Raw genomic sequence first — 72,089 nt, 5'->3', positions numbered from 1 at the left:
ACATACATAAACATATTTTCACAGATATACACATATATGTTTAGTGATTTAAATGTACCAAGTTATTTTGTTACTCGTGCCTGAGTAAGTTTTGTTCTGAGGAGAAAAGAAAGAAAGAAAGAAATAAGAATAAATAAATGAATAAATGAAAAAGTGAAATTTGTTGGGTTTTTTGGTTATATATATATATATATATATATATATATATATATATATATATATATATATATATATATATTTTCTTATTTCTTTCTTTATATATATATATATCGGGGGGGGGGGGGGGGGGGGTTGTTGGGTTTTATTTGTTGTTGTTGTTTTTTGTTGGGGTTTTTTTGTTGGGGTTTTTTTTATCCCACTGCCCCCTTTCCTATCTCTCCTTTGAATTCCATCTCATTTCTTCCCGATATGGCAACTCCTCCTATCTTTTTTTTTCTTTTTTTTTCTTTAACTCCTCCTATCTTTGTCTCTCCAACCGCAACAGGTGCTTGTCTCTTGTGGCTATCCGTGCCACACACCTGCCATTCCCCATCAGCTTTTAGCTGTGGGCTTAGTCTGACCACTTCGGGGAGTGTTCAGTATTTACTTCTGGCATTGTTAAGGGGCACTTGTAACCACCTACTATGCACCCCTACTACCGGCGGTCGTTAGTTAGTGCCGTGGGTCTTTATTAGCTTTATTAGCGGCAGAGGACGAGGATGCTAGGTGGGTGCAGGGAGCACAGAGAATGCACCCGTGGAGGAAGTTGAGACAGGTAGGCGATGGTGTGGACAGCTCAGAAGACAGAAATAAAGAGTCGGAGGAAACTGACAGAAAGGGTCGAAACAGATTGAAATCGTGGAAAAATTTGAAAGTTTTTTTGTTATATTAAGATAATGAGAATGATAGGCAGAGGGTGATAGATAGATGAGAAAGATGAATGAATGTGTCAGCCAGCTTTGATGGGATTTGAACCACTGTCGTCAGCTTGATTGTCCAGCAGCTTATCCACTAGACCACGGAGCTCACGGGGTTTTTTGTTGGGGGGGGGGGGTTGGGGTTGGGGGGGGGGGTTGATGGAGTAGAAATACTGATAAGAAACATGAGTACTGTTAGCAGACAGACATTTTACTGAATTTGTGTATCTTGTTTTGCTTTTTTTCAAATAAAAAGGTCAAGCCACTTGCCCCAGCAGTCAGTAAATTGTTTATACTCGCAACTGTTTTAAATAAATATATTTCTCTATTTCAAATTTCCTTTTTAAAATAACTTTTATAGCATTAACACATAAATTTCTTTTAAGCATTTTCATTGTGTAAATATAATATTTAATGTTAATTGTTAACCAGTTTACAGTTTTAACCAAATCAGTATCTATCATCCCAAAGATAACTACATTTTTATTAAGTGAAGTGTGAACTCCTATTTTGTCAAATATCCAATTCTCTACATCTATCAAAAGCTGTTGTACTTTGGCTCAATCGTAAAACAAATGTTGCAAAGTTTCAGGCAAGTTATTACAAAATGTACATTTATCTGAATCTACGTAGTTTATCATATGTAAAAAAATATTTGTACCAATAATTCTGTGTAGCAGTTTATACAAAGTGGTGTCTTTCAAACACTTAAAAGGTAAATATAATATTTTTTCCATGTAAAGCGGTCAAATGTTAGACTCTTATTTGCATATTTTGGTTGTGCCTTTGGAAGTGTAATTTTATTGTTCAAAATGTTGTATATAACCTTACTTACCGTGTTTGTATTTACCAATAGTTTTAATTTAAATGGCAGAACTGGTCTTTTAACAGCAGTAAATGAATTATTTATAATATTTAATGTTTTTAAAAACATTTATAGCATTCATTAGCTATGCATAATACAAAAATATTAGTTTGTATGTTATATTTTTGGGTGAAAGTTTCAAATTCAAAAAGGTTTCCTTGTTCATCAAGTAAGTTGTTAATGAACATAATTCCTTTGTTAATAAAACTCCTATATAAAAATGGTTTATTATGTTTTAATATCTTCGTATTATACCAAATATTAAGTCCCTGGATATCTTCTGTGTTTGTAACGTTTGGTTTTGTTGAACTAGTACTCAGCTGTATAAGGCATCTCTCCAAAACACATTTGTTATATATTCTTTTTTTATTGCAATAAAATAATCTCCATATACAGTGAGATCTTTAGTGTTTAAGCCAGTAGTGGATTCAAACAGTGTAATCCATTTTGTGGTTTGCCGAAAAAGTCTTTGTATCCATGTAGATTTTAGAGATGAAACAATGTGTTGTATATCTGGAACTTTTATAATCTTGTGCTAATATTTCTCGCTTGACTTTTTCGGGTTTATTTTGCCAAATAAATTTGAAAAACATTCTTTTAAGGGTTTCTACCATATGTTTTGGTGTATTTGGTAGTGTTGATAGTAAATGGATCATTTTTAGTATTAATAAAGTTTTAAGGACTATAACTCTTCCAAGGACAGACAGTTTTTTAACTGACCAAGTTTTAATTAAGTGCTGCATTTCTATCATCTTTGGGTTATAATTATATTCTATTATACAATCTAAATTGACTGTAAAGTTTATACCAAGTAGATTAAATTTTTCCGCACCCCATTCTAGTTTCCATCTTGTGTGGTGGTAGACTTCTTTGGAATGCATTTTGCTACCTATCTAAATGGCTTTCGACTTAGTGTAATTAATTCTTAAACCAGAAATAGTTGAGTAATAGTCAAGTAAAACTATAGTATTATTCAGAGACCGGGATGATCCGTCTAAAATAAACATAGTATCATCAGCGTATTGTGATATCAGGTATTCTTCGTAATCAATAGTAATGTCCTTTATATCTGTGTTGTTTCTAACCAAAATAGTAAGGATTTCAACGCAAATTATAAAAATATACGGAGAATTTTGTTTTAGTATTCTTTAAAACATGTCCACAAAACTTATCGATCATTAACATTTAATATTTAACATAAAAGGGGTCTTTCCAACGCAAATTATTAGATTTTGATACCAAAATAACGCAATTTTCGTCAGCCATTGTAACTGTTTGACAACCAATAACAAACCGTTATATACATCAATTTTGACATAACAGTAACCTTTCTAAGTGTTGTAGTCAGCAACTTAAAGAAACGCGAAAAGATATATTTGGCCAACGTAATGTGATAGCATCATTTAGATTTCATCCAGAATTTGTTTTACAATTTTTACGTGATATTGACTTTTACTCTGAATGATCAGTTCTTAAACATTGCATCATCGCGAATCACAGCCAACACATGCAGCCTCAGTTACAAGAGTACAGATGTAGTCCTCAAACGTTTGAAATACCTGGAAATAACAGGCATGGTCATTAACGTCCATGCCAAATGACAGAAGACTATTGCTTGATATATTATGAAAGCCAGTCGATTTCAGTCTCTTTAATATAAAGATCTAGGCAAGAACAGAATTACTATCTGTGGTTAACATTTTAGTTCTAACTTTGGTTGATAAATCAATGGACGGTGAATTGCTGTCATTGTCATGTAATTATCTAATGCTATGAGGTCATAAATATAGCAAAAAAATACAATTAAATTTTTTTGCTACATGCGGATTCCTTTGTTTTGATTTTGCTAGATTATTTACTAACTTAGAAATTCTGAATCGTGTACATTGCAGCTTTGGTAAGGGGAGTACTAAATGACGAAAACAAGTAAATATTGTTTTATGGGAGAGTTGCAAAAATTACAATCAAGTATTTGTGCAATATTTTAAAAAAGAAGAAGAAACAAATTTTGCGGGAGGGTTTGGACGAACCCCCCTCCCCCCCAACCCCAACCCCCCTTAAATACGGGCATGTTTAAGAGTCTATTAACGTATTCAGTATTTAAGACTGAAACAGGGAGTGCGTATTATATGTATAATAATAACTAATGGAGTGCAAATAATTCAAAGGGAGTGCAAATTATACGTATGATAATCACTGGGGAGTGCATATTCTGGGAGAGTGCATATTAAATGCTAAACCGGCTCCAATCCACAGCAAGTCCTTAAGGGCTCATACGGTAGGTGTAAGGTCTACACCCTCCTTTATATCATTAACCTTCTCGTTCACAACTAGCAATTAACCACTGTCCTCAACAGACAGCTCACATAGCCCAGATGTGTGCCCAGGACAGCGTGCTTGAACCTTAATTGGATATAAGCACGAACACAACTTCAAACAAACAACAAATAATTTATATTTAAAAAATTCACTAGCAACAAAACAGGGTACCTCGTTGGGAGGGGCAAAAAAATTAAAGTGAAATTTGGGGACAGCCGTGATCGAGTGTGCATGTGTGTTTGAAAAGCCCAGTTTCGCTAGACCAACGCATCCCAGGTAAAATATCCACCCTGTACCACCACCCCACCACCCCCACCCCACCCCCCGTTAGAATTTAAAGATATATTTAAATATATGTAGGGGAACACTAATAAGAATTTAAATTTGCCAAAATTGTAAGGTATATTAGCTGTGGGGAATAGTTATATGATAATAGTGAATTAATTGGGCAAAAATTACAACCAGTAGTTCAGTATTACAGTAGGTTTTATGACCACCAAACATCTTGAATGACGATTGGGGTCAAAAGTGAAATTTAAAAGTTGACGGTTTTTTATTAATAAATCGTAAATTGAAACAATAAAAATGACTAAAAACAAAACAATAACAATTGTATGATCAACAGAATGAAAAGGATCGACAGAAATCATGTTCCACAGTGATTAATTGACCTTCCTGGAAATTGTCAAAATCGAGAATGACATCCCACGCACATGTACGGGGTAACTGCGTGATGCACGTGCAAACTATGGAATGTGTTTCGGTGTGTTGATAAACAGACTTGAACGTTCTTTACTAGGATGTCTGTGGTCAAAACGTATGTTCGGTCTAATAGTTGATATTAACATTAATATTTCAGGTTCCCCTACTTTTTTGAAGAGTATATATATATATATATATATATATATATATATATATATATATATATATATATATATATATATATATATATATATATATATATATATACTCCTGCCTACTGAAGGATACAGAACATATAAAGGTCCTTTTGGATATTTTGATGCCTACATGTATTCTATGCAATTTCCTACCTGCCTGCCTATTAGTTATCTCGTAATTACGAGTTAGTTATCTTGTAATTACGAGTTAGTTATCTCGTAATTACGAGTTAGTTATCTTGTAATTACGAGTTAGTTATCTCGTAATTACTAGATAGTATTTCGTAATCATTAGACAGTATCTCGTAATTACGAGCTTAAAAATACTTTTGTAGCATAGACATTTGAACGCACAATAATCTTAAGAGAATCGTACACTTATTCAGCACACTACCAGGGAAGGCTGCCAAAACCTCACTTTTTTCTCATGTTTTTCTGGCAGCTCGTGCAAATTGCAGAGTATAACAAACGGACATCTAATTTTCCAAACTAGTATTTCTGTCACTGCTGTAGAAGGCATTTAAATCCGGTAGGAAGTCCTAGGGAAAAAAAAGAACTTAAAAATAAACCAGGTATGAAAGTCCGTGTAGGACTATGGGTCCTATAGGACTACTGTTCCTAGGAACCGAGGTCAAGACAATGCAGTGATATTTTATAAAAGTTTTATTTATCATCTCCGTCTGGAGTCTGCGATAAAAAGGTTTTTCAAATTATCAAACACAGTATTATAAATATATCTATACATATTATAAATGTTTTATGTATTCTCTCCATGTGGAGTCTGCGATAAACACAAGTTTATAAAATTATAAACAATATTATTATAAATATAGCTATATATATAAATGTTTAATTTATAATCTGTTATCTCTCTGTGCAGTTTGCAATAAAAAAAAAAGGTTAATAAAAATATAAATCATAGCCTAAGTACCTCTTATGTATATCTCTTACAATAACAATAAATTGGGTGCATGACCTTTCCGTTTTAAGAACGCTGGAAAAATTCCAATGCAAAATTGCTATTGACATTTCTTTGTTTGAATATTACTAATGCACCTAGATTGAAGAAAATCTTGTAATTAAAAAATCAATTGTACCATATACGAAATTTGGTTTTCAAGTGAAATTGCTGTGAAATATGTTATATTCATTGTGTACGAAGCCAAAACAAGGCTGCGAAAAGTGACTGTCGTCTACCTTAACCATTGTCTTGGACAGAGAATCCGGGTTACCTTGTCTCTCCATTCCACCTGCTTACACCTACCACACTCCGGCGTCCGCATTCAGTTCGCCTGGTCAGTCTCAAAGAAGCAGAAGTTGGGTTTTCACGTAATGGTTCCGTAATACTGAATTGTAATAAATTACCTGAATTGTAATACCTGCCTTGAATTGTAATAAAAATTGCCCTGAATTGTAATACGGACTTGAATTGTAATAAAAACTGCCCTGAATTGTATTAAACTAGCTGGCGTGAATTGTAACAAAGAATTGCTCTGGTTTGTAATGACCAGAGCTGCCTTGAATTGTAACAAGATGCCGAGTTGAATTGTAATAACACAAAAATGGAAAGGAACGTGTGCTTAACGACACCGCACCACATTTCTTCAATTTGAGGCTGTTGAGTTTATTTTACTTAAGACAATCATTACTGCCACATAGGCTTCTCCTTTCGACTATCAGCAAACAGGTTTGTGAACCCAGTGGGCTATCTGTCATTCCAGTCAGTGCTCCACAACAGGCATGGTATGTATTATTCTGTCTATATGATGGCATATATAAAAGATTCCTTGCTGTTAATTGCTAAGAGTAGCACTAGGAGTGGAGGCAGCATGTTTTTTATCTTAGTATCTGTGTTGCCCTTAACGGGCTCGGTGGCGTCGTGGCATCGGTCTACAGGCTGGTAGGTACTGGGTTCGGGTCCGAGGCATGGGATTTTTAATCCATATACCGACTCCAAACCCTCAGTAAGTGCTCCGCATGGCTCAATGGGTAGGTGTAAACCACTTGCACTGACCAGTGATCCAGAACTGGTTCAACAAAGGCCATGGTTTATGCTATCCTGCCTGTGGGAAACGCAAATAAAAGATCCCTTGCTGCCTGTCGTAAAAGAGTAGCCTATGTGGTGACAGCGGGTTTCATCTAAAAAAATCAGTGTCAGAATGACCATATGTTTGACGTCCAATAGCCGATGATAAGATAAAAAAAAAATCAATGTGCTCTAGTGGCGTCGTTAAATAAAACAAACTTTACTCTTTTTTGTTGCTCTTGACCATGTCGGGGGCGGGCCTGAGGCGCGTCGGTTACAGGATTAAATCCACTTGATGGAACAATTCTCTCATTGGGATTTTTTGCCGTCCCAGCCAGTGTCCCACGACTGGTATTCCAAAGGCCGTGGGATGTACTGCCCTGTCTATGGATATCACTTGCTACTAATGGGAAAATGTAGCGGGTTTCCTCTGACTACGTGTCACAATAACCAAATGTTGGACATCCAATAGCCGATAATTAATAAATCAATGTGCTCTAGTGGTGTCGTTAAATAAAACAAACTTTCTTTCTTTCCCACCCTCGCCTATACCAAGTATCACAGCCATAATTCAGGTCTAGATACCCAAAGTACTATACAAAATATATGGATTGTTATTATGTATATGTATGGGTATGTGTGTGTGCGTGCGTGTGTGTGTGTGTGCGTTTAATTATGTATAGTCAAACCTGTATTAGTCGGCCACCCAAGGGAGTAAAATTGTGGCCTTTTAAGACAAGTAGCTGCTTCATACAGATCAGTTTATTCTATACTAGACGATTTGGGAGTACAATAAGGTGGCCACATAGGGTGTATACTACCAAATCAAATCCCATAGACGACAATAGTAACATATGCGGCTAAAACTCCTACCTCCAACGTATCAACCGACATAAACGCCACGGATATAAATACTACCACCCCTTACACTTAAAGTGAATCAGAAAAAAATGGGGGTCAATCTGCTCGTTTCTGAGATAACGGGTAGCGTCTATGACTACCCTAGTTTCGCACAAAATTCGAGTACTTTTTTTTACAGGTACCCCATACATGTTTCAAGCACAAGGCTACTTGACGCATTGGTACTAGATGAAATACAATTGCACATTTATTTTACTCAGATGAAACTATTATTTTTTACAACCAACACACTCACATTTATAACCAATCACAGGACTTGTGGTGTTCACTTCTCTATCAAAAGTTGGGTGCACCTCGAACTTTGACCCAGCTGGAAGTTATTTGGTATAGTACTACCTATACTGATAACATACATTTTTCAAAAAGTGTCTGGCTATGTGTCTTTATGACAACCAGGATCTGGTGTATTCTGACATAAACTGACAACCTCACTGAAACTGTTGTTTCTACAGTGCAACCTAATATAATGTACACCTCAAAAAGCATATATATTGCATATAGTTTTGTACAAATGCAATATGTCATATTAAACAACAAAATGTTTTAAAATAAAACTCCTGAAGATATTTACTTTCAGTTGGGTGTGTGTACTCGGGTATATATGTAAAGACAACAAAGATAGTCAGAGTACCTCTACCCCTTTAAAGAATTCCATTAAAACACATGCACTTCATTGACCCCTAGACTATGAAGACCTTAACAGGCACATCAAAGAAATATCAGTATTAAAAAAATACACTGTCTGAGGAAGGAAACACAAACATGACTGTACCTGTATGAAGTAATGACTTAATGTCCTGAACATTAGTGTTGAGAGGAAATCCTGTATGCTGGGTGTGGGTGTCTTCAAGTTACCAGGTGTGGGAATTTCAAATCCATCGGCCATGCTGATTTTCATAATGAACCATCAAAACTATTGGCAGCCACCAATATTCCTGACTATATTTTATTTATAGCCTACTGTAGTTGGAGGTTTTAATAGGTGTGATATCTGGAATAATCATGCAGCTTTAACACATTTATTTTTGATTAATTACTGAAAAAAAACTATTTTTAAATGACAAAATTACCCGAACATCTATTTTCTTGCATTATTTTAATCCGGATGAATACAATATGTAAATTAGATGTATTCCTGCAATCTGTAATCCAGCATTTTATTTAGCTAGTAACATTAGGTAATACAGCTTTAACAATAAAATAAATTATCAACTTAATCCAAGGCAGATAATCAAATCTGAAAAAAATTGGTTCTGAATCTAGTATAAACACGAAATGCTTTTCATGAGAGCTAACTAAGTGATTATTAAGAAACAAAAATTATCTGGAGATCTAAGTATATGTTTAACAACCTTATTGTTATGTACAAATAAGAACAGAAGGCACAATAGTGACAACAAATTTAATTATGTTTTTGGTAAAGTTTTTCTTAAAATTTACTTTAAATTTTGCATAAAGCTACAAATTTGTCTAAAATATAACTTAGCACCCTATAAATATGTCAAAATGACAATAAAAATCAACTTCTTTACAAATTTGAGTTTTCAGAATTTCATACATAAAAAATTAACAATGTTAATGGAAACTAAAGACATTAACCCACTATTGGCACATGCTATTTTTAATATAAAAATAAATTGCTATTAAAATCTTAGTTCAGGTTGCCTATATATAATACCATATTTAAGAGCAGTTGTATATGGCAAGTCAAATACCATGTAAAAAGAAATTATTGAAATCTTTACAGTATGAATTATAGGCCAAAACCAACTTTTCTTCAGTGCTAACTTTGATTCAAACTCCATTCAGAGCCATGTACAGAGATTATTGTCACGGTCAAGGTCATTGTGAACTTGCATGATCGAGTGATGGCTAATTAATCAACCAATATAGTTTAATTAAATAAAATGACAAAATCATAATATTTTTTATTATGCACTGAATATGTGCTATAGGGTGTATACTACCAAATCAAATCCCATAGACGACAATAGTAACATATGCGGCTAAAACTCCTACCTGCAATGTGTCAACCGACATAAACGCCACGGATATAAATACTACCACCCCTTACACTTAAAGTGAATCGGAAAAAATGGGGGTCAAGCTGCTCGTTTCTGAGATAACGGGTAGCGTCTATGACTACCCTAGTTTCGCACAAAATTCGAGTACTTTTTTTTACAGGTACCCCATACATGTTTCAAGCACAAGGCTACTTGACACATTGGTACTAGATGAAATAAAATTGCACATTTATTTTACCCAGATGAAACTATTATTTTTTACAACCAACACACTCACATTTATAACCAATCACAGGACTTGTGGTGTTCACTTCTCTATCAAAAGTTGGGTGCACCTCGAACTTTGACCCAGCTGGAAGTTATTTGGTATAGTACTACCTTTAGGACAAATGGCTGCTCAACAGAGGTTTGACTCAGATCTCTCTGAGAGGCGAGGTATAGCCCAGTGGTACAGTGTTCGCTTGATGCGCTGTCGGTTTGGGATCGATCCCCGTCGGTGGGCTATTTTTCGTTCCAGTCAGTGCACCACGACTGGTATATCAAAGACCGTGGTATGTGTTATCCTGTCTTTTGAGCTACTGAGGCATCCATAAAAAGGATGCTCTTTAACTAAACTATATGCATGGGGTCTACAAGTTACGCGGTCGATCTCGCTTACGTGCGACAGACCTGGCACTGGTTAGTATGTACTGATGTATGAATATCTATATATTGTATGTATCTCGAGGTTGACAGTTACATACATAAATATTAATGCGCATGGGATAATTAAATCCTTTCTGCCCTAACAAATTGTCCCGTGCCGTTGCTGGGACTCGAACCTATGGCACCGAATCGCCCGCAACTTTGCAGACTTGCCACGATACATTTTGAGCTATTGAGACATCCATAAAAAGGATACCCTTTAACTCTACTATATGCATGTGGTCTACAAGTTACGCGGTCGATTCTGCTTACGTGCATGAAACAGTGGGCAGACCTGGCACTGGCTTGTATGTACTGATCTATGAATATCTATATATTGTATGTATTTCCAGGGTGACTGTTACATACATAGATATTAACGCACTGGCGCAGGGGATAATTAAATCCTTTCTGGCCTCACAGATTGTCCCGTGCCGTTGCTGGGACTCGAACCTATGGCACCGATAGGCTGTGCAAAAATACAAATATCACAGATAGATACTGACTTTTACTCAAAATTTCAATATCTCGGGAAAAAAACAAGGGGATTTGTGCTGTATTGGCCATTCTCAAAGAGAATGTTACACCCCTGCACCACGATGAGGATACAGCACGCGCAGGGGTACATTGGAAGAATACACTCTATTTCACGTTTAGTATTCATACGTCATGCATCTTAATTTTTCAGGAAAGAAAGAAAGAAAGAAATGTTTTATTTAACGACGCACTCAGCACATTTTATTTACGGTTATATGGCGTCAGACATATGGTTAAGGACCACACAGATATTGAAGGAGGAAACCCGCTGTCGCCACTTCATGGGCTACTCTTTTCGATTGGCAGCAAGGGATCTTTTATATGCACCATCCCATAGACAAGATAGCACATACCACGGCCTTTGATGTACCAGTCGTGGTGCACTAGCTGGAGCGAGAAATAACCCAATGGGCCCACTGACGGGGATCGATCCCAACCCGACCGCGCATCAAGCGAGCGCTGTACCACTGGGCTACGCCTCGCCCTAATTTTTCAGGAAGACATTAATCAATAGCATCTGAATAAAATGTATATACTCTCCGCCATATATATATATATATACTCTTCAAAAGAAGAAACGCAAAACCACATTGTCGTAACATTTGGAGAATTGATTTAATTATTGAATGGTGAGTCCGATAATTACCAAATGTTGCAGGATTGTTCACAATTCACTCTAGTCCATTGTGAGTAAGTGATAGGACACACCACCAAGGTCAAGGTCATCTGGAGTCAATACCGGGTGTGGACTCCGCGTGTGTTGACAACTGCCTGGCACCGCCTGCCCATTGAAGCAACCAGAGTACGGATGATGTCCCGGGGGATGGTGGCCCACTCGGCCTGCAAGGCTGCTGCCAGCTCGGGCAGGGTCTGGGGCTGTGGTTGTCGCTGTCGGAGGCGTCGGTCCAACTCGTCCCATAGATGCTCAATTGGGTTCAAATCCGGTGATATCGATGGCCAAGGAAGGACATTAATGTTGTTGTTCTGTAGGAAAGCCGTTGTGAGACGTGCTGTGTGAGGCCTGGCGTTGTCATGTTGGAACACTGCGTTGGCGTTGGCCATAACTGGAACGATGTGTGGCCGGAGGATCTGGTCAATGTAGCCCTGTGCATTCAGGTTGCCCTGCACGTGGACCAGGTCAGTTTTGCCAGTGTGTGAGATGGCTGCCCACACCATGACACTACCCCCGCCGAATCTGTCCACTTCCTGCACGCAGTTTGCCGCATAACGTTCACCACGACGCCTATACACGCGACATCTTCCATCATGACGTCGGAGCAGAAATCGGGACTCGTCACTGAACCACACCTGTCTCCATCGCAGTTGAGGCCATTGTCGATGAATCTGGCACCACTGCAGTCGGAGTCGACGGTGTTGTGGTGTTAAGATGACACCTCGAACTGGACGTCTGGCACGAATTCCTACCTCACGTAGGCGGTTCCGTACGGTCTGGTCGGATATCCTGCGCAAACCTGGTATTGCTGCGGCTGTGGAGGTGGCAGTAGTCAATCGTTCCCGAAGGTGGCGTACCCGGATGTAGCGGTCCTGCCCGGGGGTAGTGACCCGTGGTCGACCGGATCTAGGGAGGTCACGTGTTGATCCATGTTGCTGGTAACGGTCCCACAGTCTGGAGATGGTGCTTGGGGACACATGGAATGCCCTGGCAACGGCCGTTCTGGATTCGCCTGCGTCTAGTCGGCCGATGGCATTGTTTCTCTGCGGTTCACTGAGACGTGGCATGTCCTGGATTGTCAACTGTCGGCCAGATACAGAGGCCAGGCAAGCGAACACCCTGCACTTTTATACTGTCGGTGTTCATGTTGCACGTGCAGACAACGCACGTGCAGTGGTGACATGGTTTGCACGTGGCTGCGTTTTTGCGAATATTCACATTTTGGAACTTTATTGTACAGTAGCTGCGTTTTATCGAATGTAACCGTGAGAATGTGTTTGGGACATGCAATGACCTTATATTCACAAAGCATGAACCGGTAGGAAACATAAAATCGGAGTTATAACCCATTTGTACCCTTTTGCGTTTCTTTTTTTGAAGAGTATATATATATATATATATATATATACTACTCAAAAAAAGAAACGCAACCTTTTATTTCTGATGGTACGGAAACAAAAAGTGTTTTTATTTAACGACGCCACTAGAACACATTGATTTTTTTATCTTATCATCGGCTACTGGACGTCAAACATATGGTCATTCTGACACTGTTGGGATTTTTTTAGAGGAAACCCGTCGTCGCAAGGGATCTTTTATTTGCGCTTCCCACAGGCAGGATAGCACAAACCATGGCCTTTGTTCAACCAGTTATGGATCACTGGTCGGTTCAAGTGGTTTACACTCACTCGGGGTTTGGAGTCAGTATCTGGATTAAAAATCCCTTGCCTCGACTGGGATCTGAACCCAGTACCTACCACCCTGTAGACCAATGGCTTAACCATGACGCCACCGATACCGGTCTGATGGTACTACTACATATGTATGTTTAAAATGAAATAAATTATGGTACATTATTCCATGCATGCCAAACAACATTAGAAAGTAAGAAACATAAAAAAAAAATGCAGCTTTCGACGTCGAGTTTAATAATGTCATTTTTGTTCATGAGGCCTACGTGCACAAACCGTGCACAAATTTATCGTGCTCAAAATGCACGTGCAACACGCGTTGCGTTCAAATGGTAGGGCTTTCCTTATTTATGCGTTCGCTGTTTGTCAAACGCTCTGTCTGTAAGTCATGCCACGCCTTATTAATGACCAGCGAAACAGGAGAGACTCGTTCAGCAGTTGCACGTTATTATATGTTCACCTGACCACAATATCTCAGGGATGAAAATCAGCAATCGCCCGGCGACCTTTATTGGCTAATGGCGACTAAGTATTTTAGAAAGGTAGTCCGTTGGGCGACCATCGATTTTAGTGTCTGGCGAGTATGGTACTAGTTAAAAAAGAAACACACTGATACTGAATCGAATGTGACAAAAGACACCGCGTCTATGTTGACGCGAACTACAGATCTGGCTGCAGAAGACCTAGAACATGTTCTTTATTTTGACAGCGCCAACATAATGAATACAGATAAAAATTCATATAAAAACATATTAATTTATTAAGTTTTAAATCCATACCGTCTCAAATAACATTTTAATGGGGGTAAAAGTGCAGTCTAAATTAAAACAACAATTCTTCGCAAATTACAATCAAACTGCATAGGTTAACTCTCTCTTTTTTGTGAAAAAAGGATAGTTTTGCCGCCACGTAATCGTATCCTAAGACTCCCATGGTGCCGTAGTTTTCGAGTATTGCACAGGGACCAATGGTGGAGGACAGCTTATAGTGATGAATCGCGTTTTACGCTGCACAGAGCCGACGGGCGCGCAAGGGTATACCGTCGTCATAATGAACGTTTTGCGCAAAACTGCATTCAGGAAACGGATCGTTTCGGCGGTGGGAGTGTCATGGTGTGGGCGGCCATTTATTTCAACGGAAGGACTGACCTGGTACATATCCAAGGCAATTTAAACGGTATTAGGTACGAAATTTTAGCTCCACGAGTGATTCCATTTGTGAACGCAAATAACGTTATTTTTAACACGACAATGCTCGATCCCATACGGCTAGAGTAGCAATGGAATGCTTGCAAAGAAATAATGTCGTTACACTACCTTGGCTTTCTAGATCCCCAGATTTGAACCCAATCGAACACATATGGGACCACTTGGATTGACAGCTACTACTACGTCAACACCAACCTCAGACGCTACAAGAGCTTGTTCAGGCATTGCAAGAGATGTGGACTGCAATACCCCAACGTGTTATACAGACTGGTAATGTCCATAGGCAGGCAGTGCCAAGTAGTAATCGACATATTTGGTAGCCATATCCGATACTGATTTGAACTGACCTTGACATTGTACGCCACCTTCTTTATTCATGTCATTGCTAACGATAATATGGATGTCCTTGCACAATTTCAACATTGTCAGTTAACTAATGTTATTTCTACATCCAATGGAAGATCATAAACGTAACATATTTTTTGAATAGTATAGTTGAGAAAATATGTTTCGCTTTCCCGCTAAATTTAGTGACCTCTTCTAATGTAAACTGAATTATATAATTATAGGGGAGACTTTAGTGTCCACTATATTAGTAATTCTACTGATGTAGTGGCGTATATGTTTGCGCTCTCCTGGTAGTGTACTTATCTAATGTGATTATGTATGTGTGTGTGTGTGTGTGTGTGTGTGTGTGTGTGTGTGTGTGTGTGTGTGTGTGTGTGTGTATATATATATATATATATATATATATATATATATATATAATAGTAGTTAGATAGCGACACGATACCTACCCCCATCCCTTAGTTTTTACGATACATGGATAGATTTCTCCCGGTATGAATGAAACAACTTGCGACGTGGAAAAGACTTACTAAAGTAGTGTCGGAAATAGAATAAAAATGATTTTCGTAGATTATTTCTTTCATATTAAACTGACAAGTAAATATTTTGTAAATACCCATTCAATGATACTTTACCTAATTTAGCATTTACTTGTTTGGGCTCTCATTGATGTACAAGGTAGTGTTTACTCTTGAAATTAAACTAAATATGTCAGTAAACAGGTGATTGTGACCTTTATTGGAACAGACTATAACACATTTTGATCGATATGTGTCAATTTCATTTACCCTTAAACAAACTTTTAATTTAAAACTGCAAGTTAACGGATTATTTTGAATTGCAGAATAAATTATTAATTATGACAAGCATATTTATTGAATATAAATTCAATATAAGTACATTAGAAATTTACACAATTTTGCAACAATTTAAAGGTGCTATATGATGCGAGCTATGATAAAGATTCTCCAATAAAAATGTATTTTCTACTAGTAGATAAAATTATTTCCTATAATCATTTGTGGGCATATTGTTAAAGGTGTCTTCTTTAAATGTTAAATCAAAAGTTAATTAAATAAAAAATAAATAGATAAATTACAAAAAGATGATTTGCAATAGCTGTCATTGGGTAATATTGAGATAGCACCTTTAATACCGGTATAATGGATCGTTATAATGGCTCTTGACAGTTTTGCTCAAAAGTTACTCATAAATGACTACAACTATTTTGTTTTGGAGAGGGATAGGGGCAAACCAGCATCAGAAACAGTCCTTCGCATATTGTAACAGCAATGAAATTGACACATGTTGACCAAAATGTGTTATAGTCTGTTCCAATTAAGTACTTGTAAATGTCTACAAATATTTAGTTTTGGAGAGGAATAGGGGTAAACCATCATCAGAAACGGTCCCTCACATATTGTAACAGCAATGAAATTGACATACGTTGACCAAACTTTGTTATAGTCTGTTCCAATAAAGTGTACAAATCACCTGTTTACCGACAATTTCTTTTAATTTCAAGAGTAAACACCACCTTGTACATCAATGAGAGCCAAAACAAGTAAATGCTAAATTAGGTAGACTATAATTAAATAGATATTTAAAAAATATTTACTTGTCTGTTTAATATGTAAGAAATAATCGACGAAAATCATTTTTATGTTCTATTTCCGACAGCACTGTAGTATTATGTGGTACATCCTAACGGATTATTATATTTATTATATATCTATCTATCTATCCACCCGTTCAACCAACCGTTCATCTATCTATTCATCAGATCTATATACCCATCTATATACCCATTCATCCTTTGTGAATTCATCTAACGTGTACGTGTGTTTCTGTATGCGTGTCCGTGTCTGTGTGTTTATCTGTGCGTGGGTGCGTGTGTTTATCTGTGCGTTTGCGTCACACTGTGTGTGTGCGTGTCTGTATCATCTGTGTGTGTGTGTGTGCGTGTGTGTGTGTATGTGGAATGCACAAGTGTATATATCAGAACAGGTGATTTAAATATGTTTATGTTCCCTTATTCCACCATATTTCGGGGAAGGGGGGGGGGGGGGGGGGGGTATTTCGAAATAAATTCGCCGGTGAGAGAGAAAATTTTGATGGGGCGATTCTATTTCGTAACACCGGCCGAGGCCGGCACCTGTGCTCATGACAGGCATGCGCGAAAACAGCTTGCTCTGAATGTGCGCGTTAATTCCTATACCATACTATACCATTCTGTAGTCCCGGGGAATGGTTAACGAAGTAGCAGTACTCCCAAGTATGATTCGCAGTATCTGGTAGATGGTGCCATTCGACATGTTGGTGTAGATCCATGCTTGGCGGAACACACACCATCCTGCCGTACCGTCAAGTAAAGGCCCGAGTTGGTGGTAGGGAACCGGTCCTTGCAGGCATCCTTAGCGTAGTCTCCCCTCCGGAGGTGCGTGGGCTTTGGAACGCAACATGAGATATTCACCGGCCTCGGTGGTATCGAGGTTAAGCCATCAGATATACGGCTGGAAGGTATAGGGTTCCCAGCCCGGCACCGGCTCCCAACCCATGGCAAGTTTTAACGATTCAGTGGGTAGATGTAGGGCCAATACGCCCTCTCTCTCTCTCTCTCTCTCTCTCTCTCTCTCTCTCTCTCTCTCTCTCTCTCTCTCTCTCTCTCTCTCTCTCTCTCTCTCACTAATGACTAACAGTTAACAACTAGCCACCTGCCCTGAACAAACAGCCCAGATAGCTGAGGTATGTGTGCCCAGGACAGCGTGCTTGGACCTTAAATGGATATAAGCACGAACAAAAGTTAAAGAAAGACAGACTCGATTATTTCCTGTATAGACCGTTTGCGTGAAAAAGGAACCGATGAATTGACATAGAACTCGGAGTGGAACGTAGCCCCGTGGTAAAGCACTCGCTTGAAGCGCGACGGTTGGGATTAAATCCAGTCGGTGGGCCCATTGGGCTATTTCTCGTTCCAGCCAGTGCACCACGACTGATATATCAAAGGTTGTTGCATGTGCTATCCTCTCTGTGGAATGGTGCACATAAAAGATCCATTTCTGCATCAGGAAATATGTAGTGGGTTTCCTCTGATGACTACAAGTCAGAATTACCAAACGTTTGACATCCAATAGCCAATGAATAATGAATCAATGTGCTCTAGTGGTGTCGTTCAAGAAACAAAATCCTAGGCTATTATAAAGTTGAAGAATTTATTTCATATTCCAAATAACTAGCCTTTGGACATAGATCTAAAACAAAGGCAAATGCACATGTATATTGTTACCCAGTTTAACTAAGCATAGATTGCTTCAACTAAGAACATTTTTTAAATTTCAAATTAATGAAATAGCTGTTTACATTATTTGTTAATGTTGAATTAAAAAAAATCGTTTTGTTTCATGACACGACTGAAGCACATTGATTAATTAATCATCGGCTATTGGATGTCAAACATTTGGTTATTCTGACATAGTCTTAGAAAGGAAACACTCTACATTTTTCCATTAGTAGCTAGGTATCTTTTGTATGTACCATCCTACAGACAGGATAGCACATACCACAACCTTTGATATACCAGTCGTGGTGCACTGGCTGGAACGAGAAATAGTCCAATGGGCCCACCGACGGGGATGTTGAATCAATAAATATCATTAAATGTTTAAAACCGTTTGTATTACTGTATTAATGGTTGGGGGTGGTCTCTCTCTCTCTCTCTCTCTCTCTCTCTCTCTCTCTCTCTCTCTCTCTCTCTCTCTCATATATCTCATATAGCCTAACTTAAAAATTAGTAGTAATTAAAAATCAAATCGAAAACAAAAAGAGTTTTTGTTTTGTTTTTGCCGACTTCTTGATTTTATTAGTTTTCTAAAATTCACCCTTAAAATGGCCACCAGAATCTGCCATTTTTGTTCACAGCAGCTCTTGTTGTCCAGGATACATTTCCGCCACGTCTTTTAAGAAAGCTAAAAACAGATCTTCACCCTGGTGCTGCCGCTTCCACAGTAAATAGGTATGGAAACCGCTAGGGGCAGATTCCACCACATCATGTGTTGGAAAATCCGTTAGTTTGTCATGTGGCTGGATGGTGTCAACTCCAGATTCGGCGGCAAAATGTCTAACGGTTTCATACGAGTAGCCTTCGGGTAATTCCGGAATTTGGTCGTAAGTCTTTACGTAGTCACTTCTAATTAGCGAACATGGGAGAATCCATTTCTTGACAACAGCAAGAAAAGAATCTGCATTCGGGTCTGTAACGGTTTCTGTAAAACATTTATCGCCGTCTTTCTCTCTGCCGACGAACACCCACCCGTCCGTAAGAACTTGGCCCCTGTAAAATTTTCTTTCGGAAAACCTCGTCACCTCGACATCAACGATCACTCCCGAACCGCCGATCGGTTCGCGTTTTGGGTTCAAACCGACTTCGCAGACCTCGCGACAAAAGGACGACCAGTCGACGTCGGTGTTAGCCGACATGCCCAGTTCTCGTTGAATACCATGAGGCGGTGTCCCTATAACCCACAAGTACACGAACTGTAATATCTCTTCCAGCGTCATATTCGATCCTTCGAAAAATGTCCCCGATCGGAGCGAGACCCTTCTTTCGTGCTCTCCTGGCTTTGTGCGCTTTCGACAATGCCACCGTTTCCCGTCCGACACAATGATACTGTTTATGAGCGTCATGGATTCCCCGCACACATCGCAGGTTCTCTTGTAAGGGATCAGTCCCTGGTCGAAACAGAACGTGATCGTCGACTCCTTACACCACAGAATCCGTGTGATGAGAGACTCGAACGTGGTCCCCTTTGCTACTTTGCCGTAACTGACAGATCGATCGAAGCATACCTGAATTCCAATTTCCCGCGTTTTTCTGCCGCCATTGTTTTTTTTCTTCGTCTTGCTAGAGGTGGAAACTGCATTTCTTTTCCACCGCGCTCGGTTATTAGATTGAACAAGAACTCGACACGTACTGCCATCTCTCAAGTCGTGTTCATCGGTTTGAGTCTCAATAGACTCCATGGTGCAAAAAATAAATAACTTTTTTTTTCACAGCAGAAAGGCAGCCGTCTGCCTTCCATAAAAACATAAACTACAGCTGATAGTTTACAGGCGTTCTGTGTGCTAGTAGTACATTGGTCATTTGCAGCTAGCTTTTTTACAAGCTTACTTTTGATTGAATAACAGTTTCCTATTACGTATTCCGATACGTAGTCGGTTGTGTAGTGGATAAGCCATCGAACATACGTCTTATGGGTACTGGATTCGCATCCCGGTACCGGCTCACACCCAGATTGAGATTTATGACTCAATGTGCTGATGTAAGTTCACTACACTGTATTCTCAGAGACAGCTCAAATAGCAGAGGTGTGTGTGTTGTAATGTCACCGTGGTGCAGGGGTGTAACATTCTCTTTGAGAATGGCCAATACAGCACAAAATTGAAATTTTGAGTAAAAGTCAGTATCTATCTGCGATATTTGTATTTTTGCACAGTTCTTTACACTGTTTTTATTTAAATCTTGAATTTTTTTATTGGTGTTGATTATCACTTCATTTGTTTGCATTACCATAGTTTGACACCAAATAGCGGATGTATTTTTCGTGCTGGAGTGTCGTTAAACATTCATGAAGTGTGCTGGACAGCGTCAGGGCTAGCTCTGCCACTCGCCAAATTCGCCATTTGCGAATTTCAGGAACAATTGGCGAATTTTATTTTGATTTGGCGAAAATATTTCATGTAATAATTGGTATTTTGTTGAAAAATAGCAGTGGATTTTGCATATTTAAAGATAATTTGGCGAATTGTTGTGCTCACCCAGAGCTAGCCCTGAGCGTGCTTGAACGATAATTGGATATAAGCACAAAAATAAGTATATGTATAAACAACAAGTCGGCGGTGTAGTGGTTAAGTGAGGGCTGGTAGGTACTGGGTTCGCATCTCGGTACCGGATCCGACCCATATGTAAATATGTACATACAAGTTAAACTATTTTTTCATCGTTGGTTAAAGAAACAATTAAAGTAGAAACCCATACTACATATATGAACCACATATGGTAGTAGTACTTGGTAATTATTACTATAGTGGGTGGGGGGGGGGGATGTAGCTCAGTCGGTTGAGTGCTCGCTTGAGGTGCTTCCGTCGTAGGATCGAACCACCTCGGTGGATCCATTCAACTGATTGACCTTTTTTTCTCGTTCTAACCAGTACACCACAACTGGTCAAAGTGTGTGGAATGTGCTTTCGTGTCTGTGGGAAAGTGCGAATAAAAGATCCCTTGCTGCATTAGGAAAAATGTTACGGGTTGACTCTGATGACTATGAGAATTACGAAATGTTTGACATCCAATAACCTATGATTTATTAATCAATGTGCTTTATACTTTCTTAGTGTAGTATGTACAACAAGTTATTTATTTCTGAACAGATTGTTTTCTAAATTGCACACACACACACACACACACACAACACACACACACACACACACACACACACACACACACACAAAATAGTGGGGTTTTTTGTTTGTTTGTTGGTGGGGGGGGTTGCTTTTTCTTATTTCCAAAACACTTTTACTTTTCTTTTTTACATTAAATGTTCATGGAGGCTGGGAAGGACTATATAGGCAAATTATTTACATAATATACATTTATTTTTATCATAAGCATTAGGCTAATATCTTTATCATATGCAAATACAACGATGGTAATCAGTGGAAACAACTGATATTATAAATCCCGTGGCTATATGCAGTGGCGGATCCAGGTGGGGTTTTAGGGATTGGACCCATCCCCAGCAACTTTTTTTTAAATTCGGGGACGGGGTATTCCAAAGGATACTTTAGAATCTTGACTACAATGCATTCCTTAGTCTCTACAACCCCACCCCGAAAATGGAAACTGGATCTGTCCTGATATGTACTAAACGTATGTTGACACGTGTCACAATCAACCGCGTGTTTATAACACCAGGACCGACTCCGGCGTGTCACTGTCGGGTTCTCTCGGCCATGCCCACAGACACGTGTCAGCGCATGACTGACAGGTGACGTGGACAGTAGGTCACGGGGTCAACTCGGTTCTGTATGCAGTTCACGGTTGACCGGTATCACGTGGAATCATGAATATGGATTCTTCTCGGTGACTTTGTGTTTCATTGCTACTAATGGAAAAATGTATCGGCTTTCCTCTCTATGACTGTCAAAATAACCATATGTTTGACATCCACTAGCCGATGATTACTAAATCAATGTGCTCTAGTGGTGTCGTTAAAAAAAATGTGTATAATTATTTTTATTTCTTACATACTATTTAGCTCGAGTCACTTCCAGTCCACCCCTTATTGATATGTAAGGGAATATGAAATAAATTCTTAAACTTTATTTTAAAAAGATGTCTGTTGTGTTTAACGACACCACTAGAGCACACTGGTTTATTAATCATCGGTTATTGGATGTCAAACATTTGGTAATTCAGACATATAGTCTTAGAGAGGAAACCCGCTAAAGTGTTTCATTAGTAGCAAGGGATCTTTTATATGCACCATCCCACAAACAAAGTAGCACATACCGCGGCCTTTGAAATACCAGTTGTGGTGCACTTCCTGGAACGAGAAATAGCCCAATGGGCCCACCGACGGGGATCGATGCCAGACCGACCGCGCATCAGGCGAGCGCTTTATCACTGGGCTACGTCTCGCTCCTAAAATTGATAATAGCCTTGGGAAAAATAATTTCCCCTACATATCTATATCAATATGGGAAGGGCTGGAGTTGACTCGAGCTACATACTAAAGTACTGTCGGGAATAGAATAAAAATTATTTTCGTCGATTATTTCTTCAAATATTAAACTGACAAGTAAATATTTTGTAAATACCCATCCAATGATACTCTACCTAATTTAGCATTTACTTGTTTTGGCTCTCATTGATGTACAAGGTGGTGTTCACTTTTGAAATTAAACTAAAGATGTTGGTAAACAGGCGATTTGTGACCTTTATTGGAACAGACTGTAACACATTTTGATCGATATGTGTCACTTTCATTTACCCTTAAACAAACTTTTAATTTAAAACTGCAAGATAACTGATTATTTTGAATTGCAGCATAAATTATTAATTTTGACCAGCATATTTAGTAAATATGAATTCAATATAAATATCGTAGAAATTTACACAATCTTGCAACCACTTAAAGTGCTATATCAGAAATTATATGGTAGCATCTGTTTGTGATAAAGATTCTCCAATAAAAATGTATTTTCTACTAGTAGATAAAATCATTTCCTATAATCATTCATGGGCATATAGTTAAAGGTGTAGTCTTTAAATGTTAAAGCAAAATTTAATAAAAACATGATTTGCAATAGCTGTCATTATGCAACTTATGAGATAACACCTTTAATACCGGAAAATAGATCACAAACTCAAAATGGTTCTTGACAGTTTTGCTCAAAAGTTACTTGTAAATGTTTACAAATATTTTGTTTTGGAGAGGAATAGGGGTAAACCATCATCAGAAACGGTCCCTCACATATTGTAACAGCAATGAAATTGACATACATTGACCAAACTTTGTTATAGTCTGTTCCAATAAAGTGCACAAATCACCTGTTTACTGACCTATTTCTTTTAATTTCAAGAGTAAACACCACCTTGTACATCAATGAGAGCCAAAACAAGTAAATGCTAAATTAGGTAGACTATAATTAAATAGATATTTAAAAAATATTTACATGTCTGTTTAATATTTAAGAAATAATCGACGAAAATCATTTTTATTCTATTTCCGACAGCACTTTAGTATCTTTATTAGCGGGCCCATTGGCTAATACAGACCGCAGGGGCCCAGCAGGCGCGTGTGCAGGAATTTTAGCAGGGAGGAGTGTAGACTGTGACTACCGAAGTTAATATCGGGCATAATATGGGGGGGGGGGGGGGGGGGGGGGGGGGGGGGGGGGGTGGGGGGGGGGGGGGGGGGGGGGGGGGGGGGGGTCGAGTCATGTGCTTGGGAAAATATATTGAAAAAAACACGAAAATCTGCTTGAGCAGGCAGGGTGTTCGATATTAATGCGCCTGGTCGTGACTCTCCCCCCCCCCCCCCCTGCAGTTTGAAGAGCCATTTTTCATGACTTTTTGTTTTTACATTCACAATATACAACAAAATGCCCTAAAAACGCCAGTGGTAAAGCGCTTGCCTGGTGCGCGATCGGTCTAGGATCGATCCCAGTCGGTGGGCCCATTGGGCTATTTCTCATTCCAGCCAGCGCACTACGACTGCTATATCAAAGGCCGTGGTATGTGCTATCCTGTCTGTGGAATGGCACATGTAAAAGATCCCTTGCTACTAATGGAAAAATGTAGCGAGTTTCCTCTCTAAGACTATAGCCGATAAATAATAAATGAATGTGCTCTAGTGGTGTCGTTAAAGAAAACAAACTATAACTTTTCTGAAAAAGTTCTATTTTGTTGTCTCTGCCTGTGGGGAAAGTGCATGTAAAACATGATCAAAATAAAAATGCGGACTCATCTCTTGCTGCATTAGGAAAATGTAATGGATTTCCTCTCAAGACTACGTGTCAGAATTAACAAATATTTCACATCCAATAGCTGATGATTAATCAATCAATGTGCTCCAATGGTGTCGTTAAACAAGACAAAGGTTTTATTTCATTGTGTTGTACAGTACAAAGCAGTACATTTCTCAAACCCTTTTGGCATTGAACAACTAAATTACGAATCGCCTATTGCAAAATGAATGAAGGAAAGACGAAATGTTTTATTTAACGACGCAAAATATTGGGCTATTTCTCGTTCCAGCCAGTGTACCACGACTGTTATACCAAAGGCTGTGGTATGTGCTATCTTGTCTCTGAGATGGTGCATATAAAAAATCCCTTGCTGCTGATGAAAAAGAAAATGTAGCCGGTTTCCTCTCTAAGACTGTGTCAAAATTTCCAAATGTATGACATCCGATAGCCGATGATTAATAAATCAATGTGCTCTAGTGGTGTATTTAAACAAAACAAACACATCATGTACACTGGTTTGAATATCATGGAAATCAAACCCTATGTTATCTAAGGGAAGTAACTTTTTTAATACCAAGACCCCCCCCCCCCCCCCCCCCCGAAGCACAACGTGTAATTTCAAGCGGTGGTACCTAATTAGGTGTAGTTCGTAATAAAGAGAGAGATTACCACATGAAATACCGTTAGATGCCATTTATCTAACAACGAATTGTATAAAAACGTACCGTAGGCCTACGTGGATACGTTTTAAAACAATTTAGGCAACAGTAACGTACTGTAAGATAAATGGTAGGTCTGTGTTTTAGAACAGAAACAAATGCAGTAGACTATTCTATTTCTTACATACTAGTATATCATACATACATTAAAAAAAATTAATAATAATAAAATAAAATAAAATAAAATAAAATAAAATAAAATAAATAAATAAATAAATAAATAAAAATAGAACACTAACACAACCTATACAAGGTAGTTAGGCCTAACACAAATCTCCTGCCAGAGTTAAAACCGAGCAACATACAAAAATAATAAACAATATATTTTTAAAAAATACAAGTAATTAAAATGAAAGAAATAAGGTGGGGGTTTTTTGGGGTGGGTTTTTTTTTTTTTTTTTTTTGGGGGGGGGGGGTGTATTATTTTTGGATTTTTAAATTAAAACATTTACAAAAAAGTAAAAAGTTAAATTGTTAAAAAAAAAAAGCTCATAAAAAAAACCCCAACAATAACAAACAAAAACAACACTAGCTGCATTTCTGTTTTGAATACGGCCCTCATTTCATTCTTGAAATACACTGTTGCTCCTTTTATTTTGTTCGACAAAGGTCGGGATATTTCGTTTCTTTCCGTGATCAACTATTCGCGAAAAAGCCACGTAATATTACGACCGTGGCGAGAAGATGTAAGAATGTAAATACATTTTAATTGTATGCACATGCTATACACAATCAACATAATTAGATGTCTAAAAGTAATCACTTTTAATACAGAGTATGAGAACAAAATAATTTTTACTACGTCAACTAACATAAATTACGGCCTGAGAAGGTACTATACGCTTATTTGGTTGGCACTGTTATCGAGTTGGTAGCGTGGCCGAGCGGTCTAAGGCGCTGGTTTTAGGCACCAGTCTCTTCGGAGGCGTGGGTTCGAATCCCACCGCTGCCAAATCTTTTTTATTTTAATAATTATTTACGCACAGTTTAACAGATTTAATAATTATTACTAAATTTGGTAAGTCTTTTTTTTACAATGTTTTACGCCCTTGTCTTTAGAGTCGTGGGTTCGAATCCCATCGCTGCCAGATTTGTCTTTTTTATTTTATTAATATACCCGCCCCTCTTCTTTTTACTTCAACATCTTTTGTTAACTTTTGTCTCGCTCTTTATTTATTTATTTATTTTTTATTTTATTTTATTTTATTTTATTTTTATTTTATTTTATTTTATTTTATTTTATTTTATTTTATTTTATTTTTATTTATTTATTTATTTTATTTTATTTTATTTTATTTTATTTTATTTTATTATTTTATTATTTATTTATTTATAAATATTTATTATTTCCGCCTTTGACACGATTTTAATGTTCCGTGTTTATTATCTTCTTTCGTCTACTTCTATTTAACATTCAGGGGCTGATCTAAGGGGGCACATAGGTTCGGACACCCGTCCTGGAAAATGTTATAAATCAGCCTGTGTTGAACAAGCTTCATTAGTTGTCGATGTAATAATTCGATATTTACGTCGAGGTAGCGTGGCCGAGCGGTCTAAGGCGCTGGTTTTAGGCACCAGTCTCTCCGGAGGCGTGGGTTCGAATCCCACCGCTGCCACAGTTAATATTTTTGTTTAATAATATACCTACCCCCTTCTCTTCTCTATTTATTTATAAAATATGTTTTATTCATTTATATCTACAATATCCTTGCACGCGTCATCCAAAATTTTACTCTGGAAGTTGTATACGATATCCGGAATTTTACGATGACAACTTATTTATTTACTAGTATTTTGTTTAGGTAATCTGGGACGGATGCATGTTTTTTGTAGGGAGTTCAACGTTTAAAAAGGGCATCTCCAGTATTCATGGAAGAATGTAACCTCTAACAGGCCCATAGGAACCGAGGACGGAGCTTGCTACTAATTGAAAAATGTAGCGGGTTTCCTCTCTAAGACTATATGTTAAATTACCAAATGTTTGACACCCAATAGCCGATGATTAATAAATCATTGTGCTCTAGTGGTGTGAGTAAACAAAACAAACTTTAACTTTTCCTACTTTATGTAAATACAAATTAAAATGTGGCTTGTGGCCTCAACTAGAAACTGTGGCCCCCACTAGAAGTTGTGCCTCTCTCCAATCATCGTTCCTACGGGTCATGCAGAGCCGTAGCTAGCGGGGATGGAGCATTTTTTTTTTTTTTTTTTTAATCTGGTAAAAATTATAGAAACTTACATTGGTTATTGACATTGACGTTTTAAGAGCCTGCCTGAAATGGCTGCAAAATCAGTGGCAGATCCAGAAAATCTATTGAGGGGGGAGGGGCAATGACATGAGCGGAATGCCAATGGAACTTTGGGGGAGGTTTGGAGGCGATCGTAAAAAAAATGAAAATTAATATATAATAAAATTATAACTCAGAAAATTTAGGGGGGCGGGCCCCTGCCCCCACCCCACCCCCACCCACCCCTAGATCCGCCTCTGAAAATGGTATTTCAGAGCCTCTAGATTTCAAAATTTACTGTGGCATGATCCCGGATCCCTTAGTGTCTTGCGTTCCAAGAATTCATCACCCACCCACCCACCCTAAAAAAAAAAAAAAAAAAAAAAAAAAACCCCACAAATCCTAGCTATGGCCCTGCCATGCCCCCACTCCAATTATCGTTTTTGCGAAACGTTTTAATTTATTTTAAACTATAATCATCGTACATTTTACATCACAAATTATTTCTTTTACAAAGTGAATAAAACAAATATGCGTTGAGGTAAGTTACAACTACGAGCGACAGTATAATTATTTTTGTCGAGTTGCAGAATAAAAAACAAACACAGATTAAAAACGAAGGTTATTAGGGGTTTTCCTGTTCAGGTCAAATGAGGAATCCCCATTCTCGCTTATCTTCACAGAAAATAGCCGTCAATTTCAATCATGACACTACTATTATTCTCCATTGGTGAACGTCCCGTTTATTTCTCCAGTGTGGACGAGCGAATAGTTTTTATCGTTACTGATAAAAAAATAAATAAAACAAACCTCCCCCAAACAAACAACAACAATAAAACCTTGGCGGGTCCTTTTTGGACAGAGACGTTCACCAACCTTTATTTGTGTTCTGTTGTCGGTTTGTTTGTTTTTTGGGGGGTTTTTTAGGCGTGTTTTTATTTTGTTTTAATGTGGCTTGATGGAAACATACAAATGCACACGAGCATGCAAACAAACCAACTACACATAAAACCAACAAACACAAACAACACAGGTGATTCTAAATATACATAAATAACTAACTAAACTAATAAATTAAAACACATTGCTTTGTTAGGCCTAATCATCGGGTACTGAAATGTCAAACACTTTGTCACTTTGACATATAGTATTATGTATGTATGTATACTAGGATATTTTTTTAATGTGTGCACTCTGCCTAAAGAATGTACATCCATATAGTATTATGTATGTATGTATACTAGGATATTTTTTTAATGTGTGCACTCTGCCTAAAGAATGTACATCCATATAGTATTATGTATGTATGTATACTAGGATATTTTTTTAATGTGTGCACTCTGCCTAAAGAATGTACATCCAATGTACAAACTCGGGGTACAATGCTTGTTTTTTCTTGCTCTTTGACCTAGTTCGTGACAAAATACTTTCTTGTAAAACTATTATCAGCTATTTTGTTAAATTATGTACAAAATGCATATAAAATGCACATGCACAAATATAAATGACATAATAAAGTCTTGCTATTATTTTGTAAACAAACGAAAAAGTTCGTAGTACTACAAAATATATACAAAAAAGTAGAGCACGTGCCTTCTTCTCAACACAAGCACCTGCCAAATGTCGAATCGCACCACCTACTATCGGTTCACATCAAAAGGGTCTGACCTTGTAACCTGATTTCTCATTGGTTAAACTGCTCGAGACCTCACTGGGTCAGAAAGGTGCTGGTAAACGCGGGAATTGATTTATTGCCGTGTATCAACATATATGTTGATGAAAATTATTTTATTGAGTAATAGCACATATTATAAGAACATACTAATACCAATACACATACTTTTTTGCTTTCACGTAAATATGTAGTGAATATATGAGAAATATATTAATATTCATGAACCTACTTAATATTCATGAGTATACAATATCGGGAGCCATGTTATTTACTTTGGAAGCCATAGTCCATGTTTTGCAATAGGAAATTTCTTTGGAGTATTTTACCGCGTCGCAGCAAAAACGTCGCCGTCAGGAGGATTAGCCATCTTCTAAATGGACAGTACGTCCATTATAACTCAAGTCAGACAAGAAGATGAACTTCTTAACACATTTCCCGCATCGGAAAAAGGTGAGACCCAAAGAACGTTGCAAGTGGTCGAGAGAAAATGGCGACTAAAGTGTCGGTATGTCGAGCACCTGCTGCGTTGAACGTGCATATTGGCGTCCTTTTCTTACTTCCCCCATCGTGTGTCTTGTTGCGATGTTTTCTCGAGGTGTTAAACTAAAAATTGCATGTGTAGAATCGCCGATAATATTTGGTTTAGTGTCCGAATTTACTGTGCCCCAGTTCCGATGTTTTTGTTTGCTCGAGAATGTATTGTGGGGTAGACGAGGCTACTGAATTCTTGTTTTGTTGTATTGTGCATGCCAGTTGCAGTTCAGACATCAGTAAAATAACTGAAAAGACTTTTCTCATTAGATGTTTTCGCCGCAAATTAATCGTTTGTAATGCATATGATAGAATGTTGTTTACATAAAAATTTGACCTCACTGGTTATCTCCCTTGTCTTGTTGTTGTCATAACACCACTCCTGGGCGTAATCATTTGGTCTCGCTCATTTTGGCGGCTTTAACCACAGATATGTTAATTTTCAGGCCTTGACCTTACCATTTTTAGGCGACTAGTTAATAAAATCTAGTAGCCCTCAGTCAGAATTGACATTCCTATAATTTTATTTTTAAAAATAATAAAGAGAGATGGGAAGAATAAAAGTTATGTATAATGTAGTTGTTTTGTTTTATGTGTTTTTTTATTTTTATTTTGTATTGCAGATGATATACACTGGCATAGGAAGTGGGATTGGGGGGGGGGGGGTCACAAGGCCCTATTTAAATACAATGTGGGATTTTGAGGAGAGTCCAGAAGCTCTGGGCTCGCAAAAATATATAGGACTCTCTAGCTTGGCTAGCATACAAGCCCGAATGGCTTGTAATTTAAGCTATTTGTACAAATTACATTTATTCTTCGAAATGACAGTCAACATATGTAAAAAAAATCCTGGGAAACCATTCTTGAATAGCGATCTTTTCTATGGTTTCATGCAAAACATTTAGCACATCTTCTGTTCTAGAGACGCACGACAGGGCTCTCTGGGTTGGTGGTGGGCTCTAAAGATATGCAAACAGGGAGTCCTTATGACACTTAAATTTTTTAAACCAAAATCGCACGCTGTTATATATATATGTGTGCAGGGGCATAGCTAGTTCACCAAGATAAACCTCGCGTGCAAGCACAAACAGCGAGGTTTATCTTGTCTAGGCATTCCGCCATTAGCAGCTTCTGGACAACGGTTCCGAGGAATTTTGCTCGGAACGAAATTGCGGTCAGAATAACGATTACCATCACATTTCCACACCCTAATCGTATATTGTGATCTATTTCGAGCTCACTGAGACCAAGAAATACTTATTTTGAAACAATCTTCACTTTGAATTAAAGGAAAAAAGTCCGACTTTACCGAGTGGATTCTAGCAGACAATTATGCTGGCAGACAATTTCAGCTGACACGCATGGCGACGTTCTAAACACAGGACTCGTATGCCTTTCGAAGATCTTTTAAGACATAAAAATTAGTCTTTGTTGTTATTTTGATTTGGTGTGGTTTTTTATATAAAGATATTCTTTTAAACTCTGAAATTCTTAAGTTATAGTGAATACTAATAAGTAGCATATGGGTGTGTTTGAGGGCGTAGTGTGATCTGGACCTGGGGGGGGGGGGGGGGGGGTTCGAATATGAACCCAAGTGGACTACCAGAAACTCCATATGTATAAACCTGTATGTTTTAGTTCAGAAAGCGGACCATTTGCTTCAGGGGTGTGTGTGTGTGTGTTAATCCGAACCCCCCTAGCCTATGCCCCTGGTGTGCGTGTGCACACTTTTTGACACCTTCCTACGCCTGTGATTTATTATTATATATAATTTATTAACTTGAAAATACACCCAAACACAATGAGATTGGTTAGTTACGTCATGGTGAAAATGAAAATAGGTGGGGATGGTAACAAACAATGAAACATTTCATACAGTACAACATTTAGCCCAAGTACTTTAGAGCACTCAACTGATGTGTTGGGCTGGCTTCACAGGGTTCATCACCCACAGGGCACTCATGGAAGTTTTTTTCCTGCCCAACCAGTTTCCCACAACTGGTGTGTAAAAAAAACCCATGGTATGTGCTGTCCTGTCTGAGAAAACAGGCATTAGAATTTCAAATTTTGCATGCTTCCATTATTTGAACAAGGGAAGGAAATGTTTTATTTAACAACGCACTCAACAGATTTTATTTACGGTTATATGGCATCAGACATATCGTTACGGATTGAACAAGGGAATCTTAAGAGTAGACATAGTGCCCAAATGTACTGTCCTGTCTATGGGGAAATGTACATAAAAGCACTGCATGGTTTGACAAATACACTAATTTCCTCGCCTAGATGGAGGAGCAGACACCTGCATCCATGACAGGTGTGCACTACAACAGCTCTGAATGTGCACGTTTATACCCTATCAAGGTTTTTGCTAGAGTAAAACAGGTATGGTGCCATAACCAAATTTGTGATGTTTTAAAGATAACTGTTTGACAAAATTAATTGCTCTTATTATTACTGTATGATTTTCTTAACCCTCACCCTAAACGTAATCCATTTTCTTTCTGGAGGAGGTCCCCCTTACCCACTGTTGACTGTGGTTGCATTCCCAACCATACCCAAACATTTCTTTCTGGCAGAAACATTGCCTATGACCTAAATTAATACACTAAGTCTTGGTCCCGGCTAGTGTCTGGACTAGTGGAAATTATCACCTGTATTACAGTATTTACATATGTATGTTAACCCTCGTAATTTGATTAGCAAGTAAGGAACTACATTAACAAAACAATCGAGGATGCAAACTTGTAAAATCAACCTAAGCAGTCAGTGTTCTCTCTGCTCCATTCAAGTGGGGCGGCCCTCCCCACTAAATTGCATTTTGCTGCCCTGCTTTCATGTTCTGCTGCCCTCCCTTTTTTTTCTATGACAAAATTATGATCATGTCTTTCCACAAAGTCAACCAACATACCACGATATATGGTAACCAAACTTTCCCTTACTTTCTATCTTTCTTTTCTTTTTTTCTTTCTTTCTTTCTTTCTTCCTATCTTTCCTTCCTTCTTTTCTTTTCTTTTCTTTTCTTTTCTTTTCTTTTCTTTTCTTTTCTTTTTAGTTGTTGTGGCCTGCCCCACTAAATTGCATTTTGCTGCCCTGCTTTCACTTTCTGCTACCCTCCTTTTTTTTTCTATGACAAAATTATGATCATGTCTTTCCACAAAGTTGACCAACACACGATATTATAAGGTAACCAAACTTTCCCTTTTTCTTTCTTTCCTTTCTTTCTTTTTAGTTGTTGCTTTTTTTATTCAGAGTGGTGTGTCCCGTGGCTGCCCTCCTTTAATTTTCACTCAGTGAGAACACTAAGTATTTAGTGTGAAGTCTGAAGCTATACAGTACTCTGGATACTGACATTAGAAGTATTATGTTCTAGATACACACACCATGGGGTACAACAAAACTAATGCCTGAGGGTTATATTTATGTAAAGCAGAAATATCTTGCAGACAATGTTATTTCTTATGAGTGCGAGTTGAGAAAAAAGGGAAAACTAAACATAAAAAGTTTCACATTTATGTTTCTTTTGATCTATATATAATTGTTAGTAATTTTTACCACTAATAATGGGGGGGGGGGGTGATGAGGGGTGGGGGGGAATGCCCTGATACCGTAGGGCACTATGAGGTCTAGTGACTTTCTCAAACATTTGTTGAACACTAAAAAGATCCCTTGCTGCCTTGTGTATAAGAGTAGCCTATGTGGTAATGGCTAGATTCCACTCTTATCTTTCTCGAGACCAAATAGCAACATTTATAAACATGTTAAACACCAAAATAGTGCCAGTTCAAAATAAAGTTTTTGTTCAATGACACCACTAGAGCACATTGATTAATTAATCATCGGCTATTGGATGTCAAACATTTGGTAATTCTGACTCGTAGTCAACAGAGGAAACCTACTATATTTTCCCTAATGTGGCAAGGAATCTTTTATATATGCACTTTCCCACATACAGGAAAGCACATACCACGGCCTTTTGGTATAACAGTTGTGGTGCACTGGCTGGAATGAGAAATAGCCCAATGGGACCACCAATGGGGAACGATCCTAGACTAGGGGCCTAATTCATTAAACTCTCGTAACTTTGCGATCCACAGTGCAATGCTAAAAGACTTGCAAAGAGGATGCTTTGTTGTCTAGCAAAGCCTAAGAGACCTTTGTGAATTAGACCCCAGTTATGGTGCACTGGTTGGAATGGTGGGAAACCCAATCACGGATCCACTGAGGTGGTTCGTTCTTGTGACGCAAGCACCTCAGGTGAGTACTCAACCGACTTAACTAACTCCCGCCCCTAGTTACAAATGTGCTGAGGTGGCGATAAACACTTTCACCATTGCCACTGAAGCTGGTTTCCCAGATCAAAGAGTTCTACTGTGTGATCCACACCAAGCGTACACTGAACAGTTGTAACACTGGGAAAGTCGCCAAGTTCAAAGTAATCTACAAGTTCAGATATGTTGCCAGTCTGGGAACATCCAAATATATATTTATATTTATTTCTGTTCATTGATCCAGCAGGGCTTGAGATTGCATCTAAGTCGAAGCGATAAATATTGTGCCCAAAAAAAAGAAAGACATGTTTTATTTAACGACGCACTCGACACATTTTATTTACGGTTATATGGCATCAGACATATGGTTAAGAACCACACAGATTTTGAGAGGAAACCCGCTGTTGCCACTACATGGGCTACTCTTTCCAATTAGCAGCAATGGATCTTTTATTTGCACTTCCCACAAGCAGGATAGCACAAACCATGGCCTTTGTTGAACCAGTTATGGATCACTGGTCAGTGCCAGTGGTTTACACCTACCCACTGAGCCTTGTAGAGCACTCACTCAGGGTTTGGAGTCGGTATCTGGATTAAAAATCCCATGCCTCGACTGGGATCAGAACCCAGTACCTACCAGCCTGTAGACTGATGGCATAACCACGCTGCCACTGAGGCCGGTACCAAAATACAGATGCGCAAAATAATCACACTTAAATAAGTACAAACATCTAGACCAAAATATTTCACCTTAAAACCATTGAAATGTTATGTTGAATTAGATTAAAATAACTTTAAATATGTTTGTGAATATTGACAAATCTATGCAGTGGCTGTTAATGAGAGTACTGAACTAAAACGACCTACCACCACCACTCAGAAAAGACAAAAGTCTGTGTTGTGCCCAAATTAGTAATGAATGAATGAATGTTTAATGAAAAATACATCGGCTATTGGGTGTCAAATTATGGTAAATGCCAAACTTAAGTGTTTGGGGCAAGACCATTTTTAGGGCACTTTTTTCATTGAAGACAAAAAAAACCTGAAATCAAAATAAATGTAATTAATATTGTTACTGACCAGTGTGCAATTTTGAGGAGATTCTGGGAGCCAGAGGCTCGCAAAACTCACGTAGGACCCACTAGCTTGGCTTGCAAAAATGATTTGTACAAATTACATTGATTCTTCGAAATGACACAGTCAACATATATCTCAAAATCCTCGGAAACCACAGTCCTGGAATAGCGATCTTTTCCATGGTTTCTTGCATTGCAGCATTTAGTGTGTCTTCTGTTCCACTGGCGACGCGTGGTAGGGTTAGCTGGATTGTTGGCTGTAAAAAATTTATAAATAGGGAGTCTTTATGACACTTAAGGCCTGGTGCAAATAAAGTGTGACATTTGACAAAAAAATCAACTTTAAAAAATAGTATGATTTTCAGCAATTTCAACAGGGGAATAGTATATATTTTGATGACAAAAATAAATTTTGCGGCTAAGATGTATAGAACTAGGAAAATTTGTATCTATTTTGAATACAATGGACACCTTTTCATAATTTCATTGTAATATTCTGACCAGTTAATAATACAAGTTTTATTTATTATCTTCAAGGTTTTTTAGTGTTGATATGTTGGCATGGACCTAATGCAATTTTATAAACATCTATACATCTATAAATGGTTGCTGATAAAAAAAATATTGACATTTTACATAGAAAATTATATATACTTTCAGAAATTGGAATTATGGATTATTTTTTTTAAATAACAAGGCACATATTTAGATTGGTAAAAATGTCTTAACTATAATTCTGGACATGCTTACGTAACTTCCTGAAAATTTTAAGAAGATATCTTGTAAGTGCATGAATATAAGCTCTCTACATAACAATATATATGGAAATCTAACCACCACCGTTATGGTTGGGACAGGTGTTACTTGCTACCAAGGGATACGAGTAGTGTGTGTGACAAGCATAGAAAGGATAAACTACACTAGTTATTTACATTATCACTACATTTGTTATGAAATTACTCATATTAGGCACAAATAACTGATTTATCTTAATTTCTATTCATGCAGAAACAAGTAAAATGGGAAAAAAGGTTTTTTTGAAGACAATTACCCAATTTTCAAAAATGTACCTCAGGAATCTTATTTATTGACCGATTTCATTGATTTTTGCGATTACAAATTTTGCGGTAATTACTCTGTAGTATATGTAAGCATATATCATATTCACTTAAGGAAGTGTGTTATTTTAATTTGCACATAATTGTAGTTTTTATAAAATATTCTTGTCACGCAAAAAGCTTCCGTTTTTCACAGGTTTTGTCAACTTTGTTGCTAGGTATCTTTACTTCCGTTAGTGTGATTTGTCTGAAATTTGAAACCTATATCAATTGGGTACATACAAATTAATTGACAACAAAGAACCACCAGTATCACATTAATAGTCATTTTCAGAAGCTGAAATATACTGGAGACAAAAAAAAATTGAGTCTTATTTGCACCAGGCCTTAAATTTGTTTAACCAAAACCACACACTGCTGACCAAGTTTATCTTCATGGTAATTTACCTTCTTTTCACAAAGGTATGTCCCATAAATTTAAGAGATACGAAAAATAGTGTGGCCCAGTAGAGGACATATACACGTATTGCTTTAGCAGTACTCTAAAATGTGTGTTAAAGGCATACTGTCACTGATTTAAGGACCTTATTTCTCTAAAATGGATAATACATAAAAATTACATTAATTGTTGGAAACCAAATCTAGCTATCGCATCACCTTAACTAAACCATGATGGAGTGAAATCCATGTCAACCCTCTGCAATTTTAGTTTTTGAATTATGGACCAATGACATAATTCATTTATTTTTACACAATATTAATAAATGAAGTAATGTGGTAATGAAGATGGTTGAATAAAGTACATTTAGGAACAAATCAAATAATTTTTGTTCAGGTAATACTTTGTTAGACCATTCCAATAGGTCAGTGATCTGTGATAATATGCCTTTAAGTAGGAAAAAACCATGTTCATGTAGGTTAGTTGTACAAATTTTATGTAACTATAAAACACCACATTTTAATTTATAAAGGAAGACGTTCAAAATGTCATTTCCTTCCTTGTTATATGATTCAAATGAATACAGACTGTGTCAACATAAATATATGACATTGACCGTATAATACAGTAACATTGTTACTAATTGCTGGGCATGAACTAGGAAGTAAAATATGGCCGCCTATTATTCTTTTTTGTGAAAAGCAGGCCAAAAGTAATATTATCCTGGTAAGCAAAAAATATGGCCTTCTGGAAATAGAATACCTGTGTATGATGGAAAGGGTTACGGATGGCGGGTGACAATGTAGGACTTGTGTGATAGATATATTAGAGCATTGTGGAATTAGAAAAGGGCAGAATCATGAGCTATAAATAGCAGATGAGATAACTGTGTGTGTGTATGTATATATATATATATATATATATATATATATATATATATATATTATATATTATATATGTGTATATACGGTATGTACAATGTGCATTAGACTGAAAAATGACTTCTTTTTTGTTTTCTTTTTTGCGGGGGTGGTGGGTGATGTGTTACTGTTTGAAAGAAAGAAAGAAATGTTTTATTTAACAACATACTCAACACATTTTATTTATGGTTATATGGCATCAGACATGGTTAACGACCACACAGCTATTGAGAGAGGAAACCCACTGTTGCCACTTCATGGGCTACTCTTTTCGATTAGCAGCAAGGGATCTTTTATATGCACCATCCCACAGACAGGGTAGTACATACCATGGCCTTTGATATGCCAGTCGTGGTGCACTGGCTGTTACTGTTCGATGTTACACACACACACACACACACCCAAAGGATTTTTGTTTAGAGTCTTGCAGGGTAAAGTAAAATAGGGATAGTAAATGTTTAATGTCACTGATCCCATGGCTAGTGGATTTTTAATATCACTGATCCCATGGCTAGTGGATTTTTAATATCACTGATCCCATGGCTAGTGGATTTTTAATATCACTGATCCCATGGCTAGTGAATTTTTAATGTCACTGATCCCATGGCTAGTGGATTTTTAATATCACTGATCCCATGGCTAGTGGATTTTTAATATCACTGATCCCATGGCTAGTGGATTTTTAATATCACTGATCCCATGGCTAGTGGATTTTTAATATCACTGATCCCATGGCTAGTGGATTTTTAATATCACTGATCCCATGGCTAGTGGATTTTTAATGTCACTGATCCCATGGCTAGTGGATTTTTAATGTCACTGATCCCATGGCTAGTGGATTTTTAATGTCACTGATCCCATGGCTAGTGAATTTTATGAAAATTCTAGAAGCCGTGTTTTTACAGGCCGCTATTTTGAACCCCGTAAACATGGATGTACATGTATGCCAGCTTTCTGCCAGAATATAATTTGAGGGATTGTAATAAAAACTAAATATACCATAAGTGCCCCATATAGTACAGTGTTCGAGATTAAAATGTTTGGCCAGTATCCCAGTTACTACTGAGAATTTAGTATTATATGGTATCTCGGTGGGATACTGGGTTCTTGAAGTCTGGTATCCAAATTTAAATTGTGGTATCCCCAGGATATCGGGATACCGTTAATCTCGAGCACTGTATAGTTGGTTATGGGTTTTTAGTGTTTTAGGGGACCCTTCAGCTATTTCTCATTCCAGGCAGTGCAGCACAACTGGTATATCAAAGGCCATGGTATGTGATATCCTGTCTGTTCAGAAGGTGTATATAAAAGATCCCTCACTACTAATGTAGCGGGTTTGGTCTCTAAAGACTATATGTCAGAATTGCCAAACTGTTTCCCACATCCAATAGCCGATGATTAATACATCAATGCGCTCTAGTGGTGACGTTAAACAAAACAACCCATTTTTTCTAATATGTTGAAGCTTAAAGGTTAAGTATCATAATTACAAGTGCCATATATTTTTATTTTATCTGTAATAAATAATTACAAATTAATTGATACCATACATAAACTTTGCTGTATGACTAGATTGTAACCTCCTGTCTTAAGAAATCAGCAGCTTAAGTGCCATTAAAACAAACATTCCTTTCCTCTCTTTTCCCAGAATAAATAATGACATTGCTCATATTAGCAGAGAGATCCAATGCAGAGTGGCCACTAAGGGCTATTCCAGAATTGATCAAGAGGGGGTGGTGTGTGGGAGGCACTGTAATTATTACTTAAAAATAAATGGGTTTGCCATATGCAGCTTTTTAAAATGGGTATACGGGATTAACACTGTGAAACCCAGGGATATCCGGCAGTGATGTTGGTGACCATTTATACACAAAGATGATGAAATAGTTTGTTATGTTATGGTGCCCATGCCCTTATATTTCACAGAAACAATCATTTCTGGTACTGTGTCGATAAATTCACGGAACCGAAATTTCGTTTCCAATGATTATTATATAGAGTACGACTATTCAACAAAAATAATATATAATTTGTTTATATAATTATTATTTTTAAACAGTTTCCCATGTGTGAGTCCCATAATCACAAGGCACAGAATCGCAAAAAGTGTTTCCCATGAAATTTGAAATCCTTGGTGCTTTCTGTGCAGAGGGCACGAAGGGTAAAATAATGTACGCTAAAATCTTGGAAATTAATGCATACATTTTTATTAATTTTTTTTAGAAAGATTATAGTAAGAGAACTGTTGTTTAAAATGTGTCATTGAACATGAAATGCAGTGTCCAATTTCATTTCAAATTCATAAACCACCTAGTAGGGACATTTAAGATCTGATATATTTTTATTATGTACCCTCAACTTATTTTTTGGCAGAAAGCTTGCTAAATGTAACATGTGGTTAACAACATTGGGCTTCAGTGATTATAAAGCAGAGGTGATTTCACAGATTTTAAGGAGGTCCCCCCCCCCCCCCCCCCCCCACTTAGAGCCATGCTGCAGACTTGCTACTGTAGATCTCACATGGTTAAATTCAGTTTTGATGGTGGTGGGTATATTAAAAAAACAGTGTCTCTTGAACACCCTCTGTGATTAATTCTGGAATGGCCCTAAGATCTAATTCACTGGTATGCCCTTGTTGGTGGTCGGTTCTCGAACATTCTGTCAGTACTCCCAGGTCTGTAATGACTCCAACATCTTCTCGATCGATTCTAGAACTCTTGTCTCTTTCAACTGTTCTTCACTCTGACTCGACTGAAATACACACAAAACAAAACAAAACAAACGTGTACAAGGTGAATTCAATTACATAATCAGGGTTTCTGCCAGAGTGTAAATTACGTGCTCTAGACTCTGAAATTAATGAAATATATATATATATATATATATATATATATATATATATTAAAATTTGTCTTAAAAACCAGTGCTCTACAAAGCAAGTAAAATACTTGCCATGGCGACTAAAAAAATTCCCTGGCGTCTAAAAAATAAAATCACATTCGCCAGTTGGCGACTGTCCAATAATTTTACTTTAATCGGCAAACAAAACTGGACATCGGAAAACACAGTGGACCAGTAGCAATTTATCTTCTATAAAACTTGTTTTCTATGAGTGGTTTGTTTGAAACAAAGTTTGACAAAATTTAATCGACTATGAATAAAGATTTTCCAGTATTCAAGAGTAAACACGTTAAGGGAGCAAATACTTCGTTATGATGTTATCTCCCTTAACTTGAATTTCAAGCATTTTGAAATAATTCGGCCCCAGTTCAGTTTTAGACCAAGTCAGTCCTGTCCCATTTAGAACCCGGTTTTATTTATGTATTAAAATAAGATTGTGGAGTCACTGTGTGTCTTTACTTGTCTGTTTGAAACGTTAATTATTTTAAATGTTCGACTTATATATATGTTATGCTGCACTCCAATTGTCTCGTGCTTATTGTGATAACGGGTCCTTCCACGATAACGACTACTCCAGTCGTGAATGTTGTTTTAATCACGTCGGAAGTCATGTTCACCAGTGGGGGATGAAAACATGCTTCTATTTTCATGACTCGACTTTAGACGGCTTTAAAGACAAAACTATTTACAAAACAGTATTTATGGATTTACAAGGCAGTGTGTGACGAAAATAAATTTTATTTAAACCAAAAGTAAGGTAGCCGATTGGTAACTACTAATAACACACTGAAGGCTGGCAGATACTATTACAATGCTTTTATTTAACTTTTAAAGAATACTGCAATTTAAATGTATATCTTAGCAGTGCCATTAAAATATTAATTCGCTTAATTTCGTTTAATAAAATTATTAGGTACGGAATTTCATAATGATAGTTAATAGTTGTTTACTGTTTTAGTGGAACCAAACACAAACAGTAACTTGTAATTACTATTTAACAACTAGGAATCGCCTCTTCACGAGTTCATTTGAATGCAGTCCTAATAACAATTACGGCATTAGTAATGTACCGTAAAATGGCAGACGAATCGATTTAATTACAAGTATATATTAGCTGGCTACTAAATATAAGTGGCTGGCGACTAAAATATTATACTTTACTGGCCTGGGAAGAGTAAATTTGAACTCGCTTTGTAGAGCACTGGATAAGCAGCAATGGATCTTTTATATGCACCATCCCACAGACAGGATAGCATGGCCTTTGATATACCAGTAGTGGAGCACTGACTGGAACGAGAAATAGCCCAATGGGCCCACTGACAGGAATTGATCCTAGATAGATCCCGCATCAGGCGAGTGCTGAGCCAGTACATTTTGATTGCTTAGGTCAGGTCAGGTCATAGGATGTTGCTATTGAATTTGGAATGGAGCAAAGTATTATGCCAAAGAGAAAAGGTGCGCAGTTTGGGTTGAGGAAATTGGGCGCAATTTTGAACGGTCGGCCAAAAAGAAAGTTCCAGAGCTAATATAGGTTTTGACATTAGTGAATCGAGAGTAGCTCGTTAATTAGACCTCTTTGATGATGTGGTGTCTCCCTAGGTTGCCCATATGGCTCTTAAAAAGGGCCTGACCACTTCTGATCATGGCATGACAACCCAGGGGAGGCTCGTGCACTTGTGTACACACCGGTATCCAAGGCGCTGTTGTTCCGGGGTTTTTCCTGATCTTGTTGTTATTGCAGTCAACGACGTCCTCCTCTTCAGTGTCACCAAGTACCAAGTAGACCACCAGCAGCAAGTATTTGGGGGTGGGATAGGGTAGGCTGGTATTTATTTGTCCGGCTTGCCCTGGGTGCAATGCAATTGTGTACTCGGAGCCGGTATTCTTTTGTCCGTCTCCTTATTATAGTACGTGGGTACAGGTGCATTGTTATCATTAGCAAATGCACCCTATGTACTGTTGCAGTGGTGCATGCTGTCTGTCTGTAAACCCTAGTTTGGTTGTTCCTATTGTCCTAAGTCCCTATTCTAGTGTACTCAACGGTTATCCAAGACCATCCCCCCCCCCCCCCCCCCCCCCCCCGTCTTTGGATTATAATGAAATACAATGATGGGGGGTGGGGGGTGAGTTATACTAGCCTAGCTTTGCTTATTGATTTTCTGTTGTTAAACCTTGGACTTTGTACTTGTGTGTGTATTACACAAATAATGGCCTATCACTTGCCTAAAGTACAATGTGTAGGCTTCACTGATCACAGATACATTTCAATTAATGTGGAGATGGTAGTAATATTATAGATGGTGTCATGGTTAAGCATATGGGACATAAGGCTAGTAGGTACTGGGTTCGCCAGAACAAGTTTTAAGGACTCAATTAATGGGTAGGTGTAAGACCACTACACCCTCTTCTCTCTCACTAACCACTAACAAGAAAGAAAGAAAGAAAGAAATGTTTTATTTAACGATGCAACACATTTTATTTACAGTTATATTACGTCAGACATATGGTTAAGGACCACACAGATTTTGAGAGGAAACCCGCTGTCACCACTACATGGGCTACTCTTTCCGATTAGCAGCAAGGGATTTTTTATTTGCGCTTCCCACAGGCAGGATAGCACAAACCATGGCCTTTGTTGAACCAGTTACGGATCACCGGTCGATGCAAGTGGTTTACACCTACCCATTGGGCCTTGCAGAGCATTCACTCAGGGTTTGGCGTCGGTATCTGGATTAAAAATCCCATGCCTCGACTGGGATCCGAACCCAGTACCTACCAGCCTGTAAACCGATGGCCTAGCATGACGCCACCGAGGCCGGTAACCACTAACAAAGTTCTAACCAACTGTCCTGGACAGACAGCCCAGATGAATGAGGTGTGTGCCTAGGACAACATACTTTAACCTCAATTGGACATATAATTATATAAACACGAAAATAAGTTGAAATGAAAAATATGTAGATTAGTTTCACGTGTAGGGCAAAACCTTTCTGTGGACAAATTCTCCAATTGGGTATTTTCCCATTCCAACCCGTGCCCCATGACTGGTATCATACGAGCGTACAGGCTCCCATTTTTGTAGGTGGGTTGACTGGTTTTTGCCCGAATTAAATGCCCGAATCTGAGTAAGAACATATTTTGTTTCTTATTAGCATTGCTGCCTGACAGTTACATACATGTATATCTAGGGTTGTACTGTGGTTTTACATAAATATATAAATTATATTTTCATATACTAAGTTACCTTTTGTGACACCCAATAGCCGATGCATTCACTCATTCATTCATTCACTCATTCATTCATTCATTCATTCCTTCATTACAGGGCTAGCTCTGGCAATTGGTGAATTTTATTTTAATTTGGCGGAAAAGAATTTCAAGTATTAATTGACATTTTATTACCAAATAAGTGGTTATCTATAAAATTTGGAAGTTTAATATAATATTATAATTTGGCAAAATGTTCTGCTTATCCAAAGCTAGCCCTGCATTCATTCATTCACTCATTCACTCATTCATTCCATGCATGCAAACAAATCACTATGCATTTTTACATGGATTACAACTAATTTTGAGGGTAGAATCATGGAAATACATGGTAAAAGGTCTCAGGTTAGTACACTCTGCCAGAAGATCGCTATCATTGTTGCCCGAATTTTAAGGATTTGCTCCTAGTCGCGTCTCGTCTGGTACACTTATGACTGGTATGTATATCAAAGACTTTTAAATTAAAACCCTAAGGCTTCTAGATTATGGTAGGTCCACTCCCATGGCTAGTGATATTCAATGTTGGGCTAGTAAATAAATACTATCACCATGCCAGACAGGGCTTCTAGATTATGGTAGGTCCACTCCCATGGCTAGTCATATTCAGTGTTGGGCTAGTAAATAACTACTATCGCCATGCCAGCCAAGGCTTCTAGATTATGGTAGGTCCACTCCCATGGCTAGTCATATTCAGTGTTGGGCTAGTAAATAAATACTATCACCATGCGTGATGGCTAGTGAAAAAAATGCTGTATTTATGTTTATTTACTTCCACTTATTTAGTAAATATGAATATCCTCTCCACAAATCTAACAGGTTTTAATCATATTTTATTATTACTATTAGTAAATGTTTTAAATCACTGATCTCATGGCTGGTGATTTTTTTAATAAAAATTCTAGAAGCCCTGAATCCAGAGCCAGGTGTGGGAATTCTCCTCGGATCCACGGTTTTCCTCTCATGGAACATAGCGTTTCCTTCGCATTTTAATCATCCTTGTCGCTGGACCCCTCTAGATTTCCTCATTTTAATCATCCTTGTCGCTGGACCCCTCTAGATTTCCTCTTTTTAATCATCCTTGTCGCTGGACCCCTCTAGATTTCCTCATTTTAATCATCCTTGTCGCTGGACCCCTCTAGATTTCCTCATTTTAATCATCCTTGTCGCTGGACCCCTCTAGATTTCCTCATTTTAATCATCCTTGTCGCTGGACCCCTCTAGATTTCCTCATTTTAATCATCCTTGTCGCTGGACCCCTCTAGATTTCCTCTTTTTAATCATCCTTGTCGCTGGACCCCTCTAGATTTCCTCTTTTGTTTACAGTTCACCAATATTCCCAGGTTATAGTTAATATTAAAAACATTTTGTTAGTAATGCGAAACGTTTTACAATGACCGAAAACTGAGAACAATCCTGTTAAGACACAATGAATTTGGCTGCGTGTTATCAAACAACATTCATCACATTGCTAACAATACTAATGCTCTGATTACAGCCAGATTAAGATACGGTATCTATGCAGTACGTATAAACAGTGAAACATAACCACATAACCGAGAGTATTTATAAATACTTATAATAGGAAGGTGTCAATGCAATTATGCGTGTTGTTGTTCTTTGCAAATTTCACCCACCACTCTAACCCTGTTAAGGATAATATACAGAGGTGATGGGGTTTTTTCATTTAAAATTAAAGATTTTTACCATTGTTATAAAAGTTGTCTGTTAATGTCAGTGCTATGTTCAATAATAATTCAAATAGCCTCTCTCTCCCTCTCTCTATAATCTCTGTTCTCTCTGTCTTTACCTCCCTCCCTCCCTCCCTCCCTCCCTCCTCTCTCTCTCTCTCTCTCTCTCTCTCTCTCTCTCTCTCTCTCTCTCTCTCTCTCTCTCTCTCTCTCTCTCTCTCTCTCTCTCTCTCTCTCTCTCTCTCTCTCTCTCACACACACATATACACATGTATGTTATCTAGACACAAAACAGCTATAGTTAGAAAATAAGCTGAGGTGTTGAGAAACCAACACTCCTGTTCTTCATAGGGTACCGTACGAGATTAATTTAGTTTTATTGTGTGAAACTTGCCATCTCGGCAGAAATATGTCGGGATGACTCAGTATTGATTTCTTTGTGCGCACATTGTATATATATGTATATGAATACATGCAACACAGTTGCGGTAAACATCTCAAATAGTAGCTACTTGTTTACATGTGTATAAATGTAGCTGGGATCAGACTTTATGGCAGCACCAGCAGCAGTTACCATACATATATACATGCACAGTCGAGCACTGATGTGTTGATCTTGCTTGAGTTGATCAAAGGCCGTGGTATGTGCTTTCCTGTCAAAAGATCCCTTGCTACTAATGGAAAAGTGAATCAGGTTTTCTTTCCAAGACTGTAGCCTAGTGGCATAGCGTTCACTTGGTGCACGGTCAGTGTGGGATCGATCCCTGTCAGTGGGCCCATTGGGCTATTTCTCGTCCTAGCCAGTGCACCACAACTGGTATACCAAAGGCTGTGATATATGCTATGTTAATGTGGGATGGTGCATATAAAAGATCCCTTTCTGCTAATCGAAAAGAGTACTAGCCCATGAAGTGGCGACAGTGGGTTTCCTCTCAATATCTGTGTGGTCCATAACCATATGTCAGATGCCATATAACCGAAAATAAAATGTGTTGAGTGCGTCGTTAAATAAAACATTTCCTTCCTTTCCTCTCCAGGACTATATGTCGCAATTACCGAATGTTTGACATCCCATAGCCAATGATTAATTAATCAATGTGCTCCAGTGGTGTCGTTAAACAATAGAAACTTTAACTTGTGTTGCTTGTGTGGATATGACTGGCCATGGTCCAGCCAAAACGTGTATTAATTATCATGTTTTTATATCGGTTGAGTCGATGTGATCTGTTGAGTCGATATTACATTTCATTTCAAATTATTTTCGTGCTTATATCCAATTAAGGTTCAATCACACTGTCCTGGGCACACACCACAGCTATCTGGGCTGTCTGTTCAGGACAGTGGGTTAGTTGTTAGTTGGTTAATGGTTATTGAGAGAGAAGAGGGTGTAATGGCCTTACACCTACCCATTGAGCCCTTAAGAACTCGCTCTGGGTAGGAGCCGGTACCGGGCTGTGAACCCTGTACCTATCAGCCTATAGTCCAATGGCTTAACCACTGTGCCAAAGAGGCTGGTCTGGCTTTGTAACACAGGTTTTTGCTTAATATAGGTGACTGGTTCCTACAGGTGACCACTAGAGCAAATTTGACTGTTAAAAGTCAGGATTGCACAGATGTTTACCTATAACAGCAAAATTGGACAGATGTGATTTGTTTCTCTTTTATGTAGGTTGGCCTAGCAGGGCTTTAGATCTCAATAATCCTGGCACAACAGGTTTTGTGTTTGTTCTGTGCATACCGAGGTCTTTTTAGCGGTGTAATATTATAAACATTTATTACTATTCAGAAATGCATTCCAAGTTATTATTCCCCTACTGGTCCAACCGGAGGGGACTATAGGTATTCTTAATCTTTGTCCTTTTGTCCATCTACAGGTCTGTCTGTCTGTCCGTCTGTTCCACGTAGTATAGTTTTCTGGATGTGTGTGGGGGGGGGGGGGGGGGGGGGGGGGGGGGGGGGGGGGGGGTCCACAATGCCTGGAAATATTGAGCTGAAATTTTGTGTATAGCTTTATCATGTACTGATAGAGATCAAGTTTGACTTTCATGGCAAAACGTTCACTTGATGCACGGTCGGTCTAGGATCAAACCCCATCGGTGGACCCATTGGGCTATTTCTCGTTCCAGCCAGTGCACCAAGACTGGTATATCAAAGGCCGTGGTATGTACTACCCTGTCTGTGGGATGGTGCATATAAAAGAACCCTTGCTGCGAATCAAAAAGAATAGCCCATGACAGGAGGTTTCCTCTCTCTATCTGTGTGGTCCTTAACCATGTCTGACACCATATAACTGTAAATAAAATGTGTTGAGTGCATCGTTAAATAAAACATTTATTTTTTTATTTACTGTAAGTACACTGAAAGCACTTTATTAAATAGTTTACAGCACTTTGTATTCAGTCCACGAGTCTGGCTACAATAGAAATTGATTAATTTGTTAGTACTGCTAGATTTCAGAAGTATCTTCCATTTGATTGGGTGTGGCATCTGCTTCCATTTGTAACAGCATTTCTGACTGGCCGGGTCTATAAATACAGATTGTTTGTCAATATGACCTAACGGTACACACAGGAATTATCAATATTGTTGATAAGATGGCTGTGAAATCTATGGGTGTACCTGTATGTAGGCCAGGAATGAAAGTCATGGGATGTATCTGATAACATGATTTGATGTGCACATGTAATCTGTGTAAATAGTGTTTATAAATAAACATTTAGACAGCTAACCATCGGGTGTCATGGATGCTAGGCGTTGTGGATGCTGGACTGGCCTCGGTTTACGCATTCGTCGTTTGTTTGTCAGATGGCTCTCGCGGTTTTCATCAGGTAGATTAATATTTAATTAAAGGTGCATTCTCTGGGGCATTTTAAATTATTTTTATTATTAACCGTTAACTTTTTTTTAAACTGTAAAATAACATTTTTCTGTATGTTGGCTGATACTACGTAAACCTATAGCTGTCCATGTAAAAGTTAGTTTGTTTTGTTTAGCAACACCACTAGAGCACATTTATTTATTAATCATCGGCTGTTGGATGTCAAACATTTGGTAATTATGATATTGTCTTAGAGAGGAACTCTGCTACATTTTTCCAATAGTAGCAAGGGATTTTTTATATATGCACCATCCTGCAGACAGGATAGCACATACCACGACCTTTGATATATCAGTTGTGGTGCACTGGCTGGAATGAGAAATATCCCAAAGCTATCCATGTAAAAGTTAGTTTGTTTTGTTTAACGACACTACTAGAGAGCACATTGATTTGTTCATCGTCAGCTATTCGATGTCAAACATTTGGTAATTTTGACAGTCTTAGAGAGAAAACCTGCTACATTTGTTCAATAGTAAGGGATTTTGTATATATGCACCATCCCACAGACAGGATAGCACATACCACAACCTTTGATATATCAGTCGTGGTGCACTGGCTGGTACGAGAAATAGCCCAACGCTATCCACGGGGATGTGAGAGCTACGTGGAAATGCGCTTTTCCATTTTGTTTTTAAAAAAAACACCAAAAACATGATAATCAATACTGTTGACCACACACGGTTCATTTGCATGTTTTCACAGTTTTAAGTTTATGATGTGTGCCTTATATAAGGTTTGTTAGCATTGAATGCAATTTTTGGCAGTTTCAGGGGTTGCAAACAACAATTTTCCTTAAGGGCCCCTGGACCCCGTCCGCAGTAAGCTTTTTTGTTCAGTCCCTCAACATCCCTGTATCCATGTAATGCAAAAACTACATGTTTGTCTAAATGTTATAAAACAAATAGGTGGTGTGCTATATTTATATATATATATATATATATCGTTAAAAAGTGTATGTTTTTCTCTACATATATCTGGCTCCCACACGGTTGAGCACTCTATAAAATAGCATCTTTCAACTCGAAAACGACTACTATATATATATATATGTTGCTGGATTGTGTTACAAAGTACATGTATTTAAAAAGTCTCACAACAAGCAAGGCTTTAGATTGCATCAAATCTGTGGCGATAAACGTGTCAAAAATACATGTGCCCAAAATAATCTCGCCCATATTAACTACAATCATGCTGACCTCAAAATATCTCTCCTCAAAACCACTGAAATGTTAAGTTTAATTAGATAAAAATAACCTGACTTGCATTTCTGAATACCGACAACTCTACAGCAGCTGTTCCTGACATTATTGAACTAAACTGACCTTCCTGCACTCAGAAAAGACAACAGTCCCCGCTGTGCCCAAATTAGTGAGATATAAAATATTATAAAGCACTGGCAAGTACAAAGTATTTGAAGCAGTCATTGCCTCAAGTCAGTGTTAAGTCTTAGTAAAGTGAGATTGTGACTCTATTAAAACTCCAGTGCACCACGACTGCTATATCAAAGGTCATGGTATGTGTTATCCTGTCTGTAGGATGGTGCATATAAAAGATCCCTTGCTGCTACTCGAAAAGAGTAGCCCATGAAGTGGAGACAGCAGGTTTCCTCCAATATCTGTGTGGTCCTTAATCGTAAATAAAATGTGTTGAGTGCGTCGTTAAATAAACCATTTCCTTGTGTCCTTTCAATATCTGTGTGGTTCTTAACGATATGTCTGACTGAGGCATGCTGCTTTAGAGCAGGTAAAGCACAGAACTCTTCCAATGCTGACGTCAAAGTGTAGCTGACGCCATATAACCGTAAATAAAACGTGTTGGGCGCGTCATTAAATAAAACATTTCCTTTCCTTATTAGAACTAGTTTTCTTTGTAAATGCAGGGCACAGTATTTCACGAGAACCGTTGTTCTGTTCGCGTGTCGGTTATGCAACTTTAAAATAATGAGAACCGCCAATCGGATATGTGGTGAATAATTACATTCCAAAATTAAAAGTACCATATATCAGAAATGAAAGTGAAAATTAGTTTATGCTTTTGAATCGGCAATGTACGTAAAAATTACATTGTCAGGGAATGTCATATCTGATGACGTCATTTTATATGGGCAAGCTGTCTTACTGAGCGTTATTGTTTATGGATAAAAAATAATTCAAAATAAAGTATGATGTTTTAGTGTTGTTATTAACCTGTGTGATTTAAATTTAATTATAAGTATTGTCTGTTATTTCTTTCACGTTCACCTGGGTATGAACAAAAAAAATCCTCATCCGTTAGTGACTGTTACAAGAACTATATTCACATAACCAATGCACTGGTTGGAACGAGAAAAAAAACAATCAGTTGAAAGGATCCACCGAGGTGGTTCGATCCTATGACGCAAGCACTTAAGGCGAGGAGTCAACCGACTGAGCTAAATCTCACCCGTTTGGTTCAGATGCATGTAGTTTTGTAGATGCAGAAAATTGTGTTAACAAAACATTTTAGTGGGAAATTATTAGCTAATGTTTGCCCAGTGTTACTTTAAAGACCCAGTCTTTATTATATTTTGGTAATCTTGAAAACGATTTATAATATTTGATTAGCATTGCAAGGAAGATACTCGAGCCCAGGATTTCACAGAAATAATCATTTTTTACAGACTGCAGTCCTTTAAAGGCTCAATCATGATTATATTTATAGTAATCTTGAAAACGATTTTGAATATATGATCAGCATTGCAAGGAAGATGCTCAAGCCCAGGATTTCACAGAAATAATCGTTTTTGACACACTGCAGGCCTCTGTAACTTGCGTGAACGCAAAATGGAAATGGGTTACGTGAATTTATTTTTGCAAAACCAATAAATGGGTCATGAAGATTTTCAATTCTTAGAGGCCTGGACCTAATTCACAAACGTCTCTTAGGCTCTGCTAGACAACATAGCATCCTGTTTGCAAGTCTTTTAGCATTGCACTGCGAGATTGCAAAGTTGCGAGAGTTTAGTGAATTAAGCCCCAGGACTGTACAGCATGTTGGTAGCGTGTCGGCAAAATCATTGAACCAAAAGTCCTTTACCCATTATCATTTCAATGAAGATACACATGCAGTTCAAACAAGATAACCAGGAATCAGAATTTTTTACTATCCAGCCCACCAAATTCATAACAATCTCGTATGCTGCCATAAAAGGCTGCTGCAAATTTTAATTTTGATGGCAGTTTTACAATTTTGGGTATTTACTGTTTTAGACATTAAGTTTAGAGCCCATTGATTTATTAATCATCGGCTGTTGGTAGTCAAACATTCAGTAATTTCAACATATAGTCTTAAGAGATGAAACCTGCTACATTTTTATTTTCATTAGTAGCAAGGGATCTTTTATATGCACCATCCCACAGACAGGATAGCACATACCACAGCCTTTGATATACCCGTCGTGGTGCACTGGCTGAAACGAGAAATAGCCCAATGGATCCACCGATGGGGATCGACCCTAGACCGACCGCACATCAAGCGGAGGCTTTACCACTGGGCTTCGTCCCACCCTAAAGCATTAAGTGTTTTGTTTTCACTATTCTAGAATACTTTTATTCTTTCTGTTTTTTCAGTTTCGTCGACGGAGTCTGTGAAGAAACCTCGGAGTCGTGGGTTGTTTAGTTCGTTCTTCTGTTGTTTTGGAAACAACAATAACAACAACAACAACAATGCACAAAATAACTGTCAAGTGCCTCAAACCGAGGAGAATGGCAATCCAAAGGTTAGTCGATTGATTGGTGGGTGAATCGCTTTCTGGATCTGATCAGGTCTCGAATTTTAATTCTTGAAGGGGGTGGGGCTCTGCAAGTGTTGCCTTGAGTTTAATAATGGAAATACGGTCATCAAGGCAAGTTGGAGGGTAGCCAGAGTACTCGACTGTAAGAGAGCTATAGTCCATCCCATCCTTCTGTTAAATGTTTTTTGTGAATAATTTCGCTTTGGTTTGACGTAAGAAGTTAAGTAAAAGTGTGGTATGGAAATAACAAAAAACGGCCATTTTTGTGTGCAATAAAAAAAATTATTGATTAAAAAATAATTAAAACTAATGCATACCATAGTAAGAAAGCGACGCTTGCAGCGTTATGATCGCCATTTTGGTTTTATGGACTGGTAGTCTTGACACAAGATAACTCTATTTGATTAATTGCACTACAGAGGGAGCAACAAGAAAATAATCAAGAGTTATCTCATATAGCAAGATTATACTATTTATAGCAGTCCACAAAATCAAAATGGTGCCATAATGCTGTATGCGTCATTTTCTTACTATAGTATGTATTAAAGTTTTATTTATTAACCCAAATAATTGTTTGTTAAAGAACATTTCTATAGGAGGATGGGACGGACTATAGACGGACATTTGGACAGTTGTCAAAACTTTCTTACCATTGGAGACCAGTGTATATAAATTCTGCTCAATCTCTGCCTACCAAACAGTAATCAAAGATTTACACTCTTAATACAACAACAATCCTATGTTTGACGTTAAATATGTTTACATCGATCATTTTCGAGCTCCCTGATAAAAAACAAAATCACATATTAATCACTAATACACACACTGCAGGAAGAAACTTGACAGTACCCTCTTTCAATAATGTTCCGGTTAAATGATTTTACTATTTCTTACATATACAGAATGCAATGTATAGGAAGGGTACAACCAGGCAGAGCACAACATTGATAATGTCTGATTTTTGGAGCAGACGTTTTGGGTGGTTTTTTTAACGACACCACTAGAGCACATTGATTTATTAGTCGTCGGCTATTGGATGTCAAACATATGATAATTTTGACAGTCATAGAAAACCCGCTACATTTTTTTCCATTAGTAGCAAGGGCTCTTTTACATGCACCATTCTACAGACAGGATAGCACATACCACAGCCTTATATATGCCAGTCGTGGTGCACTTGCTGGAATGATAAATAGCTCAAGGAGTGCACCGACGGGGTCGATCCTAGACCGACTGCGCATCAGGCATGTGCTTTACCACTGGGCTGTGATTTTTGGAGCATAACTACCATGGTAAAATTCGAACCCTGTCAGATGGATGGAGGGTGGGATAAATGGAAGTGAGTGTATAGATTGATGGTAGGTGGGTAGGATGGATGGAGAGTGGGATAAATGGAAGGGAGTGTATAGATTGGTGGATCGGTGGGTGGGATGGATGGATCAGTGGGTGGGTGGGTGGGATGGATGGATGGAGAGTGGGATAATTGGAAGGGAGTGTATAGATTGGTGGATCGGTGAGTGGGTGGGTGGGATGGATGGATGGAAGTGAGTGTATAGATTGATGGTAGGTGGGTGGGATGGATGGAGAGTGGGATAAATGGAAGGGAGTGTATAGATTGGTGGATCGGTGGTTGGGTTGGATGGATGGATGGAAGGTGGGATAAATGGAAGGAAGTGTATAGATTGATGGATCGGTAGGTGGGTGGGATGGATGGAGGGTGGGATAAATGGAAGGGAGTATATAGATTGATGGATCGGTGGGTGGGTGGGATGGATGGAGGGTTGGATAAATGGAAGGGAGTGTATAGATTGATGGGTAGGGGTGATGGAAGGTGGGATAAATGGAAGGGAGTGTATAGATTAATGGGATGGTGGGTGGTATGGATGGATTGGTGGGTGGGTGAGTGAGATGGATGGAGGGTGGGATAAATGGAAGGGAGTGTATAGATTGATGGGTAGGTGAGATGGATGGATGGAAGGTGGGATAAATGGAAGGGAGTGTATAGATTGATGGATTGGTGGGTGGTATGGATGGATTGGTGGGTGGGTGGGATGGATGGATGGAAGGTGGGATAAATGGAAGGGAGTGTATAGATTGATGGATCGGTGGGTGGGATGGATAGATGGATGGATGAATGGGCAAGTAAAAGGAATATATGACGTATGAGATTGCAGACTGTTGTATGTTTCTGTGGTCATGTGTGTTGTGCTAAACATAATAAAGCTAGCTGTATTTTATTAGGAGGGAAGGAAGAAACTGTAAGATGTAAGCCACGATGTTTACAGAACTGTATATTGACAGACCTGTGTAGGGCAGAATTTAGCTGTCATTTGAGGTGCTTGTGTCGCAGGATTGAGCCACCTGAGCCACCTCGGTGGATCCATTCAATTGATTAGGGTTTTTGGGGGGTTTTTTTTTTTCAACCAGTGCACCACAACGGGTCAAGGTCTGTGGTATGTGTTATCCTGTCTGTGGGAAGTGCATTTAAAAGATCCCTTTCTGCATTATAAAAAAATGTAGTGGATTTTCTCTGATGACTGCATGTCAGAATTACGAAATGTCTGACATCCAATAGCCGATGATTAATTAATCAATGTGTTCCAGTGGTGGTGTTACACAAACAAACAAACTTTTCTTTCATGGACGGAAGGAAGGAAAATGTTTTTATTTAATGATGCACTCAACACATTTTATTTACAGTTGTATGGCATCAGACATATGGTTAAGGACCACACAGATATTAAGAGAGGAAACCCGCTGTTGCCACTTCATTGGCTACTCTTTTCGATTAGCAATAAGGGATCTTTTATATGCACCATCCCAAGATATGATAGCACATATCACAGCCTTTGATAATACCAGACGTGGTGCACTGGCTGGAATGAGAAATAGCCCAATGGGCTCACTGACGGGGATCGATCCCAAACTGACCGCGCATCAAGCGAGCGCTTTATTCATGGATGGAAGGTGGATGGATAAATGGATGGTGAGTGGATGGATACATTCATAAGTGGATTGATGGAAGGGCAGATGGATGGATGAATGGATTTTAACTGTTGAGATAGTATCATCTTGGTTTTGTTTTTGTTTTCCCAGCCAATGGAGAGAGCTCTACTTCCTCCAGTTCGGCACCAAGAGATGGACAAGAAGTGTGTGGTGATTGATCTAGATGAAACTCTTGTTCACAGTTCATTTAAGGTCAGTTGGATAATGATGCTGACAATGATTTCCAGAAAGCGTAAGAACTCTTCACTGATGTAATTTAATCAGTCAGGGTTCTTATGTGTCCTGGAAATCCTGGAATGTCCTTCAATTTTATGATTTTCAAATCCAGGCCTGGAATGTCCTGGAAAAAGCATTAAATTTTATTATGTCCTGGAAATTTAGACCAAACATTTGGTGTGTTTTTTTGGGGGGGGGGGGGGGGGGGGCTCAGTTTTTTGTTGTCCTCATAACCTGTGTAAATTCAGACAACAATTTGTTATTTAAACATTAATTGATTGAACATATCTTGTCCTGGAAAAATAAAAAAATGTCCTGGAAATGTCCTTGAATTTTATATTTGTTCAAGTGTATGAACCCTGTTAGACTATTCAAAGGAATAAACCATAAAGAGCTTTTTCCACAAGTGTTTGGGACTGATAATTATCAGTGAGTCAGATTTAATGTGGAACCTTTAATCTAACAAGATATTAAAGAAATCGGATCTCTCAGATCTGGCTCAAAAACAAATTGAGGGGAGTGATTAATTGCTCCCCTAATTTAGGTTATAGGGAGCCATGTAATATATTAGTTATTACCATACTGAACATTGATATGGATTCCTTTTGTAGTTTTGTTTTTGTTTTTGTTTTAATGGCTTCTAGATTATATGGTAGCCCCACTCCCATGGCTAGTGATATTCAATGTTGGGCTAGTAAATAATTATAATTACCATGGCTAGTGAAAAAAGTTGTCAATTGCTGCATTTAAGACTATTTTGTAAATATGAATATCCCTTCTCTCCCCCCCCCCCCCCCCCCCCTAAATATACTGGTTTTAAGGTCTTGTTTCCCTCTTTGGGTCACATATCTGATTGTTAATATTAGTAAAAATGTATTTACTTAAAGTAAAGTAGGGCTAGTGAATTTTTAATTGTGGCTAGTACATTTTTAAAATCATTGATCCCATGGCTTGTGGATTTTTATATAAATTCTAGAAGCCCTGGTTTTAAATTCACATACTAAGGGAAGCTAACAACTACTCTGCATAAACTAGCCAGGTCTGGGTATTGGAGTTATTCCCCTTTAGTTTACAAATAATTATGCACAAGTGTTTGGATTATTAAAATATGTTCTTCTTTCTGTTTTGTTTTAGGAAATGGTATGACATGTTACCAATTTTGACACAAAATGGCAAATCACATACTTTTGTGTATGACTAATACAATGTATATTATTTGTAAAATTCAGAATTCATGCCTCGAACTTAAGAATTTGTCTCCCACGGCACTTGTTTTAAAAACGGGCCACTTACAGCAATTTTTAGCCTGCCTGAGGCACTTGTTTTTAAAAAGTGACTTTTCCAACAAATAAACATGACTGAAACTAGTGAAAGGTTATTATGCTGTATATTTCAAATGTACAAATGTTATAATGTACACTAGGTGTCTACATTTTGTCATTATTGACAAGCTTTACTGATGGCACAAAAGTGTAGTCAGTGATACTCCTGATCTACGGCTATTTATAAGTCAAGCACAGCAATTGCCGTCATTAATTTCGAGCCCTGGAATTCATTGGAGCTGAAAAGGGTAAACAAAGTGTAATTTGTTTTTGTTGTTTGTTTCAGCCGATAAGCAATGCAGACTTCATTGTTCCAGTAGAGATAGATGGAACAGTACACCAGGTAAGTTGAATACCTGTATTGGTGGATAGTAAGTCAAACTAGGGAATAACTAAGTTGTATTTGATCATTTATGACCATTAATGGCTGTTTTACCATTGTGGTAAATAATAGAGTAAAAGAAATAACAGACAATACTTAAAATTAAATTTTAAACATACTTACTAATAATAACACTAAAAGTTCATATTTTATTTTTAATTATGTGTTTGGTTCATGAACAGTAACGCTCAGTAAGACCAAACTACCAGTATAAAATGATGTTGCCTGACAACGTTATTTTTTATGTTTATTGAGAAATGAACAAACTCCCGTTGCTATGGTTGGATCAATGGAATGGCGTTAAATTGTTATGAATGTAGCGGAAATTTAATTATGTCAGGACTAGCCCTGGGTCTGCAGAATATTTCACCAAGTTATCTACTAAACTTCAAAAATTGCACAAAACCAGTTGTTTTTTATAAAAAAATATCAATTATTTAATGAAATTATTTTGCCAAATTGAAATAAAATTCGCCAGTTGTTTTTGAAATTTGCAATTGATGAATTTGGTGAGTGCCAGAGCTAGCTATGTATATATATATAGATGTACAACAGACATAACCCCCAAATTTTAAGATGTATGTAAAATTGCAAGCTTTCGAGAATGTTAACACAGAGCTCATTTGCTCTTGCTAGGTTATATTTAATGGTCCACTTTGAACTTTGACAATCCATTTGAAAATTCTATTAACTTTATTGGCGTAGTAACCTGGGCCCCGTTCCACAAAGCGATCTTAGCCCTAAGATCAACTTAAGTGCATAGGGTAGCTTAGCTATGCGCTTAAGGTGATCTTAGGGCTAAGATCGCCTCGTGGAACGGGGCCCAGGTGTCTTAATTCACTAAACTCTCGCAACTTTGCGATCTTGCAGTGCAATGCTAAAAGACTTGCAAACAGGATGCTTTGTTGTCTAGCAGAGCCTAAGAGACCTTTGTGAATTAGGCCCCTGGTAACCTGAACAAGTGTTACCGAATTATTCCGATGTTTGTTCTTATAGGATACGGTATTAAAAAAACTTACATTTCGTGGCATGTTTATGTCCCTAGTGAAATCATTTTCAATTAGCTTTAGAGAGTGACAATGAAATTATTTCATGAGGGAACGTAAATATGATACGAAATAGTTCCGAGTTTAATATTTATTACCTGTATTGATCTTAATTTATATCATTCAACTCGTTTTGTTGACATTCCTATAAGGTTGTATTGTGCCAGTTGATGACGTCATTGTATTTCATCAAAGTGTTACGTCCCACTTGGCATTCTAGTGGGACATATCACTTTCATATGTATCAAGATATTTTTAACCATATGGGTAATAGTATTGCATATTGTATGTGATTTGCTTTTGCAGGTCTACGTTTTAAAGAGGCCTTATGTAGATGAATTTCTACAAAAAATGGGGGAGTTATTTGAATGTGTGTTGTTCACAGCAAGTTTAGCAAAGGTTTGTATACATTTCATTTGTATTATGATGATCTAAAAAACGTTTAAGAGTTAAAATTGTTGACTTATAATTTTTTCTCGAAATTTCCGACAAAGCCACTGTTTATGCTGGGTTTTGATAATTTTGATTTTCTAGAGTTAATTATGCTACGATGACATATATATGTGTTGTGGTTTATCATGAATAAATGCAAAAATAGATAAATATGGTAATTGCAAAGTTCTATGACATTGCACTTTTAATTCATACTCATGGGGTGGGGGAAAAAACATGTTATGGTGCATATATTGTACAATGTATATATATTTTCAAGAAATTGTTTATTGGTCACTTGTAAACATCATGAGATGACTTGTTAAATTATGGTGTGTCCACACAAGTTACCGAATATAGGCCCGGGGCGGGATGTAGCCCAGTGGTAAAGCACTCGCTTGATATGCGGTTGGTCTAGGATCGATTCCTGTCAGTAGGGCCCATTGGGCTATTTCTCGTTCCAGCCAGTGCACCATGACTGGTATAACAAAGGCTGTGGTATGTGCTATCCTGTCTGTGGGATGGTGTTAATAAAAGATTCCTTGTTGCTAATCAAAAAGAGTAGCCCATGAAGTGGCGACAGTGGGTTTCCTCTCCCAATATATGTGTGGTTCTTAACCATATGTCCGACGCCATATAATCGTAAATAAATTGTGTTGAGTGCGTCGTTAAATAAAACATTTCCTTCCTTCCTTCCCTACAGACATAGGCCCATTCCCAAAAGCAAGTGGCACTTAAAATTCACAATTTCACTTGTAAATATTCCTCTAATCATGTCTATTTTCATAACTTAATTGAATGCCTAAATTAACCCATCTCAATTATGATTAAATTATGCTATATTGCCCAATTCCATTTGCCATGGGACCCTGCTGAAAAATCTTGGACAAACCCCAGTCCTTTTAAAGAGAGAGATATTTTTAAGCCACACCTCCTGTGGGGAAATAATTTAAACAAAAAACTTTAATTCATAAAATAACGAAAGGAATAGCTGTAAAGTGGTAAAAATATATACATTTATTTTTTATGTAACTATGTAGAATTTAAAAGCATTTATGTACAGTTTGTAACAGTTGCTTTGTATATAAAAACAGCCAACAAATCACAACATGCAAATTTCATGGGTTTCCGCATTTTGTTTATTTCATTTCCAAATAACGTTAACTCGGTGTTGTAAAGTAAACAAATTATTGCATTAAGTAAGAGTTACCTTTTTTATTAATAGAATTATATTTCCTGTGAAATTAATGACTGATAAAAACGCACTCGCACACAATGCAGGAACTTGTCCATGAGTATATATTAGTCTATTGCATTTGTGTGTGTTTTAGGCATTGGGCTATTTCTTGTTCCAGCCAGTGCTCCACAACTGGTGTAACAAAGGCCGTGGTATGTACTATCCTCTAGGATGGTGCATATAAAAAATTCCTTGCTCCTAAGTGAAAAGGGTAGCCCATGAAGTGCCGACAGCGGGTTTCCTGTCTCAATATCTGTGTGGTCCTTAACCATATGTCTGATGCCATACAACCGTAAATGACATGTGTTGAGTGCATCATTAAATAAAACATTTCCTTCCTTCATTGTGTGTGTGTTAGGCAGATGTATCTTTAACCGTATAACTGCTGAATGATTTTGGTTTGTTTTTTCCAGTATGCAGACCCAGTGGCAGACTTGCTTGACAAGTGGGGTGTCTTCAGGTGTCGCCTTTTCCGAGAATCATGTGTCTTTCATAGGGGGAACTATGTCAAGGTATGTGTCTTTCATAGGGGAAAGGTATGTGTCTTTCATAGGGGGAACTATGTCACGGTATGTGTCTTTCATAGGGGAAACTATGTCACGGTGTGTGTCTTTCATAGGGGAAATTATGTCACAGTATGTGTCTTTCATAGGGGGAACTATGTCAAGGTTTGTGTCTTTCATAGGTGAAACTATGTCATGGTATGTGTCTTTCATAGGGGGAACTATGTCACGGTATGTGTTTTTCAAAGGGGGAACTATGTCACAGTATGTGTCTTTCATAGGGGGAACTATGTCATGGTATGTGTCTTTCATAGGGGGAACTATGTCACAGTATGTGTCTTTCATAGGGGGAACTATGTCATGGTATGTGTCTTTCATAGGGGAAACTATGTTATGGTATGTGTCTTTCATAGGGGAAACTATGTCAAGGTATGTGTCTTTCATAGGGGAAACTGTCACGGTATGTGTCTTTCATAGGGGGAACTATGTCACAGTATGTGTCTTTCATAGGGGGAACTATGTCATGGTATGTGTCTTTCATAGGGGAAACTATGTTATGGTATGTGTCTTTCATAGGGGAAACTATGTCAAGGTATGTGTCTTTCATAGGGGAAACTGTCACGGTATGTGTCTTTCATAGGGGGAACTATGTCACGGTATGTGTCTTTCATTAGGGGAACTAAGTCAAGGTATGTGTCTTTCATGGGAGGAACTATGTCAAGGTATGTGTCTTTCATAGGTGAAACTATGTCACGGTATGTGTCTTTCATAGGGGAAACTATGTCAAGGTATGTGTCTTTCATAGGTGAAACTATGTCATGGTATGTGTCTTTCATAGGGGAAACTATGTCATGATATGTGTCTTTCATAGCTGAAACTATGTCAAGGTATGTGTCTTTCATAGATGAAACTATGTCATGGTATGTGTCTTTCATAGATGAAACTATGTCATGGTATGTGTCTTTCATAGATGAAACTATGTCATGGTATGTGTCTTTCATAGATGAAACTATGTCATGGTATGTGTCTTTCATAGATGAAACTATGTCATGGTATGTGTCTTTCATAGATGAAACTATGTCAAGGTATGTGTCTTTCATAGATGAAACTATGTCATGGTATGTGTCTTTCATACGGGAAACTATGTCATGGTATGTGTCTTTCATAGGGGAACTATGTAAAAAGTATCTGTCTTTCATGGGAGAACTATGTCATGGTATGTGTCTTTCATAGATGAAACTATGTCATGGTATGTGTCTTTCATACGGGAAACTATGTCATGGTATGTGTCTTTCATAGGGGAACTATGTAAAAAGTATCTGTCTTTCCTGGGAGAACTCTGTCATGGTATGTGTCTTTCATAGGGGAAACTATGTCAAGGTATGTGTCTTTCATAGGGGGAACTATGTCACAGTATGTGTCTTTCATAGGGGAAACTATGTCAAGGTATGTGTCTTTCATTGGGGAACTATGTATACTAAAACGCAAAAGAAACGCAGGTCATGAAAATGCGAAAGAATTGCACTTTGTAAAGCAGTATCTTTGGTGGAATTGAACCTCAACTGTGTTAAAGGACATGGCACACACCCACACCGCAGTCCCACCTGCGTGTCAATTTCATTACCTGTGTGACGTCACGAATTCTCAAAACACGTTGTTTGCACGTGCTGGATCATCCGTATCATGAATCCAGTGCAAACACACTCATTGAAATGCTTATAAAGCCTACACACCTGGATTTAATCGCATAAATTCAATTTGAGTAGTGACAGACAACAGAATCACATTTTAAAAATGCCGCGACTGACGCAACTCCAGCGAGGGATGGCCATCGGGATGTTGCAAGCCGGACAGACCCGTACTGCTGTAGCCAGACAATTGGGATGTCATGTTTCGACAATCGCACGCCTTTCTCAACGTCACCAAATCACTGGATCTGTGAACGATCGACCACGCACCGGCCGCCCGAGGGTGACAACCGCAGCCCTAGACCGGTACATCCGGGTGACCCACCTTAGGAATCGGATGCTGCCAGCAGCTAACACCGCTCACCAGGTGTGTGGTCCACGTGGTCCAGTGTCCGCCGATACCGTCCGACGCCGTCTGAGGGCAGCAGGACTCCGTAACCGCCGTCCTTATGTGGGACCAATATTGACCCCTCGGCACCGCCAACAACGTCAACAGTGGGCGCAACAACATCAAAGATGGCGACGTGGCCAGTGGCAACAAGTTCTGTTTACTGATGAGAGCCGTTACAATCTTTCCAACGCTGATGGCCGAATCCGAGTATGGCGACGTCGACATGAACGTTACTCCGACTGCTGCGTTCTGCAGGTCGACCGATGGGGCGGGGGTAGTGTGATGGTGTGGGGTGGGTTCTCATTCAACCACAGAACACAACTTCATGTGTTCAGACAACGCGTTAATGCCGCCGTGTACCAAAATGACGTCATCAACAATCACGTCGTTCCCTTCTTTGCCGCTCACCCACGTGTGCGCTTGCTGCAGCAAGACAATGCCAGGCCGCACACTGCCAGGGCAACACAGGCGTTGCTGGCTCAACACAACATCCCAACGTTGCCGTGGCCAGCCTTATCACCGGACATGGCGCCTATCGAACACGTCTGGGATGAAATCGGACGTCGCCTTCAGGCTCGCGGACAACCTCAGAATATGCAGGCGCTGGAGGCAGCATTGGTCCATGAATGGAACTCACTCCCTCAGGCATTCTTTCAACGGCTTGTCAACTCAATGAGGAGACGTTGCACTGCCTGTTTCAATGCCCAGGGTGGTCACACGCGATACTGACTTTGACAATGCTACAGGTCGTCTCTTTCACATTTTTAACATGGACCCCCACCCTACTTTATGACATGAAACAATAGCCAAAAAGGAATTCAATCAAACATTTCCAACACCAATGTGTGCCGAATTGGTGTAGCTCCAAAATAAATGTTGAAATCTTCATTTCGTTTTGTTTTTTTAATATTTTATATCCAATTTAATGAGAACCTGCGTTTCTTTTGCGTTTTAGTATATAAAGTATCTGTCTTTCATGGGGGAACTATGTCAAGGTACATGTCTTTCATATGGGGAACTATGTGCTGGGTTGTCAGTAAACAATGTGATGGGATGTCAGTAAACAGTGTGCTGGGGTGTCAGTAAACAGTGTGCTGGGGTGTCAGTAACCAGTGTGATGGGATGTCAGTAAACAGTATGCTGGGGTGTCAGTAAACAATGTGATGGGATGTCAGTAAACAGTGTGCTGGGGTGTAAGTAAACAATGTGATGGGATGTCAGTAAACAATGTGCTGTGGTGTCATAAACAGTGCGCTGGGTATCGTAAACAATGTGCTGGGATGTCGGTAAACAGTGTGATGGGATGTCAGTAAACAGTGTGCTGGGGTGTCAGTAAACAATGTGATGGGGTGTCAGTAAACAATGTGCTGGGGTGTCAGTAAACAGTGTGCTGGGGTGTCAGTAAACAGTGTGCTGGGTTGTCAGTAAACAATGTGATGGGATGTCAGTAAACAATGTGCTGTGGTGTCATAAACAGTGCGCTGGGTATCATAAACAATGTGCTGGGATGTCGGTAAACAATGTGATGGGATGTCAGTAAACAATGTGCTGGGGTGTCAGTAAACAGTGTGCTGGGGTGTCAGTAAACAATGTGATGGGGTGTCAGTAAATAATGTGCTGGGGTGTCAGTAAACAGTGTGCTGGGGTGTCAGTAAACAATGTGATTGGATGTCAGTAAACAATGTGATGGGATGTCAATAAACAATGTGCTGTGGTGTCATAAACAGTGTGCTGGGTATCGTAAACAATGTGATGGGATGTCAGTAAACAATGTGATGGGATGTCAGTAAACTGATGGGATGTCAGTAAACAATGTGATGGGATGTCAGTAAATAATGTGCTGTGGTGTCATAAACAGTGTGCTGGGTATCGTAAACAATGTGCTGGGATGTCGGTAAACAATGTGCTGGGATGTCAGTAAACAGTGTGATGGGATATCAGTAAACAATGTGCTGTGGTGTCATAAACAGTGCGCTGGGTATCGTAAACAATGTGCTGGGATGTCAGTAAACAGTGTGATGGGATATCAGTAAACAATGTGCTGTGGTGTCATAAACAGTGCGCTGGGTATCGTAAACAATGTGCTGGGATGTCGGTAAACAATGTGATGGGATGTCAGTAAACAGTGTGATGGGATATCATAAACAATGTGCTGTGGTGTCATAAACAGTGCGCTGGGATGTCGGTAAACAATGTGCTGGGATGTCGGTAAACAATGTGCTGGGATGTCGGTAAACAATGTGCTGGGATGTCGGTAAACAATGTGCTGGGATGTCGGTAAACAGTGTGCTGGGATGTCGGTAAACAATGTGCTGGGATGTCGGTAAAAACAGTGTGCTGGGATGTCGGTAAACAGTGTGCTGGGATGTCGGTAAACAGTGTGCTGGGATGTCGGTAAACAATGTGCTGGGATGTCGGTAAACAATGTGCTGGGATGTCGGTAAACAATAATGGGTACATTGTCATTCATAGGAGGAACTACACTGTGTGCTGGGGTGTCTCCAAATAATGTGCTGGGGTGTAACTAACATTTTGTTTTTTTCTTTCTTCTCCGCAGGATCTGAGTAGACTAGGCCGATGTCTAGATCAAGTGGTTATAGTAGATAATTCCCCGGCTTCCTATATCTTCCATCCAGACAATGCAGTGAGTTCACTTCTTATTTTATCATTACAGCTGGGGGGGGGGTGGGGGGGGGGGGGGGGGGGACGGAATGTAGCCCAGTGGTAAAGCGTTCACTTGATGCACGGTCGGTCTAGGATCGATCCCCGTCGGTGGACCCATTGAGCTATTTCTCATTCCAGCCAGTGATCCACAACTGGTGTAACAAAGGTCGTGGAATGTACTATCCTGTCTGTGGTATGGTGCATATAAAAGATCCCTTGCTGCTAATCGAAAAGAGTAGCCCATGAAGTGGCAACAGCGAGTTTCCTGTCTCAATATCTGTGTGGTACTTAACCATATGTCTGACGCCGTATAACCGTAAATAAAATGCGTTGAGTGCGTCATTAAATAAAACATTTCAACTTATTTTTGTGTTTATATCTTAATCAAGGTTCAAGCACGCTGTCCTGGGCACACACCTCAGCTATCTGGATTGTCTGTCCAGGACAGTGGGTTAGTTGTTAGTTGGTCAGTGAGAGAGAAGAGGGTGTAGTGGCCTTACACCTACCCATTGAGCCCTTAAGGACTCGCTCTGGGTTGAAGCCGGTACCGGGCTGCGAACCCTGTACCTACCAGCCTGTAGTCTGATGGCTTAGCCATAACACCAATCCAATCCAATATATATTTACATGCTCATATACCACGAAGGTTTCAAGCATGTCTGTCCTGGGCATAATCTCTGGCCTTTGCCAGTGACTAAGTCCAGGACAGAAAAGGGTGGGGGATAAGTTTGAAGTGGGCAGATTTTGGAATAAGAATTTAGTTGTGTCCAGCGACTGCGCGGACCGACTAGTAGACACCGAAAATGGGCCGTGTTCTGACTGGCTGAATTTCGATTCCTTCGGGTCTAACTAGAAAAGCTAAAGTCTACGGAGAATAGCAGCACCTAACATCATGTCCGGACTAAGAATTTAAACCCAAAAATAAGTTTGACTGCTCGGCCAAAAAGGTTTTAAGGTGATTTCAATTGAACGGGCGCCAAAGTAAATTGCGTTGGACTATTTATAAAAAAATAAACATAAAGATTTTGAAGCTCGATCGAAAAAGTTTAAAGTCCAACTAAGCCCAAAAAAGGAGGATACCTGTCCTAGGTAAGGTTGTACTACTTCGGGGAGCTTGGAGTGTCTCGGAGCGACGGCAGCTTATCCTTGATCTGCTGTAGATGTTGGAGCACCTTGGAATAGTCGGGGCCGCAGACCGCTTGTAGCATCCTGTGGATCGATCTGTTGTCGAGTTCAGCAAACAGGATGCACTGTCTGTAGGTCTGGTCCCTTCGGTGCGTAACGACTATTCCCTTGGTTCCGTTGAAGATCTTGGAATGAAGCTCGTAACTGCTGCCGTCGTCCAAGGTCTTCCAGTGGTGGTTCGAATATCCTCCCCGAAGTAGTTGTGGTTTCTGCGTGTCCCCCTGTATGTACTGATACCATAACACCACCGAGGCCAGTCGTCTACCATTAAAGTTGCAGTGTCAAATATTTTATTATCTCCCCTTGAAGTAGGACAAAAAGCGGTGATACAGACATTTTTTGTTTCTGTAAATAGCTAGTCACAGGACGATGAAACTTGCTTTGTAGTTGCATCTTTGAATGTTCAATGCAAACTGTTGATTTTTATAATTAGCCGCTGATTAAAAAATATCATTGTTAGTAAATCTTAAGTCAGAGATGAATTTTACTTGTAGAATGCAGGAAATTGCTTTTCAAGACATCTAGTTTTCAAAAATATATGGGAGAGTGTACATCCCCCCCCCCCCCCCCCCCCACACACACACACCACGAATTCCCTAGAAACTTTGTGTTGCGCCTTCAGTCTGTAAGTCCATCCCAATGTGTACTTATTTCCACCGTGCCTGAAGATATTTGCATCCAACCGGAGGGGACTAGGTTTCATCTCCGTTCTTCTGTCTGTCATTCTGTCTATCCTTCCATCCATCCATCCATCCATCAGCCTGTCGATCCATCCATCCCACATAAAGTTTTCAGGATGATTTTTTTTTCTTCACATATGTCATGAGATATTGAGCTAAAACTTTGTGTATAGCTTTATCATGTACTGTTACTGATCATGTTTGACTTTCATGGCGATTTAGCCATTTTTCACAGAATTACGTCCCTTGAACTTAGGAAATAAGAAAATTTGTTGGCTCTGGTAAGAGATATATCTTGGGATTGATCCCCGTTGGTGGGCCCATTGAGCTATTTCTCACTCCATCCAGTGCACCACGACTGGTACATCAAAGGTTGTGGTATGTACAACCCTGTCTGTGGGATTGTGCATATAAAAGATCCCTTGCTGCTAATCAAAAAGAGTAGCCAATGAAGTGGCGACAGCAGGTTTCCTCTCAATATTTGTGTGGTCCTTAACCATATGTCTGACACCATATAACCGTAAACAAAATGTTTTGAGTGCGTCGTTAAATAAAACATTTCCTTCCTTCACTCTGGGTGGGAGCCCAATATCGGGTTGCGAACTCTGTACCTACCAGTCATGTCCGATGGCTTAATGACGATGACGACCACCTAATGAAATGTTGTTTTGTTGCAGGTGCCCGTGTCGTCTTGGTTTGATGACATGTCTGATAAAGAGCTGCTAGAACTGCTGCCTCTGTTTGAGTGTTTGTCACGAGTTGATGACGTTTACTCCGTGCTCAAAAACACCCGAGACAGTCCGTCAGACACGCCCTCTTAGCGGCAGAGTTGGATCGCCACAGATGTTACTCTTTTTTTTAAGTTTGTTTTATGCAAATTTTAATATAAAATGAAATGTGTGAATGCCTTGTGGTCTTGGATGAAAATATTCAACTGCTGTGAATCATAGAAGACTCCCCCTTACAGACACATATATATATATATATATATATATATATATATATATATATATATATATATATATTCCCCCTTTCCGACATATTATATTTTGTTTTTTCTGCAGGAAGGTGGTGCTTGTAGAGTAAAGGAGGAATTTACTTACATTAACCAAACAAAACAAAAACAAAAATGGCCTGCTCAATACCTCAGTGTGTTTTCTCATTGGTTGTGATAGATCACATGACTTTTAGTACAGTGATTCACCACTTTGTGAATGACTTGTGTTTCTGCATGCCAGAACATTTTAGACGGTTTGGAATTTTTTTTTTTAATGTTTTATAAAAGTGGAAGAAATTGGGCATCATGTCACAGAAAGATTGATTTCAGGCAGTGTTCTTCCCTTTTAGAGTGATGTTTGAAGAGTAGCAGATCAGGGGAGACAACCAGAGAAACGGGACACAGTGTTCTGAAAATGGGGAGCAGAATAAATGTGTTACTATCTGGAAAAAAGTGCATACAGAACCATTGATATATTTACCTCTTGTAGAAAATATATTATTTGAATTTTTAAGCTATATTGTCCTTTTTAATATGTTATAAAAAGGGAAGTGAATTGTAGTTTATAATTGGCGATTTGCTTAACAACAACCGAGACCCTAGGATTCAACTTGTCAAATAATTTTAGTAACACATAAGTACACTAATGGGTGGGGTATGGATTTTTTAATTTTAATTACAACATTTGGTAGTACAGTTTGGCACAAATGAATATGTTCATGCAGTGCCGTATGTCAAACTAAAAAGTCCTAATCAAAATTATTCCCATTCATTTTTTTTCGTCTTTATTATTTTTTATTTTTTATTTTTTCCAGAAATGTTTATGAATAATGTGAGCTTCAGCTTAAACTGTTTTTAACATGTCCCTATACCACTAAGGTATCAGGCATGTCTATCCCAGGTCAGGTCTCTGGCATGGCCTGTGGCCCAATCCGGGACAGAAATGACTGATGTGAAATAATAATAATAGCAACTGGTATAATTTTGATTAGGACTTTAGACCCTGTCGCTTTCACCTGTCTTCTCTCTTCCCATATGTGCCAAACTATTTTATAAACGGAGTTCCAGTTGCTGACTTAAAAAGTACAGTACATGACACAACAAGAAAACCACCTGGCCACCCATAGTTGGTTGTTTTTTAGTTGATCATCTAGGCTAAACACCAGTGCAGTGCAGTAAGTAACTAGCTACTGCCAAGAAGTGCTTGATCAGACCTCGATGTGAAAAAAAAATTGAAGTGAGTGAATAGCTCTCTAAACTTAGATTATGGGGAGCCGTTTAAGGTACTGCTGGAAATATTTTGAGGGGAGTGATTAATTGCTCCCTAAACTTAGATAAATTATGAGGAGCCATTTAAGATGTTGCCATATTGATACCATATAAATTAACAGATTAAGGGGAGCTAAAAATACTCTCCTTGAACTAATATCAGGGGAGTGTTAGGGAGCAAGAGTGATAACTCCCCTTAATTGGCAAGGTCTGCTTGGTTTGTTCAACTGCTTTTAGGATTTGCTGTGGCAACTCTTTCCATACAGGCACACAATGAAAGTCGTCCATACTGAAGAAAATTAATTACGGGACAGTAGATATTTCTGGCATTTTTCTTCCTATTGACATCCAGTAGCCGATGGTTAATAAATCAAAGTGCTCTAGTGGTGTCTTTTTCAAACTTGCATTTTTCTTTATTGTTAACATTTAGTAATTGTCAGTGATCAAAATGTTTTTTGTTTGTTTTTTCCATTTTTTTAAATTCTTTTTTGAAACTTGCTAACATATAATACTAAAGAAAACTTGACCAAAATATCCACTGTTTCTTAATTAATTTGTGTTGAGTATAGCTGGCTATTTATGTCTAGATGCTTTTGTTGTTGGTTTGCGCACTGTACATGAAAAGAAAAATACTAGAGCTGCTTTGAATTGAATTTTTTAAATGTTCAAAGTTTAAAGGCGCAGACCCTAGTTTCAACCCTTGAAAATTGACACTAAGTTTAGTTAAAGGGACAGACCCTAGTTTCAACCCTTGAAAATTGACACTAAGTTTAGTTGATCTACAAACCTCAAACACATTTGGATAAAGTTACAATTGAGTGAAACATGAGTCTGTGATGTTGAAACGAGAAATACCCTTAAAAATAAGACTAGAGCACGACTCCATAATAGTTCTTGGACGCATGTGCAGTTTTTAAACTGTACTGATGGAAAGAAATAAACGATCGCATAGATAGCAACAAGAAATAATGACTGCATCAAAAATCAATTCATATTGTCAGAAGTTGACTGGGAACATATAGGCAGCTCATTCAACACTACAGACATTGAATCGCACATTACAACTTGGTATGAAATATAGACATTACTACGCTAGTTGTGAATTACATTTGGTCTACAGTAGCATGTGTTCCCTTATTTCTTTCCATCAGTATATGTAAAATGCATTTTGTGTTATCAGAAACACCAGGATGACCGGAAACACTTGGAATGTAGGGAAATGGATAATCTAAGCAATAAAATTTAAGTAATATATAAATAATGTTGTTTTTAAATGACAAAAATGGTTCTAATAGTGAACAATATGCTGTAGTGTTTAAAAACTAGGGTCTGTCCCTTTAAGTGTTTTTTATCATACCATTTTGAGGGTTTTCACTGTAGATACATTTCTTTCTTAAACACTGTAGAGACACATTGAGATTTTGCTTGAATGTGTGTATGGGTGTGAAAATATATTTTCTTTTTTTTCAAAGTATTTTTTTAAAAAAAGAAGATAACAATGGATACTAAAATTCATTATGTAAAATGGAATTTTTTTAATCTTAAGAAGCAGAATTTTTTTTTTTCCCCCTTCAAAACAAAACAGATGCCCAAATACAAATGTAGTTCCCAATAGAACTTTGGTTTGTTTTGGGGTTTTTTTTTACTTGTAATTTGAAAGTGGTGAGTTGGCAGATCAATCTATCTTTCTGTATACATGTATATTCATGGTTTCAGACACAGGCAGTTGTACTTAAAATGTGAGACATTTTCTCTCAGGCAGCTATCGGATATTACAGATATTAACCATGTTACATTACCGGTAGGGGGCCATCTAAATATTACGTAACACTATTTGTATCAAAATTAGATGCATCCTTCCCACCCCCACCCTGTTATGCCCTGTAACTCTAAACCATGCACCCCTCTATATATTACATAATGCCACATGACAAACTGTATTTATATGTGATGGGTGTAATAACACAAAGCCATTTATTGTGAGATATTTTACAATCTGGAAAAATGCGGGTAGACATTTCAACTGTATTTATACTCATGGGTTTCAGGGCCGTAGCTAGGATTTTTTGTTTGGGGGGTCAACCGAGTAGTTAATACTCTAAAACTCCTTAAACAGTTAAGAAGAGAATTTTCTTTAAGTTTCTATAATGCTTTCCGGATTTTTTTCTACAGCCCTGGGTTTGTGTTTATGTCAAGCTGTGACTACATGTACCTACATTATGCATTGTCATTTTGGTATGGTGTTCAACTTCATGAGATAAAAATAACCATTTAGTAAAAATTTACATTACATAATGCTGTTCAGTACACCCACCCAACCACTTCTTGTAATGCCATATAAGGTTTGTAGTCCGTACCCCACCCACCTTTTGAGTGTTAAGTAATATTTGAATGGTCCCTAGTTGTTAAGTTTGTTACAAAAAAAAAAAAAATGAAGAAAAATACCACCATACATGTACATGTGTATATCTGCTATATATATATATATATATATATATATATATATATATATATACTAAGAAACAAAGGAATATATGTATACAGTAGAATCTCGTTGGGTCAAACTCAGAAAGGACAAATACACCGTAACGCTCGAACCAAAAATGAAGTCCCGAGTTACATTTACACGTTGTTGAGTGAATGGTTATGTCAACGAGCCAAAGGGATTAAACTGTATATATAATTATATATATAATACTATTAATATAGGTGGCTATAAAAACATTTTAAAGTGCTATGTTATGCAGTGGGACGTGTACGTTTTAAGGAATATTTTTAGTTAGTTTCTCTGCTTTGTATTAACTAGTTCAAATCACTTAATCGGTAAACCAGTATGGGGAAGTAAGTGCATTGGTGAGTGAAACAAAATGGCAGACATTTCATTTCATTTCAACTTATTTTCGTGCTTATATGCAATTGAGGTTCAAGCACGCTGTTCTGGATACACACCTCGGCTAACTGGCAGACAATTAAAGACTTCAGTCAATAAAACCTGCATGGGAAATAACACATATGGGAGATAATCTTAAAAACTTAAGGAATAAATATGT

The 72,089-nt window shown here is 38.3% G+C and overlaps 1 protein-coding gene and 2 non-coding genes across 3 annotated transcripts; all 3 read left to right on the top strand.

Annotated features, from left to right (window-relative positions):
• The first annotated feature begins 26,208 nt into the window (after positions 1–26,208).
• Trnal-uag lies at positions 26,209–26,290 on the top strand. The gene has a single exon. It is a non-coding gene; the product is annotated as a tRNA-Leu (tRNA).
• Positions 26,291–26,872: 582 nt separating this feature from the next.
• On the top strand, positions 26,873–26,954 carry Trnal-uag. Its single transcript has one exon. It is a non-coding gene; the product is annotated as a tRNA-Leu (tRNA).
• Positions 26,955–29,518: 2,564 nt separating this feature from the next.
• Positions 29,519–68,281, top strand: LOC121387813 (CTD small phosphatase-like protein). Its single transcript, XM_041519030.1, has 8 exons — positions 29,519–29,691; positions 51,858–52,006; positions 55,118–55,219; positions 56,852–56,908; positions 58,300–58,392; positions 60,076–60,174; positions 64,802–64,888; positions 67,451–68,281. The coding sequence occupies exons 1-8, from the start codon at positions 29,616–29,618 to the stop codon at positions 67,592–67,594; spliced, it is 807 nt and encodes a 268-aa protein (XP_041374964.1). The 5' UTR covers positions 29,519–29,615; the 3' UTR covers positions 67,595–68,281.
• The last annotated feature ends 3,808 nt before the right edge of the window (positions 68,282–72,089 follow it).

Source organism: Gigantopelta aegis, chromosome 13 (assembly GCF_016097555.1).
Source record: "Gigantopelta aegis isolate Gae_Host chromosome 13, Gae_host_genome, whole genome shotgun sequence".
Lineage (NCBI taxonomy): Eukaryota > Metazoa > Mollusca > Gastropoda > Neomphalida > Peltospiridae > Gigantopelta > Gigantopelta aegis.
Note: the sequence above shows the minus strand (reverse complement) of the source record. Positions and strands in the feature narration are given on the sequence as shown.

What these genes read in the sequence shown, in the direction of transcription:
- LOC121387813 (XM_041519030.1), top strand. Translation starts at nt 29,616, where the DNA reads ATGGACAGTACGTCCATTATAACTCAAGTCAGACAAGAAGATGAACTT. An exon ending in ATTTCCCGCATCGGAAAAAG is followed by an intron (nt 29,692 to 51,857) that starts GTGAGACCCAAA and finishes CTGTTTTTTCAG; the next exon opens with TTTCGTCGACGGAGTCTGTG. An exon ending in AGGAGAATGGCAATCCAAAG is followed by an intron (nt 52,007 to 55,117) that starts GTTAGTCGATTG and finishes TTGTTTTCCCAG; the next exon opens with CCAATGGAGAGAGCTCTACT.